The 57,057-nt window shown below is 44.5% G+C and overlaps 1 protein-coding gene and 1 long non-coding RNA gene across 4 annotated transcripts; one reads left to right on the top strand and one right to left on the bottom strand.

The window, feature by feature from the left end:
• Window positions 1-6,874: 6,874 nt before the first annotated feature.
• LOC110303572 (uncharacterized) lies at window positions 6,875-14,129 on the bottom strand. Its single transcript, XR_002378935.1, has 3 exons — window positions 14,037-14,129; window positions 8,596-8,830; window positions 6,875-7,216 (listed from the first exon to the last, which is right to left on the bottom strand). It is a non-coding gene; the product is annotated as an uncharacterized LOC110303572 (long non-coding RNA).
• Window positions 14,130-14,301: 172 nt separating this feature from the next.
• Window positions 14,302-51,335, top strand: Fam20b (FAM20B glycosaminoglycan xylosylkinase). 3 transcript variants are annotated; one of them, XM_021159601.3, is made up of 9 exons: window positions 14,302-14,472; window positions 16,350-16,442; window positions 26,981-27,480; window positions 30,652-30,738; window positions 35,201-35,310; window positions 42,914-43,085; window positions 45,985-46,176; window positions 47,257-47,316; window positions 50,853-51,335. In XM_021159601.3, the coding sequence occupies exons 3-9, from the start codon at window positions 27,104-27,106 to the stop codon at window positions 51,082-51,084; spliced, it is 1,230 nt and encodes a 409-aa protein (XP_021015260.1). In that variant the 5' UTR covers window positions 14,302-14,472; window positions 16,350-16,442; window positions 26,981-27,103; the 3' UTR covers window positions 51,085-51,335. The 3 variants fall into 3 exon arrangements, with proteins under 3 accessions (XP_021015260.1, XP_021015251.1, XP_085698436.1); XM_021159592.3 differs by lacking the exon at window positions 14,302-14,472 and adding an exon at window positions 14,594-15,176; XM_085842310.1 differs by lacking the exon at window positions 14,302-14,472 and adding an exon at window positions 15,257-15,514.
• Window positions 51,336-57,057: the final 5,722 nt, after the last annotated feature.

Below are 57,057 nucleotides of genomic sequence, written 5' to 3'. Positions count from 1 at the left end.
ACTAAGGTAGAGAGATAGAGACACCCAGCATTAACCTCTGGCCTCTACACAGACACACAGGAACATGCCCCCCTCATACATAGCAAAAAAAGAAAAAGAGGGACATTTTAGTTGATGAGAGATGGAGTAATGTGGAAACTGGCATGTTCTCAGTCGTACATGCACGACATAAATTAAAATGTCACTTGAGAGCACGTCCCACTCTCTCTAAGAAGGTGCCTCCTCCCGGACGCCCTGCCTGCCCCATTCCTACCTGGCAGGCTCTCCTAGTCTCTCCTCTGCTGGCACCTTGTAGCTGGCACCTGGGTGTTCGTTTCATGAGAGAGTGGCATAAAGGTTATAGCGAGACTGGAATTGGTGTCTAGCTCCTGCTGGTCTGGGGTCCTTGAAAGTTGGCATCAGCTCAGACACAAGTGACAAATGTTGGAGCAGCCACAGAGACCCAGGATCAGAGCTCCCAGCTGAGCACCTCCCATAGCGGATGCTGGGGTTCACAACCACACCCCATATTGCTCTCCAGGATTGCAGATGGGGCCCTGGAGAGCACGAAGTTCAACCACCCCCAAATCCCATGAATAAACTCAGTCTTCATTCTGCTTCATGAAAGGAACTCTGTCCTGGACCGCCCTGGTCCCTGCGGCCCTCAACCTCAGAGGTTTGTGCTGCTGGAGGACAGTCTTTGAGCTCTGACAAGGACAAGGAAAGGCTCTGTAGGCAGTGTTTGACTTGTGGGTGGTTGGTTTTTTTTTTTTTTTTTTTTCTTTCTTTCATAGCTACAAACTATCCCCTGTTGAAAAGTTTGAGTTTACTTGTGAATTGCCTGTCTGTGTTTGTGAGTGGAGGAAGGCAGGACTGAAAGGTTTCAAAACTGTTTTCAGTTTCTGTGTGAGTTTCTCTGGGGCTTAGCGTTTCATTGAGAATCCCATATTTATTTCTGTGCCATTACATCATTGTTTGGCGCATTTTATAACCTGAGGTGGAGAGAGCTGCCCTCCTTCTTTGCACTGGAGTCAGAGGATCACATCACATCACACCCAGCAGAATTTAGGACATGATCCTGGATGAGGTCCACTCAGCTCTGAGGAGGGACACAGAAACACTGTGTGTAACGGCGACGGAAATGAGTTCAAGGCAGAAATTCGCTTGTACATACTATTCCTTTGTACGCTAGAGAAACCTGTAACGGATTTCTTCCACAGATCAAAAACAAAATTAGATGTAAAATGCAACAAAGGGAAAAGAGAGCGCCAGTAAGATGGCTCAGTGGGTGAGGATGCAGACCTGAGGATCTGAGTTCAAACAATACAGACACACACACACACACACACCCCTACACAGACACACAGACATATACACACCTACACATATACCTACACTCATGTACACACACATCATGCACACACACACACACACATACACACACACACTGACATCTGACATTCTGAACATGTTGAAAATAACTAACATTCCATTTCCTTGGTCCGCTGCTGCTTAGCTGGTCGTTTGAATGCGCTATCCTTGACAGCTGTGTGGGACATCAAAGCAAAGCAGATAATTCCAGTTGTTTATGAATTCTTTAGGAGCCCTTGGGAGTGAACTGTGCTGTATTTGTGACAAGCTGTGTCTGTGTTTGTGTCTGTGTTACTTCTGCAGGCTCCTGTAGGAGGACAATTCCATCTCTAGGCAGGTCTACCCATAACCTTTCTAAAATTAGCAACAGTACACAAATGTAATGAACCTAAATGTCCAATGAGAGGGCACACGTTAAATAAATGTCGTCATATCCTCAGCATAAACTAGTAGAGACCTTCTAAAATGTGGTGGTAATGTAAAAAAACATTGTGACAAACTGGGCCTAGTAGTTCACACCTGTAACCCCAGAATTTTAGAGGCTGTGACTAAAGGACCTGAGCTCTCTGTGAGACTGTCTCAAAACACACACACACACATCACAAAAGAATATATATGATTGATATGTTGTTAAATTAAAAGTCAAAAGTCGACTTTTAGGGGAGGGAATAGCTCAGTGGTAGAACACTTCCCTGGATTCTATCCCCAGCACTCCAAAGTAAAAATAAAGAGCAAATTTCAAAGGAATCCACACAGGAGTCCTGGGGAAGACAGCAGAACAAACACCTGTGTGTCCTTGGCTCTTCTCCAAGCCTCGTGTAGATAATAAAATGAGCCTTTATGTCTTTGCTTGCCCAGGGTGGCCCCAATCCTCCTGCCTCAGCTTCTCACATGCTGGGATTATAAACACGTGTCAACTATTTCCAACTTCAAAGGCTATTTGTAAAAGTGTATACCTGCAAAAATAGATAAAACTTTTTTTTTAAAAGTCTTTCAAGCACCCGGTATGGTGGCTATACCTGGAGTGACTGGACTTGAGAGGTAGAGTTAGGAAGATCACGAATTCAAAGCCAGCCTGGCCTACACGTGACCCAAGAGACATGTTTATCTCAAACAGAACAAGAAAATATCAACTGTGGGCGTACATGGGTGAATGAGCCACACAGAGAGTCCCGGCATGCCACTGGAGGTAGACCCCAGGTGAGGGTCATGCACAGGTCTGTGTAGGGCCAGTCAGACAGCACCAAGAAAAAGGCTTGCTTAAAAAGGTGAAATTGGATGGGCATTGGTGGTGGTTCATGCCCTTAATCCCAGGGCTATGGTTGGGGAAGGCAGAGTTCCAAGCAGGTGGTCTGCATAGCAAGTTAAAAAAACAAAACAAAACAAAACAAAATCATAAAACAAAACAAACCGAAAATGGCGAAATTGTTAAAATAATTGATGTTTGTAAGAAGGTGCTACAGTCAATTGGCCCAGCTAATCAGGTGAAAACAGTAAAAACAGAGGCTCTTTAAAAAACAAACAAAACCAACACGAGAGCCCGGTAGTGGTGGGGCACGCCTTTAATCCCAGCACTAGGGAGGCAGAGGCAGGCAGATTTCTGAGTTCGAGGACAGTCTGGTCTACAGAGTGAGTTCCAGAACAGCCAGGGCTACACAGAGGAACCCTGTTTCGGGGGGCGGGGGGCACGGGACGACAGAAAGAGAGAAAGAAACAATAATTAACGACTCTTTCTGAAACAAAATGAAAGCCCCGGAAGGTGAGCAGGAAAATACACATTAATTAAGGTTCAATCAGAAACGCCAGCCCTCCCCTGCCACCGGCCCAAGGCTGAGATGAACTCTTGGAAGAGGGCACAGTCCTGGTTCACTGAGCAACAAAGAAGTTGCGGTGGTGCTCAGATTGTTGAGCACGCTGAAAATCCCAAAATGTCCTTAAAATCCACCACCCTCTGGGATGCCAGGGAAGACCGTCGACGAAGAGGTGACTCAGCAGAGGACTGAGGAGGGGGGCACTGGGGAAGTGACAGGACAAACCTGCCACTAGAGAACTCAACGTGAGCCCACTGGCTGAGGCAAACCCTCCAAAACTAAAGATGGTCCGGGGTGGTGCCTTGTTAGCGCCCTCTACTGCCAAGATTTAACATGGTGCTTCTTAGCATAGCCTCTGGATCCATGGGCAATCTGCAGATTCAACGGTGTGGGACGGAAAGTTCAGTAGAGTTCTATGTATACAGAGCATATGCAGACATTTTTCTCGTCCTTATTCTGTAATCAACACAACTATCTACATATTAGCTTTTTATGTATTGTATTGTATGACACAAAATACACATGTAGGTCATTTGCGAATAACCATATCCTTCTATAAAAGGTATCTGAGCTGATCGATTTTAGTCTCCAGAATCTAGTATGTCAGGGACAGAGGGTCTCACAATTGATGGCCTCAGACACCGAGAGCTGACTCTACTTCTAAGGCCCAACATTATTTTCACAGAGCTGGTAATAAAGAGTAGATTTGGAGCTAAGGGGCTATGAATAAAAAATAGGTGGAAGATCTTCTAGGTAAGTAGATAAGGAGATACTACACATAATACCCTTGGCACAGGCCTTGTCGAACAAATGAGTTCAACTGGAGTCACTATAGTGAGTGATTCAGACTTAGCCAAGGTCTTTCCTCTTTCTGCTTTTTTGGGGAGCTGAATGAGTTCTCAAAGAAGACAACTGTGGTTAATTGTTGGATTTTCTGGAAGAGCACAGGAGTTTGCCTGTGATGTATACACATGGCAATTAGTACATGGTGGTCTGAAGGCTATATGCCAGCAGGGAAGAAGGTCGGATGAGACTGTCCATCAGCAGATGATAGTACAGTGATAGCCTGGAGAGAGTTAGCAAGCCTAAGTGAATAGCTGTAGTGATAAATGGAAATGAGCCACTTCCCCTACCCCCAAATCACTCAGGCCCCTACCACCATCATCAGCCATGGCAGGGAGTGACCCACCAGTTGAGAGGAGGACTTAAAGGGCAATGACCTTCCCTCATAGAGTGCCTTATTAGTTGGGAAACTTGAAGCTACGTATGACAGAAGCTCACTCCCAAAAGCCTAGATATCCAGACTTCTGGTCTCCTAAGGATCCAGAAGTCAAAACCACAGAGATAATGCATATGTTACCAGTGTGTGTCTAAATTGGCATCCCCACTTTGTAAAACTGTATAGACTCTCTGATGGCAAACAGAGGCATACCCAGAGACCCAGCAATTCCACTCCAAGGTATGTCCAGGCCCTCTTATAGCAGAAATCGCTCACAGCAGCAATGTTTTTAATAGCAAATTAGGACTCTATCTATGTACCTGTCAAGAGTCAAAATGGGCCGGGCGTGGTGGTGCACACCTTTAATCCCAGCACTTGGGAGGCAGAGGCAGGTGGATTTCTGAGTTCAAGGCCAGCCTGGTCTACAGAGTGAGTTCCAGGACAGCCAGGGCTGCACAGAGAAACCCTGTCTTGAAAAACCACCACCACCAACAACAAAGAGTCAAAATGGATAAATTACATCATGTTCTCCAAATAAAACTGTATTCAGCGTTGAGAATGAGTGATCTATAGTGATAGAAAATGTGGGTGAATCTCACAGACATATTAAAAGGAAGATCTCAGATGTAGAGGGTGCTGTGTGTTTAGGAAAGGGCTATGTCCATCAGAACCAACCAGGTTCTGACTGTACCAATAGTTCTCAACCTGTGGGTCTTGACCTCCCAGAGGGTCTCATATCAGATATTCTGCACATCCGACATTTACATTATGACTCATAACAGTAGGAAAATTACAGTTATGAAGTAACAACACCATAATTTCATGGTTGTGGGTCAGCACAGCATGAGGACGAGGGACTGTATTAATGGGCTGCAGCATTGTAGGAAGGTTGAATTACCGTGGTTGAGAACCACTGGCTCTGTACAAAGCCCTAAAGCAGGAAAAGCCATCTGCGATGTCAGATGTTAGGACAGAGGCTGCCCTCTGGCACAAGCAGTAAAGAGAAGATGCTAGTTCCATAAGGTTGTTTGATCTGTGACCATTCTGCACGCTTGCAGTTTCCTACGTATTTGCTACATTTCCCCAAGCCAGAGTGTGGGTGCTCGCTTTCCTCTGTGGCTCCTTGTTCAACGTTTGGCCTCACTTTCAGCTTTCTGCCCTCATGGTTACAAAGTTGCTGCCAAACTATGCACATAACCTATTCCCTGCGCTGCCTCTAACAGCAGGAGTAGGATGGTTTAAGCTTGTCTTTCTCCTTTCTTATACAAGCGGTCTCTGCCATTCTCCCTGTGTACTTTACCAGTATTGAATAGACCCAGAGTGCCATCCAGCACTGTCAGTGGCCATCTCCATGAAACTCTTCCCATCAACTCCCATTCTCAACTCTCCGCAACTTCTGGTAACTCTGACATTTGGGTGACATTAGGTTTTCATGTAAGTGTCACGCTTCTCAGGTTTATATATGTGTGTATATATATATTTCAAGAAGGAGTTTGTCTGTGTACCTCTGGCTATTCTAGACCTAGCTCTGTAGACCAGGCTGGCCTCCAACCCACAGAGATCTGCCTGCCTCTGCTTCTGAGTGCTGGGATTAAATGTGTGTGCCACCATCACCACCCAGCTATTCTTCTCTTTAGCAAAAAGGAAACCTTTCCTAGCTCTGATGGGGATCTTCCCTCAGGTGCCATGGGTTGGGATAGGTGAAAAGCATATGTTCTAACTAAATCATCTGTCTGGCACGTCCAGCTCCTAGCAGAGGCAACTCCACCAGGAGAAGTAATGACTCCAGTGTGGGAAAAAAATGATTATAACATTTCACAAGAAGAAAAAAATTGAAATCCACATACATGTGCAAACTAAACAACACACTCCTAAATAACCGGTGGGTGGAGACTAAATCTCCAGCAAAAGTGGAAGCTATTTTGTGATGAATTAAAACAAAATCACAAGATACCAAAATGTATAGGATGTAGCTAACATAGTGCACATTGGAGCTGTACATGCCTATATTTAGAAAAGAATGAGCCGGATCAATATAAGGGAGAGGGATACACGGGTTGCTAGGGGAATTGGGAGGCGGGGTACGTAGCTTTTCAGCAAAGATGACATTTTAAGGGATGAGTAAGGCTGGAGGAAAGTGGGAAGGGATTCCTAGCAGAATCAACAGCCTTAGAGAAAACAGAGCCAGGAACTGGCGTGGAGTATGCTATGCTATATGGAGTTCATTTTTCTCACGTGTAAACAGTGTACAACAGCAAGTTAAGCTGCAGGGCCAAGTGGGGCCCTTGAAGCTTCATAGGCTCTGGTGAGAACTTTGGCCTTTGGTCTTCAGGTCATAAAAAGGATTGTAAGTGATGTGGGATACGGGGGAGGTTTCCTTTTTGAAAAAGCTTTCTAGATGAAGTTTTCTAGGGAGATGATCTGGGTTGCATGGGAGTGAGCTGGAGAGAGGAAGACCAGAGAGGAACAAGCATCGTAGACAAGGATACATCCACTTCTCGCATCTGTCCCCTCAGAACCTCTGGAGGTTGAGAGATGTAAAGGGTAGGTGTTGGCAGACGAGAGGCATCTCTGCGGACCTGCCTCCTTGTTTGCAGATGCAGGCAGTCTTGCTAGGTTCTAGCAGAGAGCAGAGACAGACCACCCCTCTCTCATGCCTTCCTTTTAAGGGCTCCAACGTTATTCATGAGAGCTGTATAAGCATGACCTAACTGTTTCCCAAAGTAATGCCACGACATTGAGGTCTTACAGAGGATGGAGACCAGGGAGAGCCAGGGTGCGGCTCAGATGCCTGAGAGCTGCTGCTGCTGGTGCGTTCTAGGACAGCTCTGAAGACCTACAATCAGGGAGTGCAAAGAAAATGAAATTCACATACATGCTCAGCCCAGCAGCCTGGTAGAGGGCAAGTCCAGTCACCTTTTCTGCTTATTCAGACTTCCCAAGCGGAGCAGGGAGATCCAGGTGGGAGGAGCCCAGCCACACTGCAGAAAGTTACCTTCTCTGCTTGGGTCATTCCTTTAAAGGCTGAAAACATTTCCAAAGACGGACCCAGAAACAATGCTTAACCAGACATCTGGGCATTCTGTGGTTCATCGAGTGGGCACAAATTGAACTAATGGCATAGTTAAGGGAGAAGAAAGTGGGGTTAACTTAGCAGTGGTGTGACTGGGGCAGGGAGGATCTGGATATAAAGAAATCTGGGCACTATCTTAAAAATGTGTGTGTGTGTGTGTGTGTGTGTGTGTGAGAGAGAGAGAGAGAGAGAGAGAGAGAGAGAGAGAGAGAGAGAAGAGGGTATACACATACCACAGTGTGCATGTGGAGGTCAGAGAGCAAATTGCAAGAGGATCTCTCCTTCCACTAAGTGGCTCCTCGGTTATTAGGCTTAGCAACCAATGCCTTTCCTTGCAGAGCTACCTCCCTGGCCCTTGGGTACACTCTTAAGCTGTCCCCTCCCCACTTTTGTTGAGCATCATCTTGAAAGAAGATCAATTTAGTATTATCATTGTTGCCAGGGATTGGCTAATGTCAATGGAAATCCTTGCACACACCACTTACGTGTCCTCTGTCTCAGGGACCTCCCTGCCTCACCTCATCACCTCCCTTTCAACTACAGGATCCCTGACGAGTGCACCAGGCTCGTCAGTGAGGTCATACTCCTTTACCTTTAAGTTTATCATCCCACTGGCCAAGCACCTTGGACTCGCTCCTTCTGGACCACTTTCTTCTTCCACAAATATCTACCTCTAGGAGATGGTCACAACCTCTAGGAATGAGGGCCAGATTTCCACTCATATGTTTTATTTGCTCAATATTTAAATATCTCTCTCTCTCTCTCTCTCTCTCATCTATCTATCTATCTATCTATCTATCTATCTATCTATCTATCTACCTATCTACCTACCTTCCTATCTACAGTCATGTGCTACACAGTGGTGGTTCAATCAATGACAACCTCTATCTGCAGCTGGTATTCCATGCATTATAATGAAGCTGAAAATTCCTATTACCATCTTTGAGTAAGTCCATTCTCTGATGTTTGCACAGTGATGTAATTTCCTGGTGATGAATTTGTCAGATTATATCTCATCGTGAAGCGGTACATGTCTGTTTGTATATGTGTGTGTGTGTCTACACTTAAATTTAGCCAGTGGCTTGAAGAAGTGGACAGTTTCTCTGGTCTGTCCTGTTTCCTGATATGTGTGACAGTCTTACCTTGGTCTACTTCTGCTCTATTGCCTTTATGTCTGAAAACTCCAGGTGTTCAAAAGGTTGGGCTCACTGCAAGGAACTGTGGGGATCTGGCCCACCTTGAAGAGGCAGCTGAACTGCACGGGGTGTTGTCTTCCTTCCCATCTTCTTCATCCTTGTCTGCTCTGCAAGTTGTCTTTCTCTAAAGAGAAATGATTGGCTTTTTGTAGAAGGTCTTCCAAAATCCAATCCACTTGCCCTGAAAACAGAACGCAACCACCCATAATTAGCTTGAACTATATATAAAATCATCAGTTCAACTTGTCTTTGTCCTATAATGATGTCAATCTTACACAGTCCAGTGTAGGACATGACCCTGGCTTAGTCGTTAGTAAAACAATGATTGTCAGCTTCGGTTTTGAGGTAGAATAAACTTGAAAAAAAATCCTTCTAGGATCCGACTCATGATAATTAAATTGCAATCTTCAAGCATGGGGGCAGGTGTAAAGATGGTTCAGCTGCCTATGCAGCCTGCTAGAGAATTGTAGCTCTAAAACATTCCAGAGGGTTCATAAGAGAGGCTCAAAGAACGTATGCTAGACCCTGTTACTGTTCATGGAAGATGCTTTCTGGTTCTGAGGAAGCGTGAAGACCCAGAACTTCCATGTAACTGCTGCAATTACGTCATCATGCAGTAAAATGTGAGGCGAGTGGACTGTGCCACCAGACAGAAGAACTGGTAAGGTTGAGCAGGTTCAAAACCACGGGGAATCTCAGAATTGAGAAACTAAAGGTGTTGAACCAGCTCCAGGCTAAGCTCTACCTGTCCTGGAACAGGTAACCACGACACCCCATTGAGAGGGCCATGACATCAGCCACATAGGGACAACACCTGAGGTCCTTCCCCATGCAAATAGAGCATCTATAACATCTCAGACAGAACCAATGGGAAGCATCTACCCCTGGATCCTACCCTACCCCCAAAATGTTTATAAAGTCCCTATCCACATGAAATAAAGTGCACAAGGTATTTCACCAAGAATCATCTGAGAGTGTCTGGATTGTTTTGTTTTTTGTTTTTTGAGTTTTGTGGGGTTTTTTGTTTTGTTTTGTTTTGTTTTGTTTTTTGAGCTGCAACATTCTGAGGAAGAGTTTTCTCTCCTGAAGCATTCATTGCTGGACCTAGGGTCAGTCCAGCAGGCCAAGCTCATGCCCCAGCTACTAGGTACCATTAGCATCCATGCTGCAACGGTAGCAGGAAACCCCAGCTACCTGCCCTGAACAGGCTTCCCTCTGGAGAGCTGTAATACTTTGGCTGTACCAGCTAAACCAAAGCCTCTCAGAACCTTTCATTCTGGCTGGGCCAGAGATCCTTGGATTGCATTCTGTCTCCCCTGAGCAGCTTGTGGACAGTGCTCAGGCACATCAGCAGCAAGACAGACATACAGCCCAACAGTAAATTGAGTTCATAAAAACCAAAGAGTTCAAGTGGGGTATAATGGTGCAGCCCTTTAACCCAAGCAGGCAGAGGCACGCAGATCTAACTCTTGTGAGTTTGAGGGCAGCCTGGTCTACATGGTGAGTTCCAAGTCAGCCGGGGCTACATAGTGAGACCCTGTTTCAAAAGCAGAAGCAAAGACGAAGACCTTCTCCGCTTCCTCCACATAGCAGATACTAAATACTCAGAGCATGTGGTGCTGTCCTGGCCATATTACCAAGTGGCTGCCTTAGAGAATTGGAGATTGGAATTTGTAGAATTATCTCTGCTCAAACTGCAGAAGAACCATATACGACACTAGAGAGAGCCACAGCAAAATGGAAACTGTTCAAAGATGTGGCCCTGGACATTTACTGAGGAGGGCATACCACAATATAGTATGCAACTTTGGTCATTAAACTGCTGTTGTCACACAAGGCAATTAAAGGGAATCACAGCTGTGACAGCTATGCTCCTCAGTGTTCTCCCTAGCCAGAAGACTCTCTGATTCTTTGTCCCTTTTTTTGTTTTCTTTAATATGCAGACTTTAAAAATAGACCCAAATAGATTTTACAGCGAGAGAAAACGGCCCATACTGTCTTGGGAGTGATGATAATACTTTAAAATTCAGGTATGATAATGTTGACTCAATTCTAGAAATGCACGAAAAGACAGTGAATCATAAGCTTTAAACTAGTGAATTATGGACTGTATGCTATATCTCAATAAAGCGGCTCTTTAAAAAGTATTACAAGGGTAGAAAAAAATAACAGGAGGATTTCTACCAGTCTCAGAGCACGTGGCCTGAATGTCTCAGGAAAGAAGCTATGTGTGTGTAGGCGGTGCATACTGCTGCCCCGGGGCATGAGTGGTTTGCTCAGAGAGTATTGGCAGAAGGGTTAGACGGGCACTCTACTGCCAACAGAAAGAAGAGGGCTGGGGTCGACTCTGCTGAGCTGAAAGCAAAATGAAAGAAAGCCAACTGCTCTATTGGGAAGGAAAGGCAAAAGCTACTGTCCATGGAGCACTTCTTACAGAGAACAGACTTCCCAGAGGCAGCTGAGAGCAAGCTCTCGCTCTTGGCAGGAAATGGCAGAATGTGTGTGTGTGTGTGTGTGTGTGTGTGTGTGCTTCATCACTACCTCAACTTACCACTCTCTCCCTGGGCTCTAAGGAGTAGTTTTCTGAGGGCCCTCCTTAGCTTGTTTGATGTAGAAGTCTCTTAATCAGTTTCGAGGGCATCCATCATGGTGGGTGTATTAAGTAGGTTCAAAGAAACAGAGCGGGTAGCCTTTGCATGTGCAGGAGCTGGGAGGAAGTGCTCTCCCAATACCTCGAGTTTGCTGGAGGCCTGTGACTTGACAAATGGACTGAGGCTTGGAAGTTCTAAGGCAGTTCTCAGAAAATTATTAAAAGGGTGTAGGGAGCGAGGGTAGGCACCAGGCCACACGGCACCTGCCATTCTCACACTTCTCTTTCAAGGGGCATGGCTACACACCCTTTGTTCCATGCTGGCAGTACAACGCTGTCTTTGGCATTAAACGACTTTGTACCGAGAGAACAGTATCCTGCAAAGCCTTAATAAACCATGCCACTAGAGAGGGCCACCCGAAGCCCTGGGCTCCCAGGAGGCACAGCTGGGAAGCCCAGGGAAGATCTCAAATGGTATGGAGAGCTGTTCAGCAGTCATTCCCAACAAGGCTGGGTGAAGGAGGATTCTCACTGGCAGGGAGAGCGAAGCTGGTGAGCCCTGTGGAGGGGAATTTAAGGGCTGCACGAGAGAGGTGTGCTGGGGCTGTAAATGCCAAGCAGGAAGGCTCCTGCCACAGGCTAGCTTCTGATAGAGTTCCACCCTTGGGCTATTACTAGTGTTCCCCTGACCAGGGCGGTTCACTGCTCTTCGTGGGAGGGGGACAGCCAGTTTCCTACTCTGGATTCAATTCCATGAGCTGCCGCACATGCTCCTGGAAAAGGTGCTCCGTTACATAAAGTCACAGTCTGTGGCTTTAAGAACGGTGAAGTTTGGGGGCAGAGGAGAGAAAGGCCAAGAGAAGATTAGCTTGATACTTAAAACCACAGCACATCCCATGGCTGGGGCCAGTAATACAACCCTTCCAGTACTCTGACTTCTAGAAGGAACTCATTGAGCCCACAAGCTTCTGTGGGATGGAGCCCTCTTCATCTCCAAACCATCGAAGTTTAGTCTGATGCCTGCCACTTGACATGCATTCGGCAGACAAATGAATGAGTGAACGCACCTGGGTTATCTGTCCAGGATATCGGTTATAACTTCTCACAACACCACACAACTTTGAGTTCATATTGTTAATCTTCATTCCCACCCAGGTTTTGCTCACCCCCATCCTTCCTCCCTGACAACACCAGGCCACACTCTTCTCAGACTCAGAATCTGTGTTGCATAATTTAGGTGTCCTGTCCTCCTCGCAGGGACGTCCTGTGTCCTAATCACTCATGCTCCTTACTTAAGTGACCATGACATCCCTTACAACACTGAGAATATATTGACTGTAAGTGCTGTCATGAGCCTAAGGGGCAAAAACTGACGTCATGGAGTGTCAGGCCCTGTGCTGGTGCCCTGTGCGCAGTTGCAGGGAGACTGTCACTGCCTGGTGACAGGAAAACTGGGAGACAGATTAGTTCTGTGTGAAAGCCTTTGACACAGAGGCTCTGAACCCTCTGAGGAAGAAAACTGTTTATACTGCAGTATGGGGTAGACGTGTAATATGCACCTGACTCCATGGACCAAAAACCCCTCTTTCTCTGAGAATCCTTCAACACAGAGGGGTGCCATTTCCCCCAAGGCAGGCTTCAGGATGAGCAATGACAGGAGCAGGGTCCTTCTTCAGTGTCAATGGAATGACAGAGAAGACGGAGCACTGTTAGTGGCACAGTCTCAAAGGAACTGTTGGCTTCCTCTTTTGCCTCATGGTTTTCTGGCCCAGAAGAGCTGGCTGCAAGCAGACCCATGTGCCTATTGAGAAATAAGGCAGACTCTCATCACCATCCAGCCAGTTTCCCCAAGAATTGTGCTTTCCATTGTCAGATAATGACCTCAAACCTTTTCAACTCTATCCAGTAAAAGCTGACACAGGGCTGTCTGCGCTGCCCTTTGTACGCCTTGCAGTGATGAATGCTTCCAGCAGTGATTAAAGCTGCTTTCCCTCACTAAGTCGTCTGGGGTAGGGTGTCAAGTCCAATAGTTTCTCTGAGTGTCCTGATCGAAAGTGCCACACACACACACACACACACAATTAAACTAACTTCACACAATAATTGTATTTTCTCCACACATTTCCTATTTAAATATCACCACAATCCTGTCAAGTAGGTACTGTGTTTAACTTCCATTTCCCAAGGAGCCTTATACTCAGAGGCACTATATGGCATACCCAATGGCATACAGTCGGGGGGCGGGGGGAAGAGAGAGAGAGAGAGAAGATCATTTCTTTCCTTCTTGAAAGAAATTCCTGTTTAGTCCCCAAACTTCCCTGCACAAATCGTATCCAATGTAGAACGTACACCATAATATTTTAGGGTCAAACAGACTACATGGAAGCTATCTATACGGTGAATAAACGTATGCATTATACAGTAGCTACTGTGTGTGGAGTGGACACACGTTAAGAGGAGGAGCATCTCATTCACTCTTCAGGAGCCTAGTGGGTGAGTGCAGGGCACTGGAAACCAAGCCGAGCTGGATTTGCCCTCTTAGGGCTTACAGTCCACCGCAAGGCACAAACATAAAAGAAAATGCTATTATACTACAATAATCAGGATTTTGTTAAGAGCTACTGAAAAGGTACAGTGGGGGAACTCTGCTCTGAGCCAAAGCTGGAGCGAATTCCAAGGTGGGAAGTCTGGCCTCTTTGGGTCAGGGAAGGGCACTTTGGGGCAGAATCTCCAAGGAGAAGTCAAGGCAGAAGAGCGAAAGAAAGAAGAAAATTATCTCTTCAGAATAGGACTTCACCTAGATGACTGCAGGAAAGAAATCTTGAAGAGAGAAGCCAGATGCTAGTTTATGTAAACGGGCTTGAAGAAATCCGCCGACGGTGTCTGCGGAGCCCAGCGCTGCAGGAATAAGGGTGAAAGGGTTAAAGGGGGCGGTCCGGAGCTGCCCGGTAGTCCCGCCTACCCGTAACGGGGGCGGAGCTGCGTCTGGTGCGCACTGGGATTGGCTGCAGGGAGGGCGTTCCACTAGGACCGTACCAACAGCTAGGCAGCGCGGAGGCGGGAGTGGGTGTGGAGCGGCCGGCTCCGCGGAGAGCGGCGACCGGGGAATGGCCGGGCCGGCGGTGGGCGGGAGCCGCAGTGGTGGCGGCGGCGGCCGGGGGCGGTGAGTGCGGCCGGGGCCGCGCCGCACCGCACCGCGCGGGCGGCTATGGAGCGAGCCTGAGGCCCGCCAGGTGAGCGGCGCGGTTGGAGAGGGCGCGCGACCCCTCGCCCGGGAACGACGGGAAGGAGGGAGGGAGGGAGGGAAAGCGCGGGGGGCGGGGCACGTCCCTCAGGGGCCGGATGCGGGGCTCCGAGCGTCCCCGCGGGGCTGCGGGCAATCGGGAGTCCTTGCGGTGACCGGTCCTCGCTGCTAAGAACGGTCCCCAGAGGCTCCTGGCCCTGGTGTCGCCCTTCTGTCACACGAAGCCGGTGTCGGCGGCCCGGCGGGCAGCGCGCTCTAGCTCGGTCCCTACGCCGCCCTCCTGGTGGCCGAGGACCGCGCTCTCGCTGAGCCCCTACCGGGTCCGCATGGTGGCCGGGGAGCGCGAGTGACCTGCAGGCCCTGGGCCGGAGAGGGCAGCCGTGTCCTGCGGTCGTGCGCTCAGAGCGCCAAGGGGCACAACTTAGGATGAGACTGTGCAGAGTGGGCTGCGCTGGCGGTTTCATTTCCGGGTGTGATGGCCCGGCGATTAAGAGCGAGCCCAGACGTTGATGATGAATGCGAACGTTGTCAAGATGTGTCCTTGATTGTGGAGTCTGATAAGACATTCTTTTTAATCTGGAGTCAGTGATCTGTCAGGCTCCTGGTAAAAACGAAGAAAAGGGGGGAACAACAGGGCGTGGATGGCCCTTATACAATTACTTCGTTTAAAGACTTATGTCTCCAGTAGGATGGGTAAGGCGTTTACAGTTTGGGAAAAGGATATGTTTAACACTGTCACTTGGATCTAGGGCCAGGTGTGAGGGTCATCTCTACTCAGCCAGGTTCCGGAGATTTGATAGCTCACGTTGGAAAAAAGAAATAATGCGATCTTTTCACGATTGAGGTCTACGGCTTTATAATACAATCGAGAATCCGGAAAGTCAAGATTGTCAATCATTAACCATGCCTGCATTGCTTGGGTTGTAATTTCACATTGAGCTCAATGTACTTGCCATTCCCTGAATTTATGCAAGCCCGTTGAGCAAGCTGAAAGCACTTGTGCATGTTATCGTCCTGAGAAACCGGTTCAGGTATTAAAGATGCTAAATTATTTGCTTAGGCTCTGAATCAATTTAGGGCAAATTTAAAATTATTGTATTAAATTAATAACTTTCTTAAAGTTTATGAAGATGTTGGATTTTGTGTCCCAGAACTGTTACCTGAAAACAAGATGCGGGTTCACATTAGAAAATACTTACCAAAGGAGAACACTGTGGGGGGAGGGGGAGGGGGGATTAGTAGTCCCCTTTAATCCCACCATTCCTGAGGCAGAGGCAGGCATATATCTGCGGTCTAGGATAGCAAGGGCTACATAGTAAGACCCTTCCTCAAAAGCCAACAAATCGAGGAAAATAAAAGGTACTGTGTGTAAATCTAGCCTCAGTCATAATAAAGAACATATAAAAATAATGAAGGGAAAAGATAATTTTAAAAAGAAATAAGACTGGCCGGGTGATGACACAGTGCATGCCTTGAATCCCAGCCTTTGGGAGGCAGAGGCAGGCAGATCTCCGCATTCCAGGCCAGCCTGGTCTACAACAGAGTGAGTTCCATGACAGCCAGGGCTGTCTTGAAAACAAACAAAAATCTGGAATTTACAGCTTGCCTTGTGAAGATGGGGTTGATTTGCTTTGTTTCCTTAGGACTAGTGAGAAAATAGGTACTTTACATTTTTAAAGCACAGGCCTTGCTTTTTAAAATATATTTTGAACCAAAGTATACTTTGGAAAACAAGTCACAGACTTTTATTTTTCATAATTTTTTATGTCATAGACTTATTTTGTGCTGTTAATGATTATTTACTTTAGTCCCTTCTATCTCTTCTGAATTTCCAGTTCCTAAATGGAAATTTCTGTTTACTTTTAGGACATGAATTAGCTCCCTCTGACCGCCATTTCCGTGCTGGTGAGTGTGAAGTCAGCAGCTTCAGCCTACAGATTGATAACTGCTGAACACCTGGTGAGTGCCAAGACAGTCCCAGTAGAGTCAGCTGTTAGCGCACTCATGGTTACGGACAGAAGGAGCTGTGGGTGTCAGGTTGATCTGGGATAGAACACGAGATGATTTTTGTGGATTGGGGTAGAGGGCATAGTTACCATGGGACCCTACAGTTGTAATTCATAGTAGGTGTGCATTAATTGTTGGTCGGTTAAAGTAATAAATGGAAAGTGGTGTGAGGGAAGCATAAGTATTCTAGTGCAAATGCTAGATCTTTTATGTTCGCCCTCCCCCATTTTTCTTTTCTTTTCTTTCTTTTTTTTTTTTTTTTTTTTTTGGTTTTTCGAGACAAGGTTTCTCTGTATAGCCCTGGCTGTCCCTGAACTCACTTTGTAGACCAGGCTGACCTCGAACTCCCAAGGGCTGGGATTAAAGGCGTGTGCCACCACTGCCTGGCTCTCCCCCATTTTTTCAATCAAAAGGAATTTTTAAAAAAAGAAGGCAAAAACACTGTGTTTCTGATTTCTGTTGGTCATGTGTTACTAAGGTGGGTGTCTGCAAACGGTATTGTTTATCTGATTCAGTTCTGTGATCATATGGTGTTCCAGCCACCTGCAACCTGATGCTCTGGTCACGGAGAGCTGCACAGACTTCCTCCTGCCACTTGGACTGGCTAGCTGAGCAGTTGGATAGATAACCAGTGTTTCGACATTAATAGAAAACCGTGGAGTTGTTGGTCATAACCGTCCCAGTAGCCTCAGTGCTCACCGCCCTCTTGTCCTGCCCAGTGGAGATGAGCGAGGAAGGGTCTTTCTCCATAGCTTCTCCGGCACCTGTGCATCCTGCCCTCTTGTCCTTCTGCGAGCCTCTGTGTGACTGAGTTCAATAACTTGCAGGCCTGAGGCACAGAACAGAAGTCCTTCCTTTGCTACTGAAATCCCCTCTGACTAACGTACAGTATAAACATGACAGCGAGAGCTGCTTGGAAGAGAATATAATGCAGAGATCCTCTGCTATATGGGTTGGTTACAGAAATTAATAAACTAGTCTGTAAATAATGAAAAGTTCTTCTGATACAGTTTTTCCTGCCAAAACCAACAGAAATGCCTGTCTCTCGAAGTAAAGAGTCTCCGGTGTCAGTCAGAGCTGAGTGTCAGGTAGTGCAGAATGAGATAGTGTAATTTGGTATGTCTGAGGTCTGTACTTTGTGGGGAAGTACTGGCTACGTTGGAGGAGACTGTTAATTTGGGAACATTATAAAAGGAGGCCAAGGAATATGAAATTATAAATGCATAAGAAGGACAGACCAAATGCAGAGAAGGAAGTCTGCTAATCTGTGTTCTCAAATTGACTCTCTGCTGTTTCCGCTTACCGTTGCCTTGTTATCTATTGTTGAGAAGTAATGTATTAAGTGCTAATTTTTATTTAGGTATGCATTTGTGGCAAAAGGCTTACAATACGGTGTGTACTTTGTTTCTTTATAAACATGTGGTATAATCCTTGCCTCAAGTTTAGTATTCCTAAACTAGGATCCATTACTGTGAGGAATTAAACAAGGATCAGAGGTGACTGTGAAATGTAGGCTGTGCACCCTTGCTTTTTTACTTACTGGATCTGCTTTTAACAGCCTGCCTGTCACAGCTGCGAAAGCTGTACAGTTTCTGGCCTTCTGTGGAGTAGCCACCGAGGTCACTGCTTCCTCAGATCAGATTTGAGTTCGTTAAATAGCCTTGTTAGGTTCTATAGACTCTATAGTCTCTCAACATTAGTGACTGACCTTTGTAACCACTATTGTGGTTGCGCAAAGACCTTTCTAATTCATTTCTTGTTCTTAGTCCTTGTGTGTATACACACCCTGTATGTATGTATGTATATATTTTATGTTGTGTAGTTCTAGGAGACAAAATAGGACTGAAGAGAAGACTCAGTGAGTAAGGCTCTTGCCATGCAAACACGAGGACCTGAGTTCAGATCCCAGCACCCAAATAAAAACCAAGAATGCATGGCAGCTTTTTTTTTTTTAAGATTTATTTATTATTATATATAAGTACACTGTAGCTGTCTTCACACACACCAGAAGAGGGCATCAGATCTCATTATGGATTGTTGTGAGCCACCATGTGATTGCTGGGATTTGAACTCAGGACCTTCGGAAGAGCAGTCAGTGCTCTTAACCACTGAGCCATCTTGCCAGCCCAACATGGCAGCTTTTAATCCCAGCACTCCAGGGCCAGCTGACTAATTAAACTGAATCAGTGAGCTCTAGGCTCAGTGAGGGACTCTGCCTCAGTAAATAAAGTGAGAAGGATTGAGGACGCCACTGAACATCTCACACAACACACACAGGTACACATACACACACACACTCACACATATGTATGCACACCTACACATGCATCTACATGTATAAACACACATATGCATAAAAAGAAATTAACATGGAAGATGTAGTGTTGAACCTTGTTTCAGAAACCATTGTCAGTAGTACTTGAAGATCTGGTTCGGCCTTGTCTCATATATCATTCATATATCATTCTTGGGCAATGTCTTCTTGGACTTTCTTCATTCTTCCTCCTAATGTCTCCAGATTGCCTTTATTCCCAGTTTTGCCAGGAACCAGGTTAGCAGTAACAGTAGTCTCGAATGGTGTAAGCATGATATGCAGATGGTAGCAATGTAGACAATTTTGAATATGTAAAACTGGTAAACACAGTAAATATTTCTGCTGTTTTTACTATACTGTGTTTCTGAATTCATTATAGGGCTTATTTCTCCATGTTTGTTAAAAAGGGGGTGGCATCTTTAAACCAAAGTATTTGATAGTTCAGAAGAAATGCTTTTAGCCATGAAAGTCTCTCTCCCTTGCTATTCACTTCTGTTAGGGCCTTGGGAAGTCAAAAAAAAAAAAAAAAAAAAAAAAAAAAAGAGTAAAACAGATCTCCTGTCCTCAAGGAACTCACTAGACAGTAGAAGAGAAGGCTATGCCAAAAAAAGTGTGCATGTGCACGCATGCTCGAACGCACGTGTGTTCCTTCATACTCTAAAAAGGTGAGCACACTTGGACCCACCTAGCCATAATTTCAGCACAGATCTGTTTGAGGTCTGTTATTCCTGAAAGTTAATTCTCGTGGTTTGTAAACTTGACACACTGACATACTTTGGGAACATAGGGGTGGAAACTAGGGGTAGAAACTAAGCCTGGTTGTGTGCTTGAAGCCCCAGGTAGGAGGATCATTTGCGCCCAAGAGTTCTGGGCCAGCCTGGGTAGCAATATACTGATATTCTGTCTAAACAATCAGTCAATAAAACATTAAGGTGTTTTTAATTGCAGATGTTTATATCTTTTGAGAACTGTAGTGATTTGCACCTAAAGACAATTCTGATTTAAAAAAACAATAAAACTAGAGGGAAATATTGGAAATTCCATATTCCCACAGCATATATGAAGACCGTTCTGTGACAGCCTTAAATGGTGGCTTATGTACTGATAATTGAATAACGAAACACCTTGAACCTTAAAGCACTTTGCACTGAGTGTCTGGGTCACTGAAAAATGCCTGTCTCTTTTTTGTGTACCAGGTCTTGCTTTATAAAAGTCTTGTCTGTTTTTTTAAAGGGAGAAAGTTAGAAGGTTGTCTTGAATTAAGGTTTAAATGGGGATGGCTACAAGGTTTTCTTTCTTTCTTTTTCTTTTTTTAAAGAGAGAATAGTTTTTGTTGTCATTCTCATCTTCGGCTCACACTTGGGCAGTTCCCTTAATGCTTCATTAAATCCCGGTGGTCATTTTTTGTTGATGCCCTTCACAGGGAACTGTTAAAAGACTTCACATGGAAGTTTCTTATTTTAAAGATAGTGTATGGGTGTTTAAGTGGAAATGAAAATATTAAGGAAAATCTAATAGTCCAACTCAAACTTGTAGGAAATAATTTTTTTTTTAAATACCACTAGCTGTAACTTACTCTCAACACTTAAGGTTTTTTTTTTTTTAAAGATTTATTTATTTATTTATTTATTTATTATATGTAAGTACATTGAAGCTGTCTTCAGACACTCCAGAAGAGGGAGCCAGATCTCGTTATGGATGGTTGTGAGCCACCATGTGGTTGCTGGGATTTGAACTCTGGACCTTCGGAAGAGCAGTCGGGTGCTCTTACCCACTGAGCCATCTCACCAGCCCCACTTAAGGTTTTTTTTTTTGGGGGGGGGGTTGGGGGGGGTGGGGGTGTTGAGACAGGGTTTCTCTATGTTGCCCTGGCTGTCCTGGAACTCACTCTGTAGACCAGGCTGGCCTCGAACTCAGAGATCCACCTGCCTCTGCTTCCCGAGTGCTGGGATTAAAGGCGTGCGTCACCACGCCGGGCTAACACTTAAGTTTTAAAAGCTTTAATTCTTAAACATAAACACTTTTAAGGACAGAGTCATCATCTTTAAACACAGCTAGTTTTCTGAATGAAAGGCTTGTGAAAGGCATGCTGTATTTCTGATTTTTGTGTGAAATAGAATGTAGGGCCACGTTTCCCATCTGTTTTTTTATTTGTATTGACTGATCACAGTGAAATTTTTTTTCTTGCTAAGGGGCAAAGGGTGTAAGCCTATAACAGCTAATAAGATTGTGACTTACTGCTGTAACGTTAACGCCAGTTAAAAATCAGAGGTTCGGTACATTAGGAGAAGATATTTTTATCCCCTGTGTATTAAGGGGTTAGGAGTTTTGCTCTTGGCTTTGGCTGAAATAAAAAGGTTGGGCATTATAAGCTGAGCGTGTGTGGTATGAATATGTGATGTTAGCCTCCATTGCACTGTATCATAAGGTGGTAAAGTATGTAAGTCGGTTTTAGTAAATGAGCCATTAGGTCTGGGTATGAAATGACTTTCCCAATATGCCTAGGCTCAGAAGTGGAACATAGTTACTTGTATAGCTTTTTGATCAAAACACATCAGGTGGAGAAAAAAATAGACCCCATCCTTTGGTGGAAGGAATTGTTGATGACTATCTATGGAAATAGTCCACAAGAAAATCTTAATTAAATTCAGATCTGGGTTATCTGTGTAGCCTCTGCAGGTAAAGGCACCTGCCACCAAGCCTGATGACCCATGAGTTCAGTCCCCAGAACCCACAAGGAGGTCTTTTGACTTCTATACGTGTTTCCCATACGTACACAATAAATACACAAAGAACTTTGCATTAAGATCTTATTTTTTCTGAAACATACCAAGTCTTCAGTTTTGCTGAAACCAACACTTTCAAAGAGATTGATTGGTAAAAGGGACCTAAGAGTTTATATTCAGGATAGGAGACATTGCGAGAGCATGCATAGATACGAATACACACTAGCTATTTAATAAAGTCTCTATGCCACAAATCCCCTAGTCATCTGCACAAAATGTTTGTAACTGAATATATACTTGTTTTGTGATATTTTACAATCACAAGGCTTCCATTTATGTGGGAAGAACCTAATTTGGAAATTCTCGCAAAAAAAGTGAAACTTCTATTCACTTTAACTGAAACTTTCACTTTTCATAGCTGTGAATAAAAGTTGGAATTAGCCTTAATTTGTCAAATCAGAGGCCCAGTCAAAGGGGCTCAGCTACTAATGAGGCTCGGCGCCTCCCTAGAGCTGTGACTTAAAGGACCTCCCCAACCCAGTAAGTATTAAGCCAGATGTTCCACGTTCCTTAGCTGCCTGCATATGTGAATTTTAGCTGCACAGTTTATACACCTCTGTATCAATACGTTTTTCTCTATATCTTCTTTGCAGCATCTCTAGATTCTTGAACAGAGGTCTTTATACTAAGATGCCCTGTTTCCTTCCTTGTGAATCTATAAAGCTCTTGCTGAAGCACTTTACAGGCAAAGGTTTGCCCTTCCAGACCTGTAGCAACAGGAAGGGTTGTGGTGTCTGTGTGTGAAAGGTGAAAGAAAATGAGCCTGTGTGGCAAGCCCATGTGGGCTGCTGGGGAGTGAAGTCCGTGTTCCTAGGAAGACTCCTCGTGAAGTTATGCCAGCTTGTCGTGTGGAGCTGAGGCAAATGTCCCACTTGCACTGCCTCTTTTATACTTAACATTTTCTGAGGTATGTCATCACCTTGAGTCTACTTGTTCTTTGAAGTGGGCTCTGTTCCATATAACAAACATGAAAACAAATGACCGTGTGTAGCTGAACAGTGCTGCACTGTGTGAGCGTTTACAGCAGGAGGTGAGGACATGAAATGGAACGGACATGCAGTGCGGCTTTGGGAATGCTAGGGAGGTTTTCAGGAGAAGTTTGGAAGATACCCAGTGACCCTGCTTTTATTTTCTTGCATCTGAAGTGGAAGATCTTAAAAACCAGCTTACAGAGTATATAATATACTGTTAGTCTCAAATCTAAAAGGGTAATAATACAGCCCAGAAGCTGAGTCTTGGGTACCCTTTCTCAAATATAAAGGAGCAAGGGAAATCTCCTAAGAAGTCATGATTCTGGCAGGGAATTAGGAACTATGCACAAGGCAATTTAAGACAGAATGTAGTTATATACTGGTCAGAAGGAGGGAGGTGTTAACAGGCTGGGGAGGGGCTAGAAATGCCCTTAGAGCTGGGTCCTGAGAGCAGGATTGGGCTTTAAACAAGAGGAGATAAGGAGGAAGGAGTGTTTTAAGGGTGTTGAAGGTGAGGAATGGTGGAAGCAAAGGGCAGCTATGCATCAAGAGGAGACCCAGCATCCATAGATCTTTGTCAGGAGCCAAGATGGGCCGTGGGAGAGCTGCTTCACTCAAAACCACTAAGAGCAGTGGTTCTCAGCCTTCCTAACGCTGCGGCCCTTTATACGGTTCCTCGTGATGTGGTGATCCCCAACCATGAAATTATTTTCATTGTTACGTCATAACTGTAATTTTGCCACTGTTATGAATTGTAATGTCGCTCTTCCTTAGAATGGGAAACAAAACACCCATGGAAGGAGTTACAGAGACAAAGTTTGGAGCTGAGAAGGAAGGAAGGACCATCCAGAGACTGCCCCATCTGGGAAATCTATCCCATAATCATCCACCAAACCCAGACACTATTGCATATGTCAGCAAGATTTTGCTGACAGGACCCTGGATGCTCACAGTCATCTACAGGATGGAACACAGGGTCCCTAATGAAGGAGCGGGAGAAAATACCCAAGGAGCTAAAGGGGTCTGCAACCCTATAGGTGTAACAAAATATGAACTAACCAGTACCCCCACACACACCCCGAAGAGCTGTGTCTCTAGTTGCATATGTAGCAAAAGGGTGGCATAGTCAGCCATCAATGGGAGGAGAGGCCCTTGGTCTTGCGAAGATCATATGCCCCAGTACAGGGGAATGCCAGGGCCAGGAAGTGGGAGTGAGTGTGTTGGGGAGCGGGGGGGGGGGGGTGGTATAGAGGGCTTTGGGGATAGCATTTGAGATGGAAATGAAGAAAATATCTAATTTTTTAAAAAACGATTTGTAATGTAGCCAGACAGTGGTGGCGCACGCCTTTAATCCAGCACTTGGGAGGCAGAGGCAGGTGGATTTCTGATTTCGAGGCCAGCCTGGACTACAGAGTGAGTTCCAGGACAGCCAGGGCTACACAGAGAAACTCTGTAAAGAATTGTAATGTAAATATCTGTTTCTCAATGGTCTTTGGTGAAAGGGTCATTTGACCTCCAAGGGGTCAAGATCCACAGGCTGATGACTGCTGAGTTAGAATAAGCTTTTAATGCCCTGTTAAGGAATTTTTAGAATTCAGGATGATCGAGGGACTACTTAGACTACAGTGAAGCCCACAGGTCCAGAAATCTGTTCTTTCCAGGGTCAGGTAGGAGGAACTGAACATTGTAGTGAGCTTGTGATGGGGGCTGTAGGAGTGGAAGAGAGCTGTGAAGAACAGTGCCACATCACTGGCAGGTATGTAGGCACAAGCTGTAATCCCATCACTTACCAACTAAGATGGCAGTGGATCAGCTACTAGTGAGGCCCTGTCTAAACAGTTCCTCTCCTCCTTTCAAAAAAAGAAGAACGACTAGTGCCACCCTACAGTCATATACCCATATGTGTCAACTCATGAGTCACAAACATGAAAGCTCACTTCCCTTTTTTTCATATCTGCTTTCACTATAATCCTTCAAAGTTGGATAGTGATAATGTAACAATTTAATTCAATTCCCCCCATATAAATTTCTGTTCTACCCGATAGATGAATTGTTTGCAGAATCGATGAGTACTCGCTTCTGAGGCCTTTTCAAAAGGTGACGAGATTTCAAAACTTAACACTTACAAACTGGGTTCCCAGTTTGAATCTTTTTGTCTTGATTTTGGGACTGTTAAACTTCCCTGTTTCATTGGTAATTAGAAAGACAGATATGGCTGGGTGTGTAGCTCAGTGGGAGAGCATTTGGTTAGCATTCACAAGGCTCTGGGTACCATTCCCCAGCACAACAAACCAAACAGCTCCAAGCCCATGTCTGCAGGCCCTACAAGTGGGGAGGGGGACAGAAAGATTGCTTCAGGTTCAAGGCCAGCCAAGCCAAGCCAAACAAAAGGGGTTTGGGAGTGCTATTTATATCTATAAATGTGAGGGAAGAGTCTCTATTCTCCATAAAATATGCATAACCATCAGATATATACTATCAAAGTCTAATTAGCCAGACTCTAGTCCCAAAGTGCATTTTATAGAAAGGAAAAGCCCATTTAGCTGTCTCCTTTAGCCAGAACTGCCCGGTGTTAGACTGGGACTGTTTGGGTTGGAGGTGCTGAAGAGGCTGCTACCGTCCTGTTTCCTTTATCAGTGCACCCTGCAATGTGTACTGTTGACCAGATGAAGAAAGAACGGGATCATTGGAGCTAATACTGAACCCACTCTCCTGACACTGCCGGGGTGCATAATTACCAGGAACTGCTTTTACTGAGTGTCAGGCCAAAGCCCATAGCATCACAATTACATTTAGCGTAATGAAATCTATTACTTTGTGTGCTAACTTAAAAAATAACCAAATAAAAACCAATTCCGTTTTCAGTTGCACTCACAGCTCTTGTCCCGGCTTAACCGTGTGGTGAGCAGTGGTGAGGACAGAGCAGGTGTGGGGTGACTAGGACTTGACTTTGCCTCACTGTCTGCTGCCTTCATGAGAAGAACAAGGAGTGATTGGTCCTCAGAATGAATGTCACAGCAGCTGGCCCTGTGACAAGGCATTGCTCAGAAGTTAGCTCTTGGGTTGTTTCCATTTGTTAAAGAAGCCTCAGATTTAGATGGGAGTGTCTCAGCAAAGTTTGCTGTTTTTTGTGTTAGTCTTATTTCTTAGATGAATGGTTTGGGTTGTTGAGTGAATTTTAGAACTAAGCAGCACCCTGTTATCTTCTTGTCATTTATTTTGTTCCATTGCTGTACAGTACTGTCTGTAGGCATATAGCAGAGTGAGCTTGTGTGCATTTTAAAATGGCCTTGTGGAGTTGGGCAGTGTCGCCCATGTCTGTGAGCAAGCACTTGTGCCATATTAGCAGGAAGATCAGGAGTTCAGCCTTGGACTACATGAGTCCTAGTCTTAAAAAAATAGCAGTGAAGTGGAAAAGCAGCCTCTCAGCATACAAATAAAACTGAATTGTGTGTTTTGACACCTCTGTCATGAGAACTGCCCCAGTGTGGTGAGCACACATGGGTCCATGGCGTTAGCATCCTTGCTGTTTGCCCCCCATTCACAGCATAACAGCGTTAGGTTTTGTGAGCTATCTGCTCACAGTCTGTTAACAGCCAGATGGCCGAGGGAAGTGGTTTTCCTCTACTTAATTCATCCAGATTTGATTATCTATACTTTAGCTGGAAAAACAGTTAATGGCGGTCTGATTAAGGAGAGGACGTGTCCAGGTTCGCTGTTGTACTTAATCACACACGTGTAGCTATTGTCTGACTGATTGCTGGGTATTTGCATTTGAAGAGCGGTTAGGCCTCTCTCCTGGACCCTTGTTTTTCTTGGGAGTTTCTATTGCACAAGGAATAGAAGGAACTGGGAAATGACCAGACATGACAAGGGTTCACCTACGGATCTTGAACTGTAAAAGTTGGAGTTAAGAACTATATTTAGCCGGGCGGTGGTGCCACACGCCTTTAATCCCAGCACTTGGGAGGCAGAGGCAGGCGGATTTCTAAATTCGAGGCCAGCCTGGTCTACAAAGGGAGATCCAGGACAGCCAGGGCTATACAGAGAAACCCTGTCTCAAAGAAAAAAAAAAAAAAAACAACCAAAAAACAAAACCTATATTTAGCTCAGTATTTTGCTTTTATTTTTTCCTCCCCTTATTTTTATAATTTTTGGAAATATATATAGCAACCAAATGGCTCCCAGATGAGCCCCTGTCCTAATTAAAATGGGAAAATGTTTCTTATAATTTTCCATGTACCCAATTCTTCCTCCCTTCCTTCCTTCTTTCCCACACTGTCTTCAGTTAATGGGCCTCCTCAAGCTCAGTGTTAGCAATGAATCACTGAAAGGGAAAGTGACATTAGAGGCCTGCAAAATGTAGAGGTAGAATGCTGGAATTCCTAATCAAATCATCCTTTCTACTTTGGCCTACAGGAATTGTGGAGGCACTGCAGTGAAGAAATATGTAATCATGGAATCTCCTTGCTAATCGTCACCACCTGTTCCCTGTGATAAGCCAGCCAGGACGTGGGCTGAGGACAAGGAAAAGAGGCCACCATGAAGCTGAAGCAGCGAGTTGTGCTGTTAGCAATACTCCTCGTCATTTTTATCTTCACCAAAGTTTTCCTGATAGACAATTTAGATACATCAGCTGCCAACCGAGAGGACCAGAGAGCTTTTCACCGAATGATGACTGGCTTGCGGGTGGAGCTGGTGCCCAAGTTGGACCACACCCTGCAGTCTCCTTGGGAGATTGCAGCCCAGTGGGTGGTGCCCCGGGAAGTGTACCCTGAAGAGACACCAGAGCTAGGAGCGATCATGCATGCCATGGCCACTAAGAAAATCATTAAAGCTGATGTGGGCTATAAAGGGACACAGCTGAAAGCTTTACTGATTCTTGAAGGAGGACAGAAAGTTGTCTTTAAACCTAAGCGGTGAGTCTTCATCTTAGAAGGTGTATGTGGTTGCTGATTCAGTCAACTTGGGGTTCGTAGAAGAGCATTCTCCTTGCTGTTCTTTCCAGTACAGTGACAGAGCTAGGCTGGGACATCTCAAAAGTCTCTCTAGTTCTGAAGGTTCAATGATTCTTTGAGAGAGGTCTATGGGACCCTGCCTTGATTCTGTTAGGTCTTTTAAAAAGCCAGATAACGGTGGTTCAGTCAGACCTGTCGTCTGCGCTTGGGAGGGTTTGGCAGGATTGTTATAAATCAGAGGGCAGCCTGGGCCTTATAAACAACTGCCCTTTTGAACAGAGCTAACATTGACTTCTCTGGAGCTTTGTTTGTTGGGTTTGTTTTGAAACAGTTTCACTATATAACCCAGGCTGGCCTCAACTTGGTAATCCTCCTGCATCATGTAGGCCTGTTGTGCTTCCATGCCTGGTTATTGATTCCTTATACATTAAATATCTTCAGTGTGGGAAGTATTAGAGGTACAGAATGAACTGAGTAGAAAATAAACAATGTGTTGCCCCCTCCACTGAAAGTACAACTAAAAACTGGATATCCAAAGATGATAGAGTTAGCAGACTTCAGATGGGGGCACCCCTGTCAGTGCTGAAGCATTGCTCCCTTTATCTAGAGCCTTTTTGAGTTTGGTTTCTGTTTTTTGAGCAGTTTCGGGTTCATTTAAGGAAGAATACTAGGTAAGTGCCATTAACTACCTTTGCCTCCAATTTCCCCCAAGTTACTAATGTTGTTCAATTATCCAATTGATGAGCCAATAATGGTATGTTAATTTAAGTCCATGGTTTGACTGGGCCTAGTGGTGCATACCTTTAATCCCAGCACTTGGGAGTCAGAGACAGCCAAACTCTGAGTTTGAAGCCAGTCTTGTGATATATATAAATACACACACACACACAAAATGTGACACTTATTGATTTTTTTGTAGTATAGTATACAAGTGATTTTTTTTTCTCAATGTCTTATATTCATTCTAGAAGTAAATTGATTTTTGTAGGCAACAAATAACTGCAGTGAAGAGATACCATGACCAAGGCAATGCTTATAAAATTGGGGGCTTGCTTACGGTTTCGGAGGGTTAGTCCATTATCATCACGGCAGAATGCATGGCAGCAGGCATGGTGCTGGCGAAGTACCATGCTACATCCTGATCTACAAGCAGGGGCAGAGACCGCCTACTGGCATGGACTTTTGAAACCTCAAAGCCCACCCTCTGTGGTACTCCAACTAGGCCACGCCTCCTAATCCTTATCATCCTTTCAAATATACTCCTCCCTGAAGACTGAGCACTTAGATACATGAGCCCGTGGAGGCCATTCTTCTTCAAACCACCACACTAGCTGAAGCAGCAAGCTTCAGGTTTGGAAAGAGACATGTCTCAGAAATAATAAGGTAGAGAGCAATAAAGGAAAGATACCAGCTTCTGGCTTCCACACACACACACACAGGCAAATACATCTATATACACACATATGTGAGCAAGACCAGGCATGGTGATGTGTGCTTGTGATCTCAGTACTGGGGAGACAGAGCCAGTGGATTCTTGGGTCCCACTGGCCAACCAGGAAGTTCCATGTCAATGAAGAACACTTTTTAAAGAGTTAGTGCTTAAAGAATGACACTGCAGCTATCCTCTAGCCTTCACATGCATGTACACACATATGCACACACACACACACCCCATGCAAATTCACACATATATGTACATACAATCACGTACAACACAGAATTCCAGCCTCCTGACCCCACTGTGGTTCCTTCATTTTGATTCTTACTCCTCTTTGCTCTGGAGCCTACCCTCAAAGTCCCTAGGTGCCTCTGGTCCATGTATTTCACTCTCAGCTGCCTTTAGTTAGTGGGAAGGTCCTTGAGGCTTCAGGGGTGATGTGCTGTACCGCATCTCATAGTTTCTCATGACTGTGCGAACTCCTGACGTGCGTTCAAGGCCTGTTCCCCAGCTGAATGGCCACCTGCACCTGTGGCAGAGAGGAGTGCTTGTTACCGTGTCAGCTTCTGCTGCAGTGGTATTTTTAAACTGACAATTGAAAGGCAGCCAGTATAAACCTACAGAACCTAAGGAACTGTAACACATGGTACAAGATGGGGCTGAGACGATGGGGATGCAGGGCTGCCTTCTAATCGGACCCCTGCATCACTCTGCCTTGAGAATATGCTTTAGAGTAGGGTTTCACTTTGTGTTCTAAGAACACTGACAGTCATTACTTCTCGTGGTTCCATTTCCCACTTGATGATCACTGTTTGAGCATCTATGAAATGCTGTGTTCCGTGACATTGCTCGTCACTTGAGTCTCAGCCTCAATGTCACAATTTCCTTCTAAAGTCCCATAGGTCCCCTTTGGTTCAGAATGCAGGTGAGCAGCTGTAGGTGAGTTAAATACTTTTTCCTTCCTAATTAACAAGTTTCAAATTGTATCTTTGAAAGAAAGGTGCCAATTTTTTTTTGTTTTTTCTTTATGTAATGCGTGTGGCATAAAATCATCTAAGATGAAAGAGAACTTAGAAATTACCTCAGTCCAGTCCTGGGCTTATAGATAAGGGATGGCTGAGATGCAGAACAGAAAGGTTTTGCTCAAGGCTATCCTTTTACTACCAGTCCAAGATAAATTGGAAAAGAGAGAACAGGAATGGTTATTCAAACTGCTGTTTGCAGAAGCACCTTTGCCTTCCCATTAACAAAACAGAGGTGCCACCAAGAGCTTCCCCAAGAAACTTAAACTTCTCCTATAAGCCTTGCAACATTAATAAACATTTAAAGTCATTTATTAAGCAGCATGACTCTGGGTGGAATACTATGCTGGAGATACAAAGATGGTTCTTTCTTTCTAGAAACTCACCTTGTGGTTGCATTTAAACTACACTGAAAGACATTTTTGGAGTAAAGCTAACAGCATCTGTGTTTTATTCAAAGATGGTTGCAGAGGTAGAAGCAGTATTCTGGTTTTCATCTTAGCTTATCTCTTCATCTACCAGCTATTGGTGGTAACACCCAGTTCTCAGGGTTGACAGAAAAGGAATGTGTGGAACAGATTGGACTCGCTGACAGATGGATTCTACCTCTTGTGCTGTCACTTCCAATACTGATTAATTCATGTCTGTATCTGCTTCCCTTTCCCTTTGCAGGTACAGCAGAGACTATGTGGTAGAAGGGGAGCCATACGCTGGTTATGACAGACACAATGCAGAGGTGGCGGCCTTCCATTTGGACAGGTGTGTGATCTCATGTTTCTTTTTTTTTTAAGATTTATTTATTATATGTAAGTACACTGTAGCTGTCTTCAGACACTCCAGAAGAGGGAGTCAGATCTCATTACGGATGATTGTGAGCCACCATGTGGTTGCTGGGATTTGAACTCTGGACCTTCAGAAGAGCAGTCGGGTGCGCTTACCCACTGAGCCATCTCACCAGCTCCCTTTTTTTTTTTTTAAATATTTATTTCTTATTATATATATAAGTACACTGTAGCTGTCTTCAGACACACCAGAAGAGGGTGCCAGATCCCATTACAGATGGTCGTGAGCCACCATGTGGTTGCTGGGAATTGAACTCAGGACCTCTGGAAGAGCAGTCGGTGCTCTTAACTGCTGAGCTATCTCTCCAGCCCCCTCATGTTTCTTTGTTCCCCTTTCTTTCAAAGAAAGACTGTGACCTTCCTCCAGAAGTGATTGATACAGCAGTACCACGAACGTGTTCCTGTTTATAGCTGATAAGTCAGTGCCATCGGAGTTCTGTAAGCACCTAAGATTTGAGTGCTGCCTAAAAAAGAACATAGTAAAGTCCCCCCACCCCCACCCCCATGGGGTTTTTTTCCATAGTAAAGTTTTAAAGATGTATTTATTCACACACACACATTATACATATATATGAGTGTTTTGCTTACATGTATCTCTGTGCATCACAAGTGTGTCTAGTGCACACAGAGGCCAGAAGAGAACATTAGAGTCCCTAGAACTTCAGCTACAGATGTAAGCTGCTGTGGGGATGCTGGGAACCAAACTGCAAGAGCGGCAGGTGCTCTTGACCAGAGCATCTCTCCAGCCCCAACAGGGTTAACCATTTTTTTTTTTTAAGATTTATTTATTGATTATATATAAGTACACTGTAGCTGTCTTCAGACACTCCAGAAGAGGGAGTCAGATCTCGTTGTGGATGGTTGTGAGCCACCATGTGGTTGCTGGGATTTGAACTCTGGACCTTCGGAAGAGCAGTCGGGTGCTCTTACCTACTGAGCCATCTCACCAGCCCGGGTTAACCATTTTTTTTTCTTTTTTTTTTTTTAAAGATTTATTTATTTATTATATGTAAGTAAACTGTAGCTGTCTTCAGACATTCCAGAAGAGGGTGCCAGATCTCGTTGCGGATGGTTGTGAGCCACCATGTGGTTGCTGGGATTTGAACTCTGGACCTTCGGAAGAGCAGTCGGGTGCTCTTACCCACTGAGCCATCTCACCAGCCCCCGGGTTAACCATTTTTAACCCCAGACTTTTACTTCCTATTATGTCACATCGTTCGATGCAGGCCTCATATTGTCATAGTTGAAGGTATTAATTGGCAAATAAAATATCAGAATGAAAACAGAAGTTTGAATTCTAATCTCTATATTGAATTAGCCATTAATTGGGCCTCAGCACTGTTGCTTTGTTTCTGTTGTAAGTAATACTAATTTGCCGGGCGTGGTGGCGCATGCCTTTAATCCCAGCACTCGGGAGGCAGAGGCAGGCAGATTTCTGAGTTCGAGGCCAGCCTGGTCTACAGAGTGAGTTCCAGGACAGCCAGGGCTACACAGAGAAACCCTGTCTCGAAAAACCAAAAAAAAAAAAAAAAAAAAGTAATACTAATTTATTCCCATTACATAAAATATATAGCATGGAATTGAGACTGGATTTTGTACAATGTATATACAGCTTCAAAAATTAGAGTAATTTTTTAAAAAAAAGAAACAACAAAAAAATCACTCTAAAATCTAGTACATAACCGGTAGCTGGCTAGGGTAGCACACTTGTGCTCTTCGTCACCATGACATTTAACATATAACCAGTAGCTGGCTGAGGTGGCACACTTACAGTCTAGTCTGAAGGAGACTCAAGGCTGGGGGCTGGGCAGTCAAGGCTGGTTTGCTACTAAGTGAGATCAGAACCGGCCTATCCATAGCAAGCCTTTGTCTCAGAGCGCTGGGGTATAGGGGCCTCTAGGAACAGTGATGCTGTTCTCACAGGGACTTCTTAGCCAAACTGTGGCTCCAAGTTCCTCCACACAGGCACTCAGTCTGTGACAAAAAGACATGGTGGGGGGCTGGGGAGGGAGGGAGGAGACTCAGGGTAGAACATTTGACCTCTGGAAGTGACAACAGAGCAAGAGAAAGAGAAATCAGAAAAGAAAAGGAAAACTTTTATCTTTTTCTGACTTAGGAAAAGTTTCTCATTTTTACACACACTGTGGTAGAATATAAACAAGACTAGGGGCTACAGAGATAGCTTAATGCACTTACTGTTTTTCCTAAGGACCTAGGTTTGATTCCCATACAACCATGTGCAACCCTAGTTTTAGGGAATCCAACAGACAACCGGGTTGTTTACATACATATATACAGGCAGGTAAAACATTCAAAAATGCTTTTCTAAAAAATAAAGAAAAGAAAAGCTGTTACATAGAGAAACTCTGTTTCAAAAAAAAAAAAAAAAAAAAAGCAGGCAAGTAGGCACAAATTCCCATAGGTGTAGCTGGTGCACACCTGCCATCCCTGTGCTTAGAGAGCTGAGGAAGAAGGAACGGGAGTTTGAGGCTAGCCTAGGCTACTGTCTGAACTGACTAAAATGGAGAAGTACTGAGGTGGTTTAGGAGACTCACAGCAATTATTAAAGGTGCTAATGAGCACAGGCTTCTTGTCACTAGAAATGTGTAAACAGCCTTTGAAACCTTGGCTTACTATTTCCACCTTCTGGAATGACAGAACTTTTTTTAAAGATAATGTTTTATTGTCAGGAATATATTTAATTTATATGTTGCTTAAAGCAACATATAACATATTATTCTTTTTGTTATAAACTATGTTGTTTTGTATCAGAAATCTTACTGTTCATAGCAAAGTTTATAGATACATATCTTACTAGCATTTTGTAGTAGAGAAAACTTGATAATAACTTAATATTCTACATAGGGAAAGAGTTTAGTGAGTTTATAATACTATGGATGCTTGCAGTTTTTTAAAGGAACTACAGGCAGAGCTTCATAAAGCCATATAGATGCACGTTAGAGTCACACTGTCCCCAGCCTTGTCTTCCCTTCAGACTCTCTACTTTCTGTATGTTGGACACCAGCAGATCATGAAGGGAGCCTTCTCCCTCACTTCTGGGTCAGTATATCCAACCTAGTAAATCTCAGCGGTCTAATATATATGAGCCATATGTCATTAGTAAGTTTTGTATCTCCCCCCAATTATTGGCAAAATATAATTTTCCATAGCATCGCTTTAGTAAACTATTCTCTGTATAGATATGGTTACTATAAAGCCAGGTGTGGTGGTTTATGCCTGTAATTCCAGCAGCACTTGAGAGGCTGAGGCAAGAGAATTGCCACGAGTTCACAGGTAAACTGCGCTACAGAGTGAGATTCCCGTTTAGAAAGAAAGAAGATACTGCTGTGGCAGTGGTGGCACACACCTTTAATCCCAGCAATCAGGAGGCAGAGGGAACTGGAGCTCTGTGAGTTCAAGGCCAGCCTGGTCTACAGAGATATCAAACAGCCAAGGCTACATAAGGAAAGAAACCTTGTCTAGGGTCTGGAGAGATGGATGGCTCAGTGGTTAAGAGCACTGACTGCTCTTGCAGAGGTCCTGAGTTCAATTTCCAGCAACCACATGGTAGCTCACAACCATTTGTAATGAGATTCAATGCCCTCTTCTGGTATGTCTAAAAACAGTGGCAATGTGCTCATATATATAAAATAAATAAATCTTAAAAAAAAAAAGCCGGGCGTTGTGGTGCATGCCTTTAATCCCAGCACTCGAGAGGTAGAGGCAGGCGGATTTCTGAATTCGAGGCCAGTCTGGTCTACAAAGTGAGTTCCAGGACAGCCAGGGCTGTAAACCGACAAACAAACAAAAGAAACCTTGTCTAGGAAAGCCAAAGAGGGGAAAAAAGATGATAAGCCAAATGTGTGTATATATTTATATATACTTGTGTTTTTACAAATGTGAGAGAAAATGCTCATGCCAGAATGTCAGTTGCTAGGCTTGAGAATTAAGGATGACCTTAGTTTCTTCATGATTAGTTTTAGAGTTCTGCCCGTCTAAATTTGTATTCTTGACCAGGAAATGTCATTCTAAAAGAAAGTAATAGGTGTGGTGGTGTACAACTTTAATCCCAGGCCTATGGGAGGCAAAGGGTCTCTGAGTCTGAGGCCACATGGTCTACTTATCGGTTCTAGGCCAGCCACGCTAGTAAGCCAGCACGGGAAGTCTCTGCCTTTTAAACAAAGGCTCACCCACTCCTGTGTTGTTGAACTGTTGAATAGTGTACGTCTGGACATCATGGGTTTACCTCTGAGAACCAAGATTTATTCACCTACCTACCTCTGAAACCTTAATATCTTTAACAGGATTGATCATGGTTTTTGAGTCTTAAAATACATCCCCAAAGATTTCTCTCTTCTCTCTTCAACCTTCAAAACTAGGATTCTGGGTTTCCGCCGCGCTCCCTTGGTGGTGGGCAGATATGTTAATCTGCGAACAGAAGTTAAGCCTGTTGCCACGGAGCAGCTGCTGAGCACCTTCCTAACTGTAGGTAAGAGAGTTTGGAGGGGATTTAACTAGGGCCATGGGCAGTAAGGTAAATGTGTGGGGCATCATTGAGCAAGTCAGTTGCCTCTCTTTCATACCTCAAGAACTCAAGGGAATGTAAAAACAAATAGGCACCCTGGTTTCATGATAAGTGTGGAAATGAGGTCTAATGGTGAGAATGGAAAATGAGAATTTCACCCTAATATAGACTTCTTGAAGTAAGAAGTCATTTACCACTAGCAAATGCAGTAACTTTATTTCTGTTTGATCTTCTAGCTAAGCCTCAAATCCAGGATTTGGCCTAAATTGATTACTGTCTGCATATCATTGTCCTAGATATTTTTAATACGCATGCTCTTTTGGGAACTATCTTATGAGAAATGAAGAAACCCAGGGGCTAAGGACGTGGCTTAGTCAATAAAGTGGACCTGAGTTTGAATCCCCATACCTGTGTAAAAAAACAGATATGGAAGCAGGCACCTGTATTTCCAGTGCTGAGGAATTAGAGATGGGCAAATTCTTGGAGATCACCATTTTACCCAGTGGGATTGGTGTTATACTTCAGGCTCAATGAGAGACCCTGTCTCAAAAAGTAAGGTGGGAAGCAATTGAGAAGGGCACTCAGTATTAACTTCTGATTGTCACATCAAAATAAACAAATAAATAATAAAGAACTGAGGAAGCCCAAACTCCTCTCCGTCGTTAGACCATAAGATGACTGTTCTACTGTAGAATTGTTTTGGGGTCACTGCTCTGCCTTCAAGGGTTAGTTGGTAACTCAAGACACCCTGGCCTTGGCTCCCCTTATCCTCCTGTGTGCAGGGATCCACCCAGTCTTGCTCTTGTAGGCATGATAAAACAGGAAGAATGTGGAGGTGCTGTGCTCTCGACTTCGCCTCCCGTGGTGACTCTTTCAGTGCTTTATTTCATGGCATAAGTGAGAAACAGACATTGAAAAATGAACTTCAATTTCCCTCTTACTAGAATGAATAGATTCATACTTCAAAACGAGGGAAAGCAATACCTGCCTCAGAAAAGTATATACAAAATGGTAATACAATATGGAAAACTCTGATTTCTTTCAGTGACATGGAGACAGGAAATTTTACTGTTAATGATTTTTGTTGTCATAATTGGTTGAAACACTAAATTTCAGATAGAGGTTTAGTGTAAATAGTAATTTTGTTCCTATCCAATTCACCCCTCCTATCCCTGAGTTAACAATGATCTAGGTTGATGACAGAAGATGAACAGGATGAGATGCAGGAAGAGTGTGTGCTCAGGTAGAGGGTGCCTGTGGGTTTAGCCAGTGAGAGGAAGTAGTCAGGACAGGGTCACTGAAGGGATCAATATTCTTCCTGGACATTGGGAGCTGTTGAGGGAGTCTGATCATGACTTGATCAGATTTGAATTTAGAAAGCTAATTGTGACTCTGAAGAAGGAATGATGATGGAAGAATCAGAAGATAACAGCCCTTGAAGGCTGGTGAAGTAATTTTGAAAGACAGAGCTAAGATAAGGATGGGGAGAAACCCTGTCTCGAAAAACCAAAAAAAAAAAAAAAAAAAAAAAAGGATGGAGATAGAAACACCAAGAGAGATTCCCAAACTAACATAAGCCATGCAGTCAGCATCTTGGCTAGGAGGATAATAAGCAGAAAGGAAAACTTAAGAATGACTCCAAGTTTCTAGATTGGCTAGCCAAGCAGTTAACTGAAGGGTGTTTGAGAAAATGAAGTGGTACAGAAAGATAATATATCTGATTTTGGATACTTTGTTTCAGTATCATCTATGAGTTTGTGTTAGCGAGTTTTTTGTTCCACCCTAATCCCTTCCAATTTAGCACTAGGTAAGAGAGAAAGAAAGGTAGAACGAAAAGGGGGTATAGACCTCTTGAGACTACTACTTGCTGATTAGGGATATTGTGTTTCTTGGGGCCAATCCAATCTTTGTCATCAGGATGTCTCCCAACTTCTAGTCTCTTTGCTGACAAACAGTTGACAAATCTCAAAATAGCAGCCAGGAACAGCAGCATTCCTCTTTGAGTGCTGTACCCCCCTTACTCCCCGGGGCTTGGCATTTATTCCCTCTCCAGGGTCTCCAGAATTAAACTATCCGTAGCTGGCAAAGACATGTCCCTGCTAGAGCACAAGGCAAATCATAATCACCTGTTGTGAAGCAGCCTCTTATGCCACACCTAGGATTCAAACAAAAGCATATTCACAGACCAGAACTGGGTTGTTAAAGAAACCAAAACTCTTACCACACGTTTGTGTGAACTAGTTAGTAACTAAAGGAGAAAAGTCTAGATGGAGGCTTAGGTTTGACAGTTTACTCAAGGAGAGTAAGGAAAACTTCAGAGATCAGATAAACTGTTTCCGGAGTTGAGTATGTCCATGAAGTGGTCAGACACTTAGGAAAAGCACATCTTCCATATTGTTAATAGTAAGCAGATGCTGTTGGTTGATCTCTGAGAGTGTTGGACACAGACTAAGCATTGGCATAGCCTTGTTTCCTTCTCACCATCTTACTGGAGGAATGAGCATACTTGGGAGTATCATGCTGTCTCCTGACCTTATATCTTAGGGGCTGGGGATATTGAGCAGTGGTAGAGCAATTGCTGGCTATGCACAAGTCTCTGGGTTAAATCTCCAGCCCAACTCCCCCATTGGTATTTTAACTCCAGAAATTTGAGTAAACCACAAACTCTTAGCTAATGTATTATACTTCTTTATCTAAGTAAGATTCTTATGTACCAAACCCAAGTGTTTGGGTTTTACCCCATAAGTTGTATAATTGCTTTGTTTTGTTTTGTGTGTTTTAATCTTTGAATCAATAATTCATCAATTTGTTAACATGCTTCAGTTATCAAAAGGACTGCAGTAACACATTCCAGTTCCTCTATTAGTAATTTATTTGTTTTTATACATACATGTTTATATTTAACTCTACCATTCTAAATACTGTTACACTATACATACTTTTGCATCATCTTCTTTCTACTTAGCCGACCAATAACCTCTCTTAATAATTGATTTCCTTTTTGTATGAATGTAAATATATATTTATGTTTTAGTTCTACCATTTCATGCAATCTACAGCATAGATTCATATTTCTTTTTTTTTTTTTTTTTTTTTGGTTTTTTTTCGAAACAGGGTTTCTCTGTATAGCCCTGGCTGTCCTGGAACTCACTTTGTAGACCAGGCTGGCCTCGAACTCAGAAATCCGCCTGCCTCTGCCTTCCAAGTGCTGGGATTAAAGGCGTGTGCCACCATGCCCGGCTCTTTTTTTTTTTTTTAAGATTTATTTATTTATTATATGTAAGTATACTGTAGCTGTCTTCAGACATACCAGAAGAGGGTACCAGATCTTGTTATGGAGGGTTGTGAGCCACCATATGGTTGCTGGGATTTGAACTCAGGACCTTTGGAAGAGCAGTTGGTGCTCTTACCCGCTGAGCCATCTCACCAGCCCAGATTCATATTTCTTATTCTCATTCTTTTTACTTAATATATTATAAAAACCTTTGCATATTACACTTAAGAACTAAAGAAGTTCTTTATGTTGTTTGGCTAATATATTATTCATAGTTCTCTAAAGGAATAGAACTGATAGAATGAAAAAAACTGTAGAGATGACTTACTAGACAAGCTTACAGGCTGTGGTCTGAGAAGTACAACAGTGGCTTCTCTCTCACAGTGGAAATGCCAGAGAACCCAGCAGTTGTTCAGTCCATGATGCTGGATGTCTCAGCAGTCCCTGGCTGGCACTGGAGTTTTCGAAGAAGTCCTGACAGCCACTGGTCCTCCGTCTGTGTTGAAATTCCTAAGAAGTTAGTTTCAGTACCAGTGAAGGATCAACAAGGTAGATGAACTGCCATCAAGAATTGAGCACAAGAAGGCAAAGAAGAAGTCGTCTTCTGCGTCCTTTTCTGTGGGCTGCCTCCATAGGGTGTGGTTCAGATGAAGGGTGGTCTTCCTGCTTCAAGTATCTGATCAAGAATATCCTTGGGAGACAGGCAGTGGTGGCGCACGCCTTTAATCCCAGCACTTGGAAGGCAGAGGCAGGCGGATTTCTGAGTTCGAGGCCAGCCTGGTCTACAGAGTGAGTTCCAGGACAGCCAGGGCTATACAGAGAAACCCTGTCTCGATAAACAAACAAACAAACAAAAAACAAAAAAGAAAGAGAAGAGAAGAAAAGAAAAGAAAAAAGCCTTGGAGGGTGTGCCTAGCATCTTGGGTTTTAGTTGATTCTAGAGTTACTCAAATTGAAGACCAAGATTAGCCATCACGGGGGCTGGAGAGATGGCTCAGCAGTTCAGAGCGCCAACTGCTCTTCCAAAGGTCCTGAGTTCAAATCCCAGCAACCACATGGTGGCTCATAACCATCTGTAACAAAAAATCTGATGCCCTCTTCTGGAGTGTCTGAAAACAGCTACAGTGTGCTTACATATAATAAATAAATAAATATTTTAAAAAAAAATAAAGATTAGCCATCACAACTACTTTTACAAAGTGTTGTATTTGCCAGGTGTGGTGGCACACGCCTTTAATCCCAGCACTCGGGAGGCAGAGGCAGGCAGATTTCTGAGTTCGAGGCCAGCCTGGTCTACAAAGTGAGTTCCAGGACAGCCAGGGCTATACAGAGAAACCCTGTCTTCAAAACAAAACAAAACAAACAAACAAATAAACAAAAACAAACAAAACAAAGTGTTGTATTTTATGGGTCTATAATAAATTCATATATAGCCAACCCCTTATTGGACTTACATATTAACTCCAGTATTTTGTATTTACAACTATTGTTGCTCAGAATTAATTTGTATATATGCCACTTCCCACATGAGCAGAAACTGCCAAAAGTTGAAGTGCTAGTAGGTCATGGGCATTTTGTATTTTAGTAGATATGGTCACATTACCTGCCGTAGACACCTAAACTAATTTACCTTACCCATGGGTGCCCCTCCTCTAATATCATTAATAAAATGCATCCTGAAATGTTTGTTTGTTTCATGTGTAGCTTCTGTTCATTTGTTGACGAGCCATTTGTATTTTGTTGACTTTTGTACATGCATGGGGTCTTCGAGGAGGCTAGAGGGCATCGTGGGAACTGTTTGTCAGGCACATCTTGCTTATTGTGCTGTTTTGAGACAGAGTCTTTCCCCGACTGGGTGGGCTGCCTAACAAGCCCCAGAGATCTGCCTGTCTCTGCCTGCTTGTACTTCCATGGTCCAGCACAGTATGCACTGCTCTGAGCCTAGTCAGCTACAGCACGCCCACAGACACACAGCTGCTACCCCCTCCCCTTTCTTTCTTTTCTCCTTCTTCTTCTTTTTGTTGTTGCTGTTGTTGTGTTGTTTTGTTTTTGAGGTAGGATATTTCTGTGTAGCCCTGGCTGTTCTGGAACTGGAACTGTAGACCAGGCTGGCCTCCAACCTAATAGATGCATATGTGTCTGACTCCCAAGTGCTAGGTTTAAAGGTGTGTGCCACACTGCACTGCAACCTTAAGATCTTTTAAAAATAACTTCAATCAGTTGAAAGTAACACATATAGAATGCTTATGATTACAAAAATAAAAAAATAATAAACTTGATTATATTAGAAATACTAACATTTTAGAGTAAACACAGACTAGGCTATTTTAAAGGTCACAGGACAAAGTAAAGAACTGTGAAAATGAGCCGGGCGTGGTGGCGCACGCCTTTAATCCCAGCACTCCGGAGGCAGAGGCAGGTGGATTTCTGAGTTCGAGGCCAGCCTGGTCTACAAAGTGAGTGCCAGGACAGCCAGGGCTACACAGAGAAACCCTGTCTCGAAAAAAAAAAAAAAAAAAAAAAAAAAGAACTGTGAAAATGATCTAAAATAAGAGGAAAGAGAAGCCGGGCGTGGTGGCGCATACCTTTAATCCCAGCACCCGGGAGGCAGAGGCAGGCGAATTTCTGAGTTCGAGGCCAGCCTGGTCTACAAAGTGAGCTCCAGGACAGCCAGGGCTATACAGAGAAACCCTGTCTCGAAAAACCAAAAAAAAAAAAAAAAAAAAGAGGAAAGAGAGAGCCGTTTACTTGTTTGTTTGTTTGTTTGTTTGTTTGGCTGGTTGTTTTTTGTTTTTTTGTTTTGTTTTTGTCTTAAGATGGGGCCTCTCTCTATAGCCCTGGCTGTCTTGGTATTCCCTATGTAGACCAAGCTGGGTTTGAACTCACAGAAGATCCTCTGTTTACCCCAAGTGCTGGGATCAAAAGTGTGCACAACCAGGCTGGAGAGATGGCTCAGTGGTTAAGAGCACTGACTGCCCTCCCAGAGGTCCTGAGTTCAGTTCCCAGCAACCACATGGCACTTGAATACCATCTATGCTGGGATCTGATGCCCTTTTTTGACATTCAGGTATATATACAGACAGAGCACTTACTCATCTAAACAAGGAGAGGTGCTTTGCCTTGCTGAAAGGGGACTTAGTATCAAATGTAAAAGGCCTCAGCCTCTCAGGTGTGGGCATGATGTGCACTGTTAGTGGTGGTTTTACAGACAAGTGCTCTACAACTATATTAATGTCTAATTACTTCCATGCTCCTACTCTACCCCACCAAGGATGGGGATTGACTCTAGAGCCTCATACAAAGCTCTACCACTGGGCATCACGTCCCAGGCAGAACTCTATAAACACTCCATTCCTTATCAAACTTTAATCCCCAGTTTTAGCACATTGATCATTTGTGTTTGAGTCGGCTATTATGATAGTTGTGAAATAGTAGTTTATAATTCTGCCATTGCTTTATAGACTTCTTGGTAGGCATTCTGTTTAGAGGAGAACTCTCGTCACATGCATTTCTTTATTCATAGCACGATGAACTCATGACTTAAGTGTCTGCAATTTCTTACTATTATTTTTCATGTTGATACTCTTTTTTTTTTCTTTTTTTTTTTTCAAGACAGGGTTTCTCTGTGTAGCCCTGGGCTGTCCTGGAGCTCACTTTGTAGTCCAGGCTGGCCTCGAACTCAGAAATCCGCCTGCCTCTGCCCCCCAAATGCTGGGATTAAAGGCGTGCGCCACCACGCCCAGCGATTCATGTTGATACTCTTAACTCCACAGATATGACCAGTTGGTCACGCTGGCGGAGACAGGCGCAGTAAGTGAACAGACTGCCACTGGTTTCTCATCAGTGAGAAAGCAGTCCATTACCCTCAGTCTGCTCACTCACTGCGCGCGCCTGTCTCCGCCAGCGTGCCCAACCTCAGTATATGTCTGCACTCTTGCCTCTGGGTACTTTGACCAAAAACTGAGCTCTGACAGAGACCAGGAAGACATTGCTTTCCTTTAATTATTGCGAGTTGAGAGCAAGACTGTGATGATAGTTGACTTCTGGGAGAGAGGCTGGGTCAGAGGGAGACACAGGAAGATTTGCTCTCTAGTAGATAGCTTTCCATTCATTGGGGATTTTTTTTTTACACTTTGTTTTTGTCACCTACATAGGAAAATACATGTGTGAAATGGACTAACATCAGGATTCTAATTTTCATGGTGCCTTTTTATTTAGCTGTCAAATCTTGTTTGAGGGAGAATTTGGATTCTTAATTTTCTTAAGTATATCTGGCTCATTTTTACCCTGCAGGGAACAATACTTGTTTCTATGGGAAGTGCTACTACTGCCGAGAAACAGAGCCAGCGTGTGCTGACGGTGACATGATGGAGGGCTCTGTCACACTTTGGCTTCCAGATGTGTGGCCTCTGCAGAAACATCGACATCCCTGGGGCAGGACCTACCGAGAAGGCAAACTGGCCAGGTAAAAGCTCCTGTGAGCCGTGATTTAAGTCTTTCCAGTCTTCCCTCAATAGGAGCCAGCCACCTGACCAAGAGTTAAAAGACTTGTGGATCAAGGGCAGACCTACTGGGCAGGGCCCTGTTTTCAGCAGTGGTGGTTTGTCAGCCATCTTTTATCACTTAAAGAGAGGAGAGATTGAGCTGGGCAGCAGTGGTGCTCGCCTTTAATCCCAGCACTCAGGTGATAGAAACAGGCAGAGCTCTGAGTTTGAGACCTGCCTGGCTTTCCGAGTGAGTTCTAGGACAGCTACAGATACACAGAGAAACCCTGTCTTGAAAAAACAAAAAGAGCGGGGAGAGATAAATTTTGGCTACATTACTTTGGGCTTCTAGTGGCACAGAGCATCGCTGCAGAAGCCTGTGATGGCAGGGCCTGCTTATCTTGTTGCTGCCAGAAAGCAAAGGCAGAAAGAAAGGACCAGAGACAAGCTGACTAGTCAGGCACTCCCGGGAATATCCCCTTTATCCTCTTCCAGGCACATTCCCAGTGACTAAACTTCTGTCATACGCTAAAGGTCTAATAGCTTCTGAAAGTCCACAGGCTGAACCAGGGCCTTTAGTGGGCAGTTAGACTATAAACCATAGGGGCCTGGGGAGATAGCTCAGGGGTTAAGAGCCCCTGCTGATCTTGCAACGGACCTGAATTTGATTTGCAGCTCTCACATTTGGGGCTCACAACTTGTAACTTCAGCTTCAGGAATCCAACAGCCTTTTCGGGCCTCCACCAGCAACTGTATGCATGTAGTGCACCCAGACACACACACATACAGATATGCAGGCATGCACAACACACACACAAATAAAAATAAATATTTTTTGTTGCTTTTAAATATAAGCTATAGCATTTGCTGCTAGTCTCTATAGGCTCATGTCTGCCTAATGCATTTGGTTCCCTCCTCTAAGAGTTCCCAAGTCTTAACTGTACCAACATTGCCGAGAAGCCTGCATCTAAAGTCTCCGAGACATAAGGCAAACCTTAAGGCTGTGAGCCCTACAAAAATTAAAAAGGTAAACAAAAAAAAAACCAACCAAACAAAAGCCTGAGTTGTATGCTTATAAGATACGATGGCACTGGAAAAGCACTCTCAGTCCAAAGACTAGAAACGCCCAGGATTGGACAAAAACAAGAACAGTCATTAGCTCCTCCAGCTCAGGCCCGGAGATAGACACTGGGTAAAGGTGCCTGCCACACAAGCCTCAGCCACAGGACTTCTGTCGCCAGAGCCTATATATAAGGAGGAGAGAGAAGCAGCTCTATAGACTTGTCCTTGACATCCACACGTGTGCCATGCCACTCACACACTCCCTACATATGTACGTGTACACACAGTAATGATAAGTTATTAAAAATAATCTAGGTGGCTGGAGTGGTATTCCTGGATTTAGTTCCCAGCACCTACACGGCTGCTCACAACTTCAGTTCCAGGGAATCTGACGCCCTCACACAGACATACATGCAGGCAAAACACCAATGCACATAAAATAAAATAAATTATTTAAAAAAAAAATCTTCTAGCTCCATGTCCAGAATTGAGGGATCACATTGGTGCAGTGTGAGCTACTGAAAGCTCAGCCAGCCCTGTCCCTGTGGGTGAAGCCCACAGAGCTGCTGCTGTCTGGAGATAGTTTTGCTTGTTGCCCATGGCTTTACTCAGTGGGTGAGTGCTCCACATTGCCGGTGTCTCAGGCTTGTGGGATGTCAATTGTAGCTTCAGATTTACTCTCACAGCACCGTGCAGAACACTCGTGGGCTGCTGGCAGGACCCCTGTCTGTAGCGGCAGAACCCCTGTCTGTAGCGGCAGAAGCCCTGTGGAATCTCAGTGGCAGTGGCTCTGCAGCTTTCGTTACATATGCCTGCTTCATTCACATCCCGTGCATGATGCCCAGGTCTGGCACCATCTGGAGCTTATCCGGGCCCTCTTGGACCACAGTGGCCTCTTGAGTGTGTTGATGGTTGGACACAGAAGTTTAGCCTGAGGTGGGCTGGATCTTGCAGGTTCCTAAGACGCCTCAAGGTATCTTTCCTACCATCCTAGTGTAAAGCACTTGGCGCTAGTCTCTTCAGCAGCGCTACCCCTCTCAGCTTGAGCCTTACGTGTGCTTCTTTCCTGGTTCAACCACAAGCTTTTCAGATCTTTTTGCTCTGCATTTTGCTTCCACTTCTCACAGTAAACATGGCTAAAAGCAGTCAGTACTCCCCACACTGCTGCCTTAAATTACTTCTACCATAGAAGCCAGTCCACAAAGTCTCAGGATATGTACAAAACATAGAGTGTATGTAACATGATTAGTCTCCTGTCTGTTTCCCAGTGGAGTCCCTGTTCCCATCCCAGACCTGTCAGCATAGCGTTTTGCTCTCTAGCTTGCCAGCCTCTGAGCCCCCAGATCCTCCCAGCAATCTGTGCTTCCAGCACACTCTAAATTCCTTAGCTTCTCTAAACTCTTCTCATTTTGCAAACCAAACCCAAAGGCCCTTGAACCTCTCACTTCAAGGATGGTCCCTGCGGTGTTTGAGACCAACTTTGTGCATAGCTTTCTGTCTCTAACAAAGTAGCTAATACTTTAAGTGAAGAAAGAGTCTATGGCTCAGAGTTTCTGAAGTTTCAGCCCAGCTCTGTCTGCTCGGTTGCTTTGGGGTTTATGGTAAGACAAAATCAAGGCAACACATGTATGCTGTGGAGGAAAACAGCAAGAGGAAAGGGCAAGACACTCATATCCACCTACGGTTGCTCCCAAAGCTCGTCTTCCTGCCTCAAGGCCCCACCTCCTAACATCGTAGTCTGGCAGCCAAACTTGACACATGGCCCTTGCTTAGGTGTGGTTGGCACTCAGTGACCCTTACGATGCTCCTTGCCTGCAGGTGGGAATATGATGAGAGCTACTGCGATGCTGTGAAGAAAACATCCCCCTATGACTCAGGCCCACGTCTCCTGGACATCATTGACACGGCTGTTTTTGATTACTTGATTGGCAATGCTGATCGCCATCACTACGAGAGCTTTCAAGATGATGAAGGCGCGAGCATGCTTATTCTTCTTGATAATGCCAAAAGGTACTGAGCAACAAGCTTTTGTCAGTGTCTGTGTAAAGAGGGGCATTCTCTAGGGCACTGTGCCAGTCAGCTTTCAGACACAAATACTGACATAATCAACCCATAGCAGTGAAATGCTTATTTCAGCTTGGTTTCAGAAGCGTGTTGGCTTTATTGCTCCTGGGCCTGTGTTGAAGCAGAATCATCACGGCTGGGAACACATTGAGAGCAAAGCTACTGGTCCTGTGGCATCTGGGAAGTAGAGAGGCCAGGTCCCAAAATCTCCATCAAGAGTGCACACCAGTGATCTAACTTCTCTCTGCTGGCCCCCTCCTCCTGAAGGCTTCTTCACCTCTCAGTGGAGCTTCAGGCTGGCCTCTAATGCCTTAGCAGATGAGCCTGGGACTGGGTTGGGAAGACCTGGGATCAAACTAGCCTGGACTTAACCTCCCAAGCCTCACCTCTTACAGCCTTGCGTTGGAGATGAAATAGCAACAAGACCTGTAAGCAGCACAAGTAGTGAGACTGCTGCTTTCACTGCTCTGACCCTGGGGCATAGTGACTTTTCAGTCATTGAGGAGATGGTAATCAGATTGCCACAGCAACCATTCCTTCCCTAACAATACCATTTTTATATCATCCTGGCCTCTGAAAGCCCCGGGCAGTTTTCTAGTTTGAAGCTGCTGGCAGGCTTGCTGGCTGGAAGGTTTTAGTGATTCTGGAAGTAACAGCCACCTGCCTCTCAGGACTCTAGCAGGGAGAGCCTGGGTTTCCCTCCAGACCTTTGGAGGCTTTGCAGGGTTAGGATTTGTGTCTTCCTCTCTGGACTGAGACCTCACGGTGTAGCCCCACAGTTAGGCTCCAGCGTCTTGCAGCATCTCGGCAGGAAAGGGTTCTTGTTACATGAGTTTCTGTTCAGGCTGTTAATGATCCTATGTCTCATTAGTCATGCCTCGCTTATTTTTAATTTAGATGATTTGAGCTGTTGGAGCATGGAATTATCTAGGCTCACAGTTGGTTTTTTATAGATTATGCTCTTGCTTTGTTACTGAGAAGGGAGCAAACACTTGCACCTAATTCCTGTCTTAATTTAATTTTCAGCTTTGGAAACCCCTCGCTGGATGAGAGAAGCATTCTTGCCCCTCTCTATCAGTGTTGCATGTAAGTTATGTACAGCGTGTGTCTGCCTGCATTTCCTCCTTCAGGTTCAGTACATTTGCAGCAGTTTTCTTGACCTTAAAACGTCCCCATTGCATTTCCTGCTTCTGCAGCCCAGAGCCCCTATGAACCCTGACAGGGGTGAGGGAAACACAGATGCAGGCCACCCAAGACTCAGAATTCGTTTTGAATTTTGCATCAGTAAGTTTGTAGTATCTATAATAATATCTATAATAATATGTGTTTGTTTCGCTTATTATCTCTAGCACCTACTAAAAACAGTCTAGCTGGGCTTTAACAAACTCAGCACCTAGGAGACAAAAGCAGATAGAGTTCTGTGAGTTTGAGGCCACCCTGGTCTACATAGTGAATTCTGGGATGGCCAGGACTACATAGTGAGACAATCTCCACACACACACAAAAAACGATTTTTTTGTTAATCTGTATTCTCCATTGCTACATCGGGTTTACCTTGGGGTTTCAAGTTGAATGTTTTAGCTTGAAATTATCTAAACCAAAAATACCTTTCTCTAAGCATTTAATACCTGATTTAAATATATTAGAGAATAAAGGAATTGAGAGTAAATCAAGAAAATGAGTTCGGTGCTAACTCCGGAAAATCTTGGAGGAGAACCGGGTTCGGCCTCAGGCAGGTTCGGCCTCAGGCAGGTCAAACTGGGTTCGGGTTCTGCCTCAGTGGCACATCAAAGGAGAGGGATGAGAAGCAGCACAGCAGGTGGCTCTGCTTAAGCAGAGATGGTCACAGCCAGCCTTGCTAGGCTGGAAGGAGGTAACACTGAGAAGGCTTAGGAGGAGGCGTTCTTGAAGGAGTTCTGACCATTTTAGAGAAGTATATACTAAAGAGTCAAGTTGGTGCTGAGTCAATTAAGTGGCAGCTCTGTCACACTGGAGAAGCTCTGGTGCTCTGGGCGTTCATAGTACAATTTAGAATAAAAACGTGTTGTCCATCTCTTCTGTGCTGGACACAGTTAATCATCCTTATTTTAAGTAGCTGTAAAACAGGACTTCTCACAAAGTCAGACGCAGCCGGGCGTGGTGGCGCACACCTTTAATCCCAGCACTTGGGAGGCAGAGGCAGGTGGATTTCTGAGTTCGAGGCCAGCCTGGTCTACAGAGTGAGTTCCAGGACAGCCAGGGCTACACAGAGAAGCCCTGTCTCCAAACAAACAAACAAACAAAAACAACAACAACAACAAAACCAAAAAACAAACACAAAGTCAGACGCTTCTGCCTGCCCGGTGACATTCTGTCTGGCTAATCCTATACCCACCAAGAGGGACAGAGTTCTTTGAGACAATAATTCTCTTTGGTTGGTCACTTAGTCTGTTTCATTCTGCTATAACAGAAAGTCACAAACTGAGACCTTTCCCTTACATTTATTTATTTTATTATTAGGAAGTTTGTGTACTTCTTGAGGTATGGGCTTGTGTACTGCAGTACATGAGTGGAGTCAGAGGACAGCTTAGTCACTTGATTCTTCCTGTCCACCTTTACATGGCTCCAAGATCAAACTCCAGTCACCAGGCTTATGGGACAAGTGCCTTTACCTATTAAGCCATCTTACCAAATTCAGAACAGAAATGCTAGACGCTGAGAGGCTCCAGATCAAAACACTGGCATCCTGAAGGAGCGCGCTTACTGGGTACACATGGCAGGAGACCGGAGAGCGTCAGCTCCACTGAGCCCTCGTTAATCTGTTACGTCCTTAGAGCCTCAGCTCTTAATACCGTTACAGTGGCAGCTGAATTCCTACATCCGTTTTACCAGTGATAAATACCTAGTCCATAGCAAGTGGTTAGTGAAGTAACTAAAGAAAATAGATAATCTCTTTAAAATTTTTAAAGTGTGGGCTGGTGAGATGGCTCAGATGTTAAGAGCACTGACTGCTCTTCTTGGGGTCATGAGTTCAAATCCCAGCAACCACATGGTGGCTCACAACCATCTGTAATGAGAAACAAATATAAAAACCTATGGGCTGGAGCACTCAGGAGGAGGAGCGGGGGAGGGGAGGGGCCAGAGCAAGAGGGAGAAGGGAAGGGGGAAGAAAAACATTAAAGAAATTTTCTAAGTGTGTGTATGTGTGTGGGCGTGTGCCTGCCTCCCTGCCTGCCTGCCTGCCTGTCTGTCTGTCTGTCTGTGGGACTCTATGCTCCTGAGTGCAGTGCTTACAGAAGCCAGAAGAGGGCATTCAGAGTGAGTTCTGAGAACTGAACTCAGGTCCTCTCCAAGACCAACAGATGCTCTTCTGTGCCGAGCCATCCCCATCCCCGTCCCCATCCCCATCCCCAAGAAAGTAGTTTCTGTGTTTTGGTTGGTTGGTTAGTTTTTGTTGTTCTTCCTCTCTCTCTCTCTCTCTCTCTCTCTCTCTTGCCTTCTTGCTTTCTTGCTTTCTTTTGGTTTGGAGTGTGTGGGGGTGGGGGTAGGGGTGGAGGAGTTTTGGGACAAGGTTTCTCTGTGTAGTCCAGTCTGACCTGGTCTGACCTGGAACTTGCTTAGTAGTCAACGATCTGCCTGCGTCTGCCTCTCAAGTGCTGGGATTAAAGGTGTGTGCTATCATTAATCAGCAAAAAATAGATATTCTTTTTTTTTTTTTTTTCCGAGACAGGGTTTCTCTGTGTAGCCTTGGCTGTCCTGGAACTCACTCTGTAGACCAGGCTGACCTCGAACTCAGAAATCCGCCTGCCTCTGCCTCCTGAGTGCTGGGATTAAAGGCATGCGCCACCACGCCCAACAACAACAACAACAACAAAATAGATATTCTTTAAGTAATTTTTTCTTTTATTAATGGTAGAATTTTTAAAGTTCAGAAACATTTAAGTAATGAAGTTAGAGTCCCCTTAATACCTAAGGGTAACTGTTAACACAGTGCACCTCACTCTAACCCTGTAGTCTCAGCACTATAGTTACACACTGTAGTTTCCCCAGGGCAAGGAGTAAAAGAGTCTTTCTATCTTCCTCAAGTCTAACATAGTATCATGGGCTTTTCTTTGTGCCACTCAATTTCAAACCTTTTTAATGGCTGCGTGGTATTTCCTGAAAGCTTAGGCATAATTTGAAGTATCTCTCAGTTGTTAGACATTTAGATCGGCTTGGTTTTTCTCTCACTGTTAGGAATATGTATAAATTTTCATGTATATATCTAATTACACCCTCCTCCCCCAATTTACACCATGGCAGTCCAGCTTGCTTCTAATATACAGGCAAGTCTGAAATAGAGGCGATTCAAAGAAACAGACAAGGGCTGGCGAGATGGCTCAGCAGGTAAGAGCACTGACTGCTCTTCCAAAAGTCCTGAATTCAATTCCCACAACCACATGGTGGCTCACAACCATCCGTAACGAGATCTGGCGCCCTCTTCTGGAGTGTCTGAAGATAGCTACAGTGTACTTACATATAATAAATAAGTAAATCTTTAAAAAAAAAAAAGAAAAGAAAAGAAACAGACAAACGAAAACCTTTCATACCATGAATTGGATATTAAGATGTTATGTAATTTCTTTTAAAACTTTTTCTTCCAGCATTCGGGTTTCAACCTGGAATAGACTGAATTATCTAAAGAATGGAGTACTAAAGTCTGCCTTAAAATCTGCCATGGCCCACGACCCCATCTCCCCCGTGCTCTCTGATCCACACTTGGACACTGTGGACCAGCGGCTTCTGAATGTCTTGGCCACCATCAAGCAGTGTACTGATCAGTTTGGGACGGATACTGTGCTGGTAGAAGACAGGATGCCACTCTCCCACTTGTAATTCTCAACGCAAAACAAGTGGAACTGATTTTACAAAGATAGAGAAACAGCACAATCAATTCTGAATGGCATGCGATGGTCTGCAGGTGGCCACAGTGGGTGCTGGTGGCAGAAGATGGTGGCGGCCCTGGGAGTGCTCGGTGTTTTCTGCAGTGCAAGCTACGGACCACAGTTCAGCTGGCTCACCTCTCAGGCGGCCAGCAGCAGCTCTGCTGTCTTTATTCCCACACCAGAGGGTGAGCAGGTGTGACATTGGCTAAGGAAGTGTTTCCTGAGTGTGCGTCTCGGGTGACCCTTGCTGTCTTTTCTCTACACCCATGGATTCTCTGAAAACACTTTATAGCCCCTTGTGTCTTAAAAAAAACAAAAACAGAAGCCAGAACTAGTCAGATTGAAACCATACTGTTCCTCCCGAGCGGCGTCAGACAGGACAGCAGTCTGCACCAGGGACCGTGTTTAAGGGAGATTGGAGGAAGGGGAAGGGCGGGAAGGTCTTGAGACTCTGAGCTATTGGGTGGCATGGATTTGACATCTCAGGGAAGAGAAGAGGGAGGGACTCACTATAGAACCAGGAAGATAATTGACTTAGTGAAAGGCAGCTTCCCCTCTGTTTAGGTTCTTAGATATGTCCAGAGCAAATTAGTCATCCCCGGGTTGTGTTCATATTAACCACAATCATCTCTAGAGGAAATACTATGACAACCCAGGCATGATCCTCTATGGACACTAACTTACCCCATGTCCACCTTTGCCCAAAACCAAACTGAAACTGTGCTCTCTGCCACCCGCCCCCCAAACTTTTGTTCTTTTTCTCTCTTTGTTTATTTTGAGGTAGACCATAGACCCTAGCCCAGGCTGATCTGGAACTTACTGTATAGCCCAGGCTTTGAACTGGCCTTAGCCTTCCACACGCTAGGATTATAGGTATGAACCAACATGCCCAGTTCTGTCTTCTAACGTGAATTCATACCCTGTGAGGTAAATGGCCTGTAATGGTGCTGTTCCTAGGAGAGTGGTGACCTTGTCTGTGCCGGTGACTGTACCCTGCTGGTAACAGAGTGAAAGCTTTTAAGCCTCTGAGCCTTGAAACTGGGGAGATCACCACAGAGAGCCTTAATATTTTGGTTCATGTCAAATCCAAATTCAGCCTCGTTTGGAGTGCTGAACCTGTGTGTAGTAGAATTCTTCCATCCCCGTGTTAGAGTCAGGGTTGGTTCTGTGCTCCGGCAAGTCATTTGATAGCCGCCAGAATGGGTCTGGGACAGGAGCTGCACTCAGGCTGTGTTCCTCTACATCCTAGCGAGTTCTGGACTTCTGTCAAGACTAGGCTTTCAGCATTGTGCTTGACATTTAATGCCAGCCACAGAGCCTGGCTTGAGGCAGCTACCTTTTGAGTTTATACTCCCAGTCTCTCCCATTCAAATCTAGTAGCCTGTAGCCACGTTTAAATGGCTTGAATTAGGAAAGGTCTACATTTAATGTACACCTTGAGGTAGATTAAGGAATACACTGCATATTCCTTTTTTAAATTCGGGATATTGAACTTCAGAAAACAAAGATTAGCACAAAACACTAAAATAGTGTTAACAAAAGGAGATATTAAGCCAGGCAGTGGTGACACACACACCTTTAATCCTGGCATTTGGGAGGTAGAGGCAGTCAGATCTCTGTGAGTTCAAGGCCAGCCTGGTCTACAGAGTAAGTTCTAGGACCAAACCCAAAAAACAAAGCAAAAACAAAAGGAGGTATTAAGTCCAGTTTCCAGGCTACTTGCTGTGTACATCAAGAAAATTCAGTTGAATTCTGAGATTAGCATGATTATTAGCACTTTGTGCTGGGATAGCAGGCAGGGAGCCCTCCCTTCTGTGCTGATTTAAACTGTGGCTCAGCATTCCATTGCACACTGGTGAAGTGAGTAGGGACTGTTCTCAGGCAAGCAGCCATACTCGTCATGTTGAGGACGTAAGATTATTCTGCGGAAAAGAACAGGCAGGAAAGCTGCAAGGAGCAGTTAGAGAAAAGCCGCCTCACGCTGTGTTTCACACTGGGGCAGTAAGTATTGTAACGGCCTCTTTTTGGGTCATTTACTAGATTAGGACTATTACATCCAAGGCACTGGGGGGATTCTGGTCAGCTCCAAATTAGCTTTACTGATTGAACATCCACAGAGATGGATGCATTTAATACAAAACCAGGAAATCTGACTCCATTGCTCTTTCCTCCTTTGCTTTCACTTCCTAAATATATGTGTTCTGAAGTTGAAATGGGAGAGATTTGAATATAGAATTTTTATTCTCAAACTGTTTCTTCATCTAAGGCTGCATTGTACTTCGGGGAGAGCTATAAGTAACTCACCTTTAAAACAATAGGCTCTGATTTGCTGAAGATGTTTGGTATTTTTTAAGGTATGTCTCCCTGTTTGCACTCAGGGTTAAAGTGTCAGACTAAATGTTTAGAAGAAAATCGAGAAATTCAGGTGTGTATTCATTATAGATTTTCAGCAAAGCGGAGCCTGACAGTTCCTCGGTTTCCCCAGTGCTGGAGACAGCATTGCCATCCAAAGAAACTCACATTTTCTTTAAAGCTATCACACTTTGTCTTCTTATCCCCTGCTTCCTGTTCCTTCAGCCTCCCTTCCCTTTCCTTCCTGGATCTCTGATTATCTTGTGATCATAACACCTGCTGTCACACACTCCCGTGAGTCCTGTGGTCAGGGTTTCAGGATAGGAGGTGGAGGTTTGGGTTAACGTGGGAAAATGTTCTTGCTTTGACACAAGGAAGTACTGAGTGGCTGGCACCGAGAAAGGACTTGGCTAGTAAGGTTAGAATGTGCATCGGGCATAGCTGAGCAGCCTGCTAGCAGGTGACGCACTCCGTGGGGGAGGCTGGCTCTTCTCCCCTTCTCTCTCTAGTCTGGGTGGTGAGCGGGCTGACACTGCTGTCACTGGTTCTTAGGACCTAAGGTGGTCCTCATAAACTCCTGGGGGAAGCTGGGAGCAACTTCCTGGGAAGCTAATTTATTTGTCTAAAGGGTGGTGTGGGCATCACCGCCCTTGTTTGACCTGCCTTGGATTTCCTCTTGGAGCTTATGTGCAGATAGAGGTTGTACTCGGTAAGATTTCTAATGTGTTCTATGGGTTTCAATTCTGAAAAAAAATAAAAATAAAAGATTTTAATATATATTATTGTATAATGTCTTCTGGTTAATCTCCCCCCACCCCCAACCCCATGCTTTCTATGCCATTTCTATTCCTACTGCTGTTTTTTAGGGAGAAAATGTTACATCCTTTATTTCTGCTTAACCTTCCATAGGGACTGCTTCCTGTGGTTGAGAGCCTTAGACTTCCTTACGAGCTTTTGAAAAGCCCACATAGATTGTACCTATTACATACAAGTCATCCTAGGACTAGTCACAGGACTAGTCATCACAGGACTAGTCACAGGACTAGTCGTCACAGGACTAGTCACAGGACTAGCCGCTAGTGTTTCCTGGATGTTCAGTAGTTCCCTTCTTCCTTGCAGCTTCTTGGAGATGAGGAATTATGAGTCCTAACTAGGACTTGGCAGCACACTACACTACAGACAAGAAGAAAGGGCCAGTTTCCCTGATTAGAATTCTTAGGATACCCAGAATTTACATTTTTGAAATGGAAATCTACTATTTAACCCCTCAGCCAGTCAAGTATCGTTTAGATTTCCTCTCCATGTGCTGCATAAGTGTGCCAGCCTTGTCATTGTTTTTGAACAAGGCACAAGGAGACCAAATTCTGGCATGCGTTCCGGTTCAGGTTCACCACATACAGATTGTATCAGTTTTCTATTATTGTGATAAAACATCATAACCAAGGCAATTTATTGAAGAGAAAGTTTGTTTGGGTTTACAGTTCAGATTGGATCCATGATGGTGGAGTAGAGGCAGTAGATATAGAGGATAGAGCTGAAGTTATGTCTTCATACTTTTTTTCTCTCTCTCTCTTTTTTTCTTAAGAGTTTGGCTACTGTTCTGTTGTTGTAAAGAGACCAAGGCAACCCTCATAAAAGAAAGCATTTAACTGGGACCTTCCTTACAGGTTAGCACACAATCGTCATGGTGGGAAGGAGATAGGTATGGTGGTGGAGCAGTGGCTGAGACCTTTACAGACTGATCCCTAAACAGCAGGTAGGGGTGGGCTGGGGTGGTAGAGCAGCCAGACTGGGCTCAGCCCAGTGATAGGCTTCTTGCAGCAAGGCAGCATCTCCCAGTCCTTCTAATTGTTTTCAGATAGTTCTACTCCCTGGTGACTAAGCTCTTTAAATATCTGAGTCTATGAAGGCCATTCTCATTCAGGCTGCCACATTCCATTACCTCACCCCAGAGGCTCTGACCCACATCCTAATGCAAAAATCCCTTTTCTTTCAACGTCCAAACTCTCCAGAGTCTTTTACAGTCTCAGTGCTGTTCAAAAGTCCAAAGACTCAAGGCAGTCTCTTAACTGTAACGCACTGTAAAATCAAAATGAAGAACATCACACACTTCCAACATATAATGGCACAGAATATACATTGCTGTTACAAAAGGGAACAGAGGGGAGCCTAGTGAAGGAACACTGGACCAAAGCAAGAATGAAATCCAGCAGGGAAGACTCCAAATTCTGTTGTTAGACTCTCTCTCTCTCTCTCTCTCTCTCTCTCTCTCTCTCTCTCTCTCTCTCTCTCTCTCTTCCTCTTTCTTTAAGACAGTAGCCCTGTGTAGGCTACTGTCTAGCCCTGGCTGTCTGTGTACTCATTCTGTAGACCAGGCTGGCCTCAAACTCAGAAACCTGCCTGCCTCTCCCTCCCAAGTGCTGTGATTAAAGGCATGTCTTTCCATCTTTCTTAATAACTACAGCACATTTCTCCCTTTCGGGATGGTTCACACCCTCAGTAGCTCTCCTTGGCAGGCATCCCAGGGGCTCTGGCATCTCCAACCCAGTCCAGGCTTTTCTGTACCAGCTTGTCCAGGCGTCCATGCAGGACTCCCCTGGGTCCTAAAGCCAGAGTAGCAAGGCTGAAGCTGTCAAGTTCTGTTTGCTAGCGCAGGATCCTGCCCACTTCGTCTTCATACTTTCAACCACAAGCACAGAGCAGAGCAAACTTAAAATGGCGTGAGACTTTAGACATGTTTGTTGTTTTGGGTTTTGAGACAGAGTTTCTCTGTGTAGTCCTTGCTTTCTTGGAGGAACTTGCTCTGTAGTAGCTGGCCTCGAACTTAGAGATCTACACTTCAAGTTCTGCATTTACGGACAAGTTCTTAGGCAATGCCTTGGATCTTTAGACTGCTTGACTAGTTGGTGAGCCCTCACAGCTTCCTGTAGTTCCCACAGTGGCCTCTAGATGTCCCCATGGCCCACGCGCTCTTCCTGTTGTTTATTTTACATCCACTAGCCCCACAAGAATGGGATGTGACGAATTTGCAGAAATACTTAGAGACTGATCCAAACCCCAGTGTACAATCCGGTTGTTGTTTCATTGTGGGGCCGACTTCTTGGTGAAACACCTCAAGATTTTTTTTTTTTTTTAAGATTTATTTATTGGGCTGGTGAGATGGCTCAGCTGGTAAGAGCACCCGACTGTTCTTCTGAAGGTCCTGAGTTCAAGTCCCAGCAACCATATGGTGGCTCACAACCATCCCCATCCATAAGGAGATCTGACTCCCTCTTCTGGTATGTCTGAAGACAGCTGCAGTATACTTACATATAATAAATAAATAAATCTTTAAAAAAAAAATTTATTTATTGCCGGGCGTGGTAGCGCACGCCTTTAATCCCAGCACTTGGAAGGCAGAGGCAGGCGGATTTCTGAGTTCGAGGCCAGCCTGGTCTACAGAGTGAGTTCCAGGACAGCCAGGGCTATACAGAGAAACCCTGTCTCGAAAAACCAAAAGCCAAAACAAAAAACAAACAAATAAACAACAACAAAAAGATTTATTTATTTATTTATTTATTTATTTACTAAT

The sequence above is a fragment of the Mus caroli genome, unplaced genomic scaffold (assembly GCF_978045245.1).
Source record: "Mus caroli unplaced genomic scaffold, Mus_caroli_1 scaffold_1, whole genome shotgun sequence".
NCBI lineage: Eukaryota > Metazoa > Chordata > Mammalia > Rodentia > Muridae > Mus > Mus caroli.
Note: the sequence above shows the minus strand (reverse complement) of the source record. Positions and strands in the feature narration are given on the sequence as shown.

Bases quoted from the DNA above. Each gene is read 5' to 3' on its own strand.
- Fam20b (XM_021159601.3), top strand. From the start codon at position 27,104: ATGAAGCTGAAGCAGCGAGTTGTGCTGTTAGCAATACTCCTCGTCATT. The intron at 27,481-30,651 runs GTGAGTCTTCAT...TTCCCTTTGCAG, and splicing joins GTTGTCTTTAAACCTAAGCG to GTACAGCAGAGACTATGTGG. The intron at 47,317-50,852 runs GTAAGTTATGTA...TTTTTCTTCCAG, and splicing joins CCTCTCTATCAGTGTTGCAT to CATTCGGGTTTCAACCTGGA.